Source organism: Uloborus diversus, chromosome 2 (genome assembly GCF_026930045.1).
Source record: "Uloborus diversus isolate 005 chromosome 2, Udiv.v.3.1, whole genome shotgun sequence".
In the NCBI taxonomy this organism is placed as follows: Eukaryota; Metazoa; Arthropoda; class Arachnida; order Araneae; family Uloboridae; genus Uloborus; species Uloborus diversus.
Genome location: NC_072732.1, coordinates 186,507,527 through 186,579,203, shown reverse-complemented (window position 1 = coordinate 186,579,203; position 71,677 = coordinate 186,507,527). Strand labels below are relative to the sequence as shown.

General features: G+C 34.8%; 1 protein-coding gene across 1 annotated transcript; it reads right to left on the bottom strand.

Annotated features, from left to right (window-relative positions):
- Positions 1 to 19,693: 19,693 nt before the first annotated feature.
- On the bottom strand, positions 19,694 to 64,386 carry LOC129216710 (uncharacterized). The gene is made up of 7 exons (XM_054850927.1): positions 64,372 to 64,386; positions 51,158 to 51,221; positions 40,697 to 40,816; positions 40,514 to 40,607; positions 32,746 to 32,864; positions 30,794 to 30,996; positions 19,694 to 19,699 (listed from the first exon to the last, which is right to left on the bottom strand). The coding sequence occupies exons 1-7, from the start codon at positions 64,384 to 64,386 to the stop codon at positions 19,694 to 19,696; spliced, it is 621 nt and encodes a 206-aa protein (XP_054706902.1).
- Positions 64,387 to 71,677: the final 7,291 nt, after the last annotated feature.

Sequence of the window (71,677 nt, the reverse complement as noted above, 5' to 3'; positions counted from 1 at the left end):
AAAGGAATTTTTAGCTTAGTAAGATATTCATGGCTAATTATTTTGCTTTTTACTAAATGCATTTGTACCTAGTAGGAGAATCATTAGGGTAATTTAAAACTTATCACAAAAATAAATTATTTGAACTAAAAAACTTGTTCATATCAAAATTAGAATGTTGTGTTCAAATGCATGCAGTAAATTTGCAAATGGAAACATATATTGACATTCAAACTAAATAACCCAGTTTTCATTAATGATTAGTATCAAGTTAACATTAATTAATTAAATTTTGAACATTGAGAAATATCATTTTCTAGAAATAAGTTTAAATTTCTTAAAATATGTCATTTCAGTACAAAAACGGGAGTATTGGTAATCCTTGCATTGTTGCAATTTATGCAAATATTTAATTTCTTAAGGTTTCCAAAAATTTTAGTTTTCATTTTCTATATTAATATTTTATAAATCTTTTTTTTTTTTTTTTTGTTGATCGATTGATTTCTATTTAATTATAGCTGAATTTTCACCTTGCTGTTACTTAGTAGCAGCTATTTCCTGATTTGTTTGTTGGTGTCTTATTTAATTTTTCTGATGTGTTTTCAAATTGGGCCAGTGCTTTATAGAATTCAATGTTTTCATTGCATACTAATTTTAATTGGCCAAAAAAGTTACGAACTGAAATAAAAATGTCTGTCTTATGGTTGAGTGAATTTGGACCATTCATTCATAACAGATGTCAGTCGTAAAAGAAAATCAACTATTTATGTTGTTTTCATGCTTAAAAAATGCTCATTTAGTGTGCAAAAATTGAACTTCTTGCAACGCACACAATGCTCTTAGGTTCTTACATGTGAAATAGTTATTTATTTTTTTACGAAAATGTTATAATCTGTTTTTCTTTTTATCCAAAACTGTGAAACAGTATTTTTCAAGGCTTATTTGATTTTTTTTTGTGGGAATTATTATTAGCTGCTGATATTTTCTTATATTTTTAAATAATTTTTTTTTTCCAATTTAAATGTTGCATGTTGTATTGCAAAAGTGAGTGAATCTTTTACTTTAATAGTGTATTTTGCTCAAATTAAGAGAAGAAGGGAACAAATTTTAAATGTGCTTGAAATTTCTTTCTTCATTTTTAAAATATGCAATTAAGGTTAATGGGATTTTCTTCATCTGATTTTTTTTTAATGGTTTAATATGATATTTCATTAATTCTGCTCTACAACCCATATTAAGTGCAAATAAGTATTTTATTTTGAGCTTAATTTATGTTGCGGCATTGTAAAAATCTTTGTAAAATAATATGAGTATTTGTGTTTGGTGCAATAATTTATATTACGTTACAACATTTGATAAAATTGATGTGTCATAAAATGCTTTTGGTTTCTCACAGCATATTTTAGCAATAGTTTGACAGTGTCCATAAAATAAATTAATCACTAAAAAGACTGTTGGGGGGGGGGAATCAAAATTAGTAATAGGGGATTTTTTTACGTTTTTATTCAATCATTACTGATTTTTTTGCATATCATTTGGAAAATAAAAAGCATTAGGGAGCATGAACAATATTATTTCATGAATTCTCTCCTGGCAGAGCTGTCAACTGTTGCAATAAAACCATAGTTGTGCAAATTGCAGCTTTGAACTAGGACGCTACAAAAACGTGTCAAAAACTAAAGATCCCCCCTCCCCTTTTTTTTCTATTCCTTAAAAACATCTCAATATTACAGATAATATTCCATTTTATAATCATTTAGATAATATTACTCTTGTGCTTAATATTTTGCCAAATTTTTATTTAAAAATAAGCCAAAAAAATTTGTCATAACATGTGGTAAAGAAAAAAGAAATTTGTCCGATTTTGAATCTGAACTTAAATGGTTCATTGTGTCTGTTACATTTGTGTTTGGTTCTGTTTTACCCCCCCCCCCTCCCCGTGCGCACAAAACTCTGCTACTAATTTAGATTTTCAAAAGTTGGCAGCTCTGCCTCTAGGCGTTAGCAAGCTTTTGCAGAGTCTCTGTAAGTCTTTCTGCAACAGTTTGAGTTTTAATAAAAGAATTGAAAACTGCCATCAAATTCATAAGCAAAATCTAAGACTTGAATGTTTCTTCGTTTGGTTAGTGTTATCTCTCATTTAGTGTGCATAAGGATTTAGTTTTTCCTAGTTATGAACTTGTGTAGGATTAATTACTCACTCAAATTCCAGCAGAAATAACAACAGTGGCTGCAAATATTTGTCAGCGGAAGGATAAAATGAACAAGCTAGATAATCTAGGAATAACTGATAGTGCTTTAGTGGGATTGCGCTAATAGTATTTATTTCCTGTTATAAACAATGCTGTGGGGAAAAAAATCTGAAAATTCGTTAATACAATAAGAAAGTAAACTTCCCCCTATTACCCCTTCATTTTTTTTTTTTTTTTTGGTAGATCCTCAACTTGTTAATTTATAGAGGTGATGATATGAATATGGAAATTTGTTTCTACCAAATGAATTTAATTGTTGATTTATGTTTACTTTAATTTGCTAGTTTAAATGACTTTTTTTGTGTAATTTACTTTTTATTTGAAGTGGGTCCAAATTTTAAGTGTGTATGTGCCTTGTTTTATTTAGCAAGTCTGTTTCTTCTGTTTGAAAACTATTTTTGTTAGGAAAAACTTTAATCACTTTGCAGGTGATTTTTTAGTCTTTTAAACAAAACAGATTTTTAATGATAAACTTTTTTTTTATATTGTTATATATTTTAATCTCTTTTATTGTATTCCTGCAGTGTTTTTCAGAGAAACACAATTTTGAGGAAATACCAATTTAATTTTTTGTGTTACGACATCATCACATGCTCATAAAATACAACCAAAATCATTATGCTGAAAATGAAATAAAATAATGCATTGTCGATGCCAGAAAAGTTACCAAACGAAATGGCGTGCAACCTATTTCAAAGTTTCTAAAATTTTTGATGTTTCAACTTCAACAGCATGGTATAGTTTTAAAACAATTATACTATATCATATAAAATTGATTGTTACTTTTTGCTTTATTTATCATATGCATTGATTATTAATTTTATCATACACAATTGTTACATATCGGAAACTGTCCTGTCAAATTTATTGTGAAACTTGTTATATTCTCAAAAAGAAAATGTTTTATTTATGAAGTTTACTGGATATTTTTTGGAATTAAAAGTGTTTGGGTATACATTCCAATATGTGTGTCTTTGAATTTATTTATCTTTATTAGTTTTTAAAGCATTTCCTTTGAGATAAATTGAAATTATTTTGAAGATAAATTGAAAAAGACATTTAGGGCGTTATTTGCTACAGACACTTGTATGGATTTTTAAGTCCTCAAAATTCAGGTCCTAATAATGCATATTGATGATAGAAAGCATGTGTTCTAAATTATTTTTTAAGTGATCTTTAATCAGGTAGTAACAACTTCCTATTCACCTAACATTCTAAAAAATGTTTATTTTTAAAGATATACAAACATCATAAATCATTACTGATTGTATATCATGTATTGTTGGCTGGTGAGATTTCTAAAAATCCACCCCTCCCCGGTTCTGTATATATATATATGCCTTTCTGAAGATCAATGTAAATTTCAGAATTTTTTATTCAAACAGAACCATAATTTTCAAATTTAAAAAAATTTGGAATTTTTGAAAATCTTTGCAAATAAATCCATATTTTTGTTTATTTTCCCAAAACAAAAAAAAACTTTTTTTTTATTTAAAGATTGCTCTTTATATTAAAACACTATAATTACAGTCAACCCTCTTTTATCACGATTAATCCGTTCGAGACTCAACTGAGATAAGTAAAATTTGGTGAAATGAGATTCTTTATAACTCGAGTATTTTCCTAGTTACAATTTATTTGCGACGTTCTAAATGTGATTAACATAATTTTAGTCAACATAATAACATCTTTCAGTCTCCATTGCGCTCAAACTGTCCAATATATTGCTCAAAATATGAGAAAGCTAACTTTACCTATATCACATTGTTATCTAACTACACCCACACTACCACTAACATGTAAAAATAGTGCAACTTGTTTGATTATTAAATTAGCCTGAATGAATGGTTGGAAGTAGTGTGCCACAAGTAGCAACGCTACTGTAGTAGCTACATTTTTCAGTAGTTTGTAGTGTAGCGCCCTACTTTAAAAAAAAATAGAGAAGCAAGTAGTTCAATACTAAAAAAGGAGTTTGTAGTGATTTCTGGAAACTACTTTTAAATCAAGTTTCAGGAAAAAAAAACGCATTTTCAAATGAATTTGACTATGCAAGTCTTATGCGAGTAAAACTTGCACCAATCTGATTCGGAAGACTGAAAAATACAAACTGACCTCAGACATATTATTTTGATGCCATATATCCTATCTGTTTGACGCCATTAGTTTGTTTGGCATCTAAAATTTCCCCAATATTTGCCTTGAATAGAGTATGGCTTAGAAAGAATAGAATAAGCGATAACTGCCAATTTAGTACCGCATTTGTGTTTACTGGAAGCAGAGAATGTACCATGGATGAACATTTTAGATGTCAATGAGATTATTGTGCCAAAACTTATTACGGAAGCTACTGTAAATGTTATAGAAGAGGATGATATTGAACTGCCCTGGCCGGCTAACAATAAATATTACAGTGTTATAGAAATGTATGACAAAGGAAATTTTTCTGTTTCATGTAAACTTTGCCCGTTAAGCAAAAAGTTATCGCTATCAATATCATCCGCATATACAGTCGAATCTCAACTTATGTGAGGGATGCGTTCCAAGACTCCTCAAGTAGGTTGATATTTTACGTTGTGGAAACCGGTATCTATACGGTTTTTTTATGAATATACCAATTATTTTTAGATAGTTGAAATTACCCCTCAAACTGTGTTAGCCCATTTTTTAACTCCACATTAGTGAATTTAAACATAGAGAACTGAAATTTTACTGCACTAATAAAAAGCTGTATTATTGTATAAAAATACTGTTAGGGTGCACAAAATCAATGGGAGATAATGGCATAAAATGAAACTAGTACGGTATGTATAGTGTGAAGAACTAATAAAATGCAGCACTACAATAGTACTATACAGTAGATACAGTAATTATATTCAATGCACCGTTTAGTTCAAGCATATCAAAAATCTTTACATTTTTTCAGTTGTCAAAAACTTTCTATTTGTCCTTCCATTTTCAAACTTGAGATAAACAGCTGGCTTATGTGAAATTATGTTTCATCTTCATATATTTATCTTTACTAATAATAAAGCTGAATGTCCCTCTGTCTGTCCGGATCTCTGTGACGTGCATAGCACCTAGCCCGTTCGGCGGAATTTCATGAAATTTGGCACAAAGTAAGTTTGTACCATGGGGGTGTGTACCTTGAAGCGATTTTTCGAAAATTCAGTGTGGTTCTTTTTCAAATCCAATTTTAAGAACAAATATATCATAAGATGGACGAGTAAATTACGAAATTATCATATCGTGGTACGTAACATGGGCACAAGCCAGGGGCGGACTGGCCAGGTCGGCTAGTCGGGGATCCCTGACTGGGCCAACCACCGAGTGGGCCAATTCAAGCAATTATTTTTCTTGAACTTAATACATTTTAAATTCACATAACATTCTTTAAAGTGTCATAATAAAAAAAAACATGTAATTTGCATACTCTATATGAAAAAAGCGTTTGGAAACAGGTTTTTTTTTTTCCATCCTAAGCAGAGTAACCAAAGTAAATAGCCGAAGTTCACACTTGCGTATGCTTTCCTCTCTAATCAACTTTCTCTCTAATTTTTAGAGCTCTGTGGGCCATGGCTTCCGCATTGAAGAAACGAGAAGGGGTCAGAAAAATTGGGATCCTACGAGGCCTGAAAGAGGGCCCGGGACGAAGAAAGAGCGTTAAAAATTTATACTTGTGCGTCTATTAACAAAAAATGAAGGGGCCTGCACCATTGGACAAAGCGGGCCCAGTCCAGCTATAAATGCGTGGGCCCAGGGGCGGCAAATAGGGGGAGCAAGAGGGGGCAGTTGCACCACCAAATGTTTTCCCAGAATATTAAGAAATCGGGAAATTCAATTTACGTAACGCGCGAATCAGTGATCATATGCAATAGGAAATTTAAAAAAAGAAAAAAAAAAAAATCTGCAGATGATCTTTAGTAAAAGTTGATGAAACTCGAGACCTGTCTAGACACGAGCAACTGTTTTTCGCTATTAGGATAATAACTTAGAAATTCATGAATCATTTTCAGAACTTCCAGAATAAAAAACAGATGAAGAATAAGTTTGTTTCAACTAAAGAAGAAATTTCCTCATATGGGTTAAATGCCTCATACTTGTAAGTTCAGTGTTAAGATGATGCTTCTGCTTCTAATGTGAAAGGGCAGTGCAAAGGTGTGACTGGCCCGATTTTTATGAGAAGTTTCTTGGTATTTTGAGTTCATTGTTGAGCTTATATTTTAAATGTACGTTCAGTTAGTGAGTGAACATTGATTCCTTCTATTGAGAGGCATATTTGAGCAATTCAATACATTGTATACTTTCATGGAAACTTCTTACAAAAGACACGCTATTTTTGAAAAAATTTCGTGCATCAACAAATACTTTTGCTGAGTGCTCTTTAACTGAGAGGTACAAAATGGTCTTCAAAAGTTAAAGCTAGAACTCTTAATTGAGCTCTTATTAAGAGCTTCTTGTTAATTTGGAATTATTGGAGCCATTCAAAAAATATATTTAAAAAAAGTGACAAAAATTCACATGATGATGCAAAGTCATATGATTGGCTCAATAATTTTGTATCAAATAATAAATTCATTAAACTTTCTAATGAAATTAACTCAAGATTTTGCGATAAATCTAAGTTCAATATTATATGTGCAGGTTATTGAACAAGATAAATAAAATATTTCAGTTACACCTAAAAGTTGTTGAACGAAGCAAAAAGAATTGTTTTGTGAAGAGCCAGTGTACTTCAATGATGAAAAATGAAGACTAGAGCAAAAATTTTAAACTTGCATGAGTTTTTCTTAAGAGAAAAATTTAAAAGATGCTTTTTCTAACATAACTTTGAAGCCTAAATTATTTTTCACCGATTCCAATCAAATCAGCTAACTGTGCAAGATCATTTTCGTGTCTCAGAAGGTTAGTTTTTTTTTTTTTTTTTTTTTTTTTTTTTTTTTGGTACATGATGGGACAAGCAAGACTTTCATCTTCAGCTGTACTGCCAAGAGCATGCCACTGGATATTGATGGAATATAGTACCAAGATTTCCTTTTCTTCTGGATTCCAAAAATTGTACATTAAAAATTTACTTTAGGAACGGTAGTATCAAGATCTTTTCTGTTACAGTTTACTATAAAATAAATTAAAAGTGTAGAAATTAAAGTTTGAATTTCTTTAATGACCTTACGTAAAAAAAATGTACTCATATTTTATTCTATATTGAGAAAGACTCCAGACTTTTCATCTCAGAATCGCGTACGGAAAAGCAAGTCTGGACTACGATAAATTGTATCTGTAGCATGACAAAATTTCGACTTAGAAGAGTTAGCTCTTGAACAAAGGCGGATTTAGGACTGAATTCTAAGGTGGGGGAGGCAATGTTTCAGAGTTCATTTTCAGAATTTTGATTTTGAAAATTCACGGGAGGACAGCAGCCACTTACCCGCTCCTTATGCCGTCGTACCAAACAAAATAGAAAGTAATAGTTCTTAGACTGCGACTGCCAACAGTTTTGCTTGAGAAACCTCTTTGCCTTGTCTAATATTACCAAACAGAACTTTAGAATGTGTTTTAAGAAAGGAAAACTCCTAAATTTCCATCTCCTTCCCGTAAACTCATTTAAAGAAAATTTGTAGTGGCGTTTAGTCTCATTGTAAAAAATTTGAGAACTCCCAAATCATCTCCTATTTTGCGAACCCCCAGCGTCATAAGCATAGGTCTTATAGCTTAAAAAACATTTCCTACACTGTTAAAACTACAGGTTGCATTCGGCACCTTTCAGGGGTGAAACGCTTGTTCACCAGCGGCACCTAATACGGAGCCGAAATTGTACCTCTAACTAGGGTGAAAAACAGTCACCTTTTGAAAAATAGGCAACCGGGGTGAAAAGAATGAACCTTCCGAGAGAGAAATGGCACCCTTACTGTAGATCCTCCTCCCCCCCCCCCCCCGTATTGTGTGCGTTTTTTAATACAGTTGTTTATTTTGATTTTTTTTAAATAGTTTTGTTTTGATTCATGATAGTCTACTATTTGCACACTTTCACATTGCATGAATTCAGTACTGGAAATGATTAAAACTTGTAATTACAGCATTTGATCATATTTCAGAATTTTTAACATAGTTAAGAAGTGCTCATTGCTTTAATTCATCTGATCGTTCTCTAAATCAGTGTTTCTCAACCTCTTTTGACACACGGGTCGGTAAAAGCAAATGATAAACATTGCGGACCTGTGAAATTTTCATCCTTTTCTTAAAAATAAATAAAATAATAATTATGATAACTCTCGGGGCGGTAAAAAACTTCTGAAAAAATTCTGCGTACTGATGAGTTTTTTTTTTACAAAGTAATATTAAAAATGAGTAAAGCAATAAATATCTAGACTTTATTTGGTATCAAAGAGTTGTCACAAATATATTACGAGTAATTATTTGAATAATCATAGTTAAGTTAATGATCATTTGTGAGAAATAACCGCACCAAAAGTAAAGTGTAGAAGTACTTATGTATTATTTACATGAAGAGCCAAAAATATTCTGGGATATTAAAGTTATGGAAAAACAAATTCGTTTCTCAAACGTTCAAAATTTCAATAAAAAACACAATAAAATAAAATGCGCATGAAATTTTTCGACAGTTTAAAAACCTAAAGAAGTTCCTAACGCTATCGAAATATTAACCGCTAACAGGAAATGATTCTAACACTTGAACAAAAAAGCAAAAGAAAAAGCTAGACGGAGAGAGATTTCTTTTTTATTTTTTGCGCTTGCTGTTGTGTAGTAATCTACGAAGCACAAGAATCATTTTTATTTAGGTTCTCACTTGTTGATTATGGATAATCTTATTCCGGTTATTATTTTGGTGATTAAATGTTGCTTATCGAGTACTCAAGAAAATAATGATATATAAATTTAGTAGCGTTTTGAATGATGGAAATTTCATGACAGTAACGGTAAACTGAAAATCCACAACTAACGGTACTATGGTATCGTAACCGACTAACGGTAACTGAAAAGCATTAAACATACTTTTAACTATGTTTGAAAGCCCTAAAAGCTACAAAGTGATCAAAAGCTGTACTTACTTGTTATTTTAAAGCATTATCCTAGAAAAGTTGAGATTTAATCCAATAGTGTACTTCATTCAATGTGAAAGACATAGAAGCCACGCATAGATGCAATCTATAATTCGTCCGCCGAATTGAAATGGTTGAATGGTGAATGTATGCCGAAAGCTCATGCGCCAGCAAGTCATTTTGCGATTGCTTGCTGTTTGGCACCCCTGTCTACGATTGTCTGCTGTTTTTGCACCCCTGCTCTATTTCCTGGCTAGTATGGCACCCTTGGGCACCATGCTTTCACCTTAGGGGGAATATATTCACTCGTCTGGAACCTCTGGTTATAACAGTGTAGTTAGAGCAACCACCTCCTCCTCTAACATATATCCCAAAATTGCGTTTTACAACTTCATTAACAAAATTCTCCGGGGACAGTCCCAAATGCGTTTTTAAGGCTTCAAAAATTTCCAAGGGACTATTTGCAAACCAAATCATTTCCCTAGCGTTACTACCAAATGTAGCCTGAATTGCGTTTCAAAAAAAAAAAAAAAATGTCTTTTGAAATTGCGTCTAAAATGAGATATCGAACCCAGTGTCAGTTTGGCATGAATTTTAAAATATTAAAAATACTCCTAGATCTGCTCCTCCCTTACAATACAAACAATCATTTGGACGCTCCTGATCCTCAGAGCTCATGAAAAGTCTTTGGTGGTATATATTACTATTTCATGTCCAACTTGAGCGCCAATTAAAGGTCCTTATGTTATCGGTATCTTTCGCAATTGCGACATTTACGACACCACACATATTTCCTGAAGTAACAAATTTTGTACATCATTAAATTTTTCTTAAATGATATTATAATAATAAATTTAAATTATCTGAGAAAACATTTGTTCACATTTGGATAAAGTAACTTTAACTCTTGGAATTCAGTAAAATTAATGTTTAAAAGAAAAAAATTCCAAAAAACAACCAATAATACCCGTGCCATCAGTCCCCCACGTCTGCTTCCAAAATTTTTTTCACTTTGCTGTGTTGCCCCCCTCCCCCTCTTACTGCCATATGTCTACCAATGCGCATTGCTTCAAAAATCATAGCAACAGGCGACTTTTTCGTCTTTTGTCGGAAATTTTCACCCCCCCCCCCCCCTGAAACAAAACCATGGCTACGGCCTTGCCCGATGCTTCCCTGTTCCATTAGTTTTACCAAGGGTAACCTAAAATTGCATTTCTAAAACATCTCATTTCTGAGAATGTCTGGGAAGAGCCCTCCACATTCTATTAAAAACAAAGATAGACTTCAAATTTGGAAAAAAAAAAAAAGTTAAGGTAACAAAATTGAAGGGGAACCCCCTTTTCCTCTCCTCAACGTTAACGAAAATTGGTTTTTGACATCAACTTTGAAAATAACGCTTGGAAGGGAACTATATAGAACCCCTTCTCCTGATTCTTTTCTCCTTAGATATAGATCAACCAATTTCGAAAAAATTCCGGGGGAATAACCTGATTCCTCCCTTTTCTATGTTGTCAGTATAGAAGCCTAAAGATGTGCCTTTTCAGACTTATAATCATTAATATCCTTCTTTGAAGGCACATAAAAAATGTGTCAGTGTTAGCTTTATTTTACGTTTCACACTTTTTTTTTTTTTTTTTTGAACTTTAAAACTTGACTTAGAAATTTAACGCAAAATAGGAACTAGCAGTAGTTTAATATCTTTGCTTGTCTCGGAAGAATCGAGATCCGGTACTGGTTAATTTAACTTTTTATTAATTTATACAGGTGGGCCAAAGTACTCTTTTGCCGACTGGGCCAAAGTCAGCCAGTCCCCCCTGGCACAAGCCAATTGGCGAGATACGAAATTAGCATAACGTGGAACCGTAACATGGGTACAAGCCAATTGGCGAGAAAATTCACCATACATTATTTGTAAATATACAGGCGAACCAAAAGACCTTTTAATTTTTTATTACGGGCAAAGCCGTATGGGTACCACTAGTTTGAAATAAAATAGAGGCAGAGTGGCAATTTGTACATTAACAATGCAATGTTTCGACTAGTATGGTGTGCGGAACTTCCGCTTTGAGTGATGCTAAAGGAGAAGTCTATTCAGGGAACTAATATTTAGTACCCAATGATGAAGGTGATACTTAAGCCCTGCGATTCTGTTCCGAAAATTTTCATGTTGCGGGTGCGGAATTTGTATCGGCTCTAAAATTCGTTACTCGAGAAAAACTTGCTATATAGCCATTTCATGAAAATTGACTTGCTTTGTAGCACAGTCCACTGTTTAAACAAATTGCAAAGTAAAGTAAGCATTTTTAGTTATGTTTCATATTTCGAATAATTATTAATATTTGATTATAAATACTAACTAGTACTAGTACCGTTTGGAATAGTTTCCCTATTTCTGCATTTTTTTTCTTTTTTACTGATTAAGCGTTGATATATTAACATAATGAAAGTCAATTATTAAACGTTGTAAGTTCTTGTGGTTATTTGGTAAAATTGAAAAATGCTTATTTAATTTTATCAGTGGCAGAAGAAAAGAGATGGTGTCCCGGACCTCTAGCTTGAAGCTCAGAAACAATGAATTAGTTCTTACAAAATATAAATTACAAAAAATAAGCTCCTATAATGAAAACTAAAGTTTTTCTCTTTTGTTTAAAAGAGTTCTGTTCATCATCTAAATCAATTCCCTGTATACGAATATCCATGTAAAATTGAAATCAAATTATGACTGCATCTATCTACATTTTGCACTTTTTGAATTAAATATTCACTATCAGGATAGGATTTAAAATTTGAAGGTTGAATTCTTTCAATTTTTAAATCCTTTCTTGCAGTTAATATTCGTAAAAAACGGAAAAAAAAAAAAAATTTGGAGCTCTGGTAGCTCTGTAAAGGAAAAAAATAAAAAATAATTCTTGGTAATATTCCAGAGGCAAATTATTCATCTAAACCATTTTTTGAGATTTTTCATTCAATCCTCCAACATATGTGTATGCTTTTCATTTATTTTTAAAAAAGTAGTAACGACATTTCAAAAGTAGTTTGTAGTTAACTACATTTGTACTAAAATAGTTGTAGTTGGCTACAAAAAAAATAAATAATTTTCCCTACCACTGGTTTGAATGAGTGAGGACTAGGGCTGGGCGATATACCGATACATCCTCATATATCGATATATAACTATTACCACGGTAACGATATTTATTAGATTTCTATCCGTCCGATATATCGGTTGAAACGGAAATACGGGACATAATTACGGAGAAATTGAAATACTGACTCAAAAATACATTCTTTTTTATAGTTCTGTATGATGGATGAGTGCTTGAAATTTCAAGAAATTAACTGCATTCTTCAATCAGTTATTTTATTTTTAATTATAGTACAAGGGAAAATTAACAGGGCCGCCGAAGGTCAAGTAGAACCCATTATCAGATTGGTCCCATCCCTCTAAAAAGTTTTCAAGAGTGGGGCCCTTCTGAGGACAGCGCCCCTAGTTTCTGACAAGGCTGATATGGCCTCTCGTGGGCCAAGGAAATGTGAATGCGTGTTGATTAAAAAAGCATCTTAATGCGACAATTAAAAATTAACCAATAGAGGTATCGACACGGTTCATAATTCTAACTAAACGTAAACCATTGATATTACGCTGAATAAAAGGTTTGCGAAATATACTGAACAGAAAGGTTTGTATTAAAAAAGAAATAAAAAACGAAAAAACCTAATGAGCTTAAATAAAATATACCACCAGCTCAATCATTTCCAACCGAGCTGTCGTGTCGTTGCAACTCATAGCTGAATGAAAATATAATAAATTCGATAATAACAGGGGAAAATATTATTCTGTTCATCACACGAGGCTGCTCTTGAAATGGTAATCCAATTTTAAAGCGTTATCTCTGGCAATCCTGAAAGTAAAACTTTTGAACTTCTCGCCATACATTACCGTTGTTAATGCGCTGACAGTGTTTTTTTGTGAAAGTTGTATGCATTAACGTTAATGTGATGACATAGTGTTGTTTGTGAAAGTTGTACCTATTAACGAAGATAGAATTGAGTTCTACCATGCACGGGTTCTTTGTGAAAGTTCTATACATTTTCGGAAGAGTAACAAATACCATAATTGAAAAAGCTGAGCTTGTCGATTGATGACATTTATTGGATGTTTTACCAAGATGCTCTTCGGATGAAGATAAAAAGTAAGTAAAATTTTTAAGCATTTTTTTATTATTTACTAATATAACATAAATGAATAATATACATAATTCATGGATTTTAAAAATTATGAAAAATTTCATTCAAATAAAAAAAATGTCTTATAGTTTATTCAAAAATGCCAAGTTTACTGCATTAATTTTAATAATATTCAGATTAAAGAAAATAAATTTTTTAATTAAAATTCCCCCCCCCCCCCCCGAAAATATTTAAGTTACATATCAAATTGCAGTGCATTTATAGCTGCATTCTTTAAAGATTTATTATTAGTATTTTACTTAATCTTACTCAAGTAAAAAGTCTTAAAGCAAAAGCTATTAAATGACTAAAAACAAACTATTTACGACATCAATACGAAATATAGTTCAAAATACATTCAAATTATTGAGACTGCTCAAATTGAAAGATTTAAACAAAATATTGAATTAAATATGTAAAACTTTTTCGTTGCGAAGCAATTTTGTCATGCATTGAGCTATACCATTGAGCATGCCCTCCCCCCCCCCCCCCCCCTCCAGGAAAGTTTTGAATTAGAGAAATAATATTATATTTGAAAATGTTTTTTGTTGTTTCTCGATCCTTTGCACCCCCCAAGAATATATCAATATTTGGAGAGCGATATATCGCGGTATTAAAATTCTGATATCGCCCAGTCCTAGCATACGCTATATGTCTAAAAAATGTTCGAGAGTATACGGCCTATATGGAGTTACACCCTGTGTAGGGTTGCCATTGGCGACTTTTGCGACTATTTCTTACCTTAGACGACTATGGCGACTTTTTTGGCAAAAAACAGGCCAAAAACGACGACTTTTTGCAATAAAAAGCGACTATTTTTTCATCTTTTATGAAATTTATTGAAAAAGAAATAGGAAGAACGATTTTGAGCCAACCAGTTGCATTCCAACACACTATGGAGATTGCATCATACAGTTTTCAGCCAATAGCGTTTCGCCGCGGCGAACGTGTCGATCTACTGAGGTCGAATTCAAATGCAAAATGTTTGTTTTCTGTAATAAAATTGCATTATTAATAATGATCTCCAGTGCTTTGACTTAAGTTATCCTAATTTGTCGGCAAAAAAAATAAAGCCGTTCTTGTTTGTTAACATTCTAGTGTCGAACACGTGCTACGCCGAAAATTGCATGCCGTGTTCGAAATTGAAATCTTTTAGCATCCGGTTAGTGTTTGAACTATTTTAAAAGGTCTTAGATATTTTAAATTATGCAATCTTAGGGCAATTTATTTTGGTTTTTATTTCAATAATTTCTTAATTTTTTTAAAACTGTTCTTAAGTTATTAAGTTACGTATTTTCGTAAAAATACGAAAATTAAAACTAGCAAACTTTTTTACTTTTAAATTTATGTCCAAAATAAATATTTTCAAAGCTACTTGAACTGAATTTTCCCGTTTTTAAGTTCACATAGAAATGAAAATATAGAGAACAAACACTCAAGCGTCGAACACGTGCTTCGCCGAAAATGTCTTGCCGTGCTCGAAATTTTAATCTTTTAGCATCCAGTCAGTGTTTTAATATTTTTAAATGGCCTTAGATATTTTAAATTATGCAATCTTAGGGCAATTTATTTTGATTTTTATTTCAATAATTTCTTATTTTTTAAAAACTTTGTTCTTAAGTTGTTATTAGTTACGTATTTTCGTACAAAAACGAAATTTCAAACTAGCAAACTTGTTTATCTTCAAATTTATTCCCAAAATAAATATTTTCAAAGCTACTCTAATTTAATTTTCTTGTTTTTTAAAGTTCACATAGAAATGAACGTAACTAAAAATTGAACTCTAGGAGAAATTCATATGAAAATGAAAATTTGACTCCTTTTAGCTGGAAACTGCTTCAAGTGATCACTAATAGCACTAAAATATAAAATGTAAAAAAAATGAAATGAAAATTGATTTAACAATTAACAACAGTCATAAATTTACTTGAATGTCACATGTAGAAGTCTGATAACATTACATCAGCATCTGCTAAAACAAAAAAACTGTCACTACAGAAACATAAACTGGGTCCTTGCCCTAAAAGTTAGGCTAAGAAGTAGAACTGGCCCTGCCATTATTTAAGAATTTTTTAAGATGTTTTGCTTGACGTTGTCATGGTGCCATGTTCACATATGTCCCCCCTCCCCTATACTAGTTTGTTGTTTACTTTGCTTATTTCAGAAGCCATTTTATCTATTACATTAATTACTTTCCCTATATAGCTATTGCTTAATTATTACATTTAAATAGTAGTATTAAAAAAACTCTCATTTTAGTTCACAGTTCTTAATTTTTAAAAAAGACTAGACTTTGAAATACACATCAACGATCAGCATTGAAAAAAAAAATCAACATTTAAATGCATTGACAATTTTAAATTTAAAATGCATGGGAAAATGTCAATACTGTCTCCCAACTTAAATACTTTGAAGACTCATGAATATGTTGAAATATTTTGTGGGGCTTAAAGTTTTGTGATTATGATGGGCTTGCAAAAATTAAAGCCTTGAATATAAAATGTCAAAATTTTAAATGTTAAAAATAAAAATAGTATGCATGGCTTAATTCTTTGAAATCTTCCATTTTATCCTTACAAATATGGAATTGCTAATCTTTATCTTCACTGAACCCTTCAAAATGAATAAAAAAATCTCAAGGAGTGTTTTCAAGCATAGAAAAAAAATCCTAGCAATATCTCTGCTTTTCTTTAGCCATACATTTTTTCAATATTTATTTATCTTTTTTTAAACTGAAGTATAATTCACTTATTTCAAGCGTTCCTGTTTTACAAAATATTTTACTTGTCAATTCATTGGTGGTGGCAGTTGCAACCTCTACCGTCTCTCACTTAAATTTGTACTTGAAATTAACTCTCATTATGTGTCAGTTTCAGAGATCAGTTTTCAAGTGGGTATTTTTTTTTTTTTTTGCACCATACTTTCATTTCTTCTATTCTTGGTTAATTGAATCAACCGCTTTAATGAATCAAATCATCATTAACAAAACAAAATCCAGCTTTATTGAATTAGCCGCTTTATGGAATCAAAACTGGTTTGAACAAACATGATTCATATAAGCGGCGTCCACTGTTCAATCTTTTTTTTTAAATAGCTGTATTAGTTTTTATTTCTTTACATTTTTTCCCTCGCTGAATTTAGTTGATTTAAATCTCAATCTATATGTCATTAAAGCAAAGCAACATTTAAGAAAGATATTTGATGTTATTGTTAGTAATCTAGCCCTTAATTGTTTTTTTTTTTTTTTTTACTTTCTGAAGAATATTCTAATCTACAACTTTGTAAGAAATGATATTTTTTCAAACCTAATTTTGATGAATACATGTTTATGAGGTTAACGGCGCTAGGATTAAAACTCCAATACAGTAGAATACCTTTATAATGCCGACCTATATAACGCAATTCTCTATAAATCGCACAACTTTTCAGAAGTAAACAATAGGTTTTTAGGTTTAAAAATTCCCTTTGTTTCGCCTTGCTAACATAAAAATTGTTAGGAAAATTAAATTTTGAAACAGTTTTTCATCTTTCCAGCTTAATTCAAAGCTTTTAAATGAAAATCAATGTTCACAGTAAGGAGAAAAGATCAGATGGCTCTTGAAAATGCAGCTGTTTTGCAAACTATGAAGCTGGCAGAAGTGCAAGATAATTCATTTTTTTTTACTGTAAAGCATATTTATTTGTGAATGATTAGTTGTACACTTATAATTAGTGTTTTAATACTCATTGCAGATAGAACTAATTCTGAAGTGCTAATATATATATATATTCTGAATATTAATTTCAAAATTTGTGAAATGACCTATATAACGCCAAAACCTGTATGACACAAAAGCTGGTCCCAAGGGGTGCCTTATAATGGTCTTCTACTGTATTAAGTAAGTTTTAGATTATTTGTACACATGTTACACCATTTTCTAAAAATGAATTTATTATCAGTTCAAATTCCTTTAAAAAACTTCCATAACTAAAAAACTACTCAAACATTTTCTGTATATTTAGATTTTTATTTCATATTTCAAACTTACATAACATAATTGAATATTTTAGTTTCAAACAAGTTCAAATTCATTCTTCAATTGCTTCTCCTTTTGGTTTAGGGATGACATTGCTGGCGTGTCTAGGTGGTGGTACTAAACCTCTGCCTATAAAAACAAGATAACTTTTAAATCTACAAATGTTATTGTGAAATATAGAAATACATGAGTAAATTTCTGGATTTAAATTTTAAAGCAAATAAGAACAAGCAACTATAAACACTTTATATAAATATATGTATAATATATATACTGTATATATATATGTATACAGGGCAGGCGGACTGCCTGACTTTGGCCCAGTCGGCAAAAGAGTATTTTGACCCACCTCTGTAAATTAAAAACATTAAATTACAGCTAGTTCCTATTTTACTTTAAATTTTTAAAGCAAGTTTTAAAGTTCTAAAAGAACAAAATTGTGAAATGTAAAATAAAGCTAACACTGACACATTTTTTACATGCCTTCAAAGGATACTAATGATTATAACTCTGAAAAGGCATCTCTTTAGGCTTCTGAACTGACAACATAGGAAGGACACTAGGAAAGGGAGGAATCAGGTATATTCCCTCGGAAATTTTTCGAAATTGGTTGATCTGTATAGGCATAAGGAGAAAAGAATTGGAGGAAAGGGTTCTGGTTCTCTTCCAAGCGATATTTACAAAGTTGATGCCAAAAAGCGTAATTTTACAATTTTTAGTAACGTTGAGGAGAGTAAAAAGAAAAATGGGAAATTTTAGAAATGCAATTTTAGATTATCCTTAGTAAAATGAATGAAACAGGGAAGCATCGGGAGCTCTCTACGAAAACGTTTCGACATTGAACTATTAAAAAACGAAAAACTATTATTAGTTCTTTTACGTTTGAGAGTGGAGGAGGCTCAGTGGAAGCATTTAAAAACTGAAGTATACTCTACCCAATTTTAAACTGCATATGAATCCGGTGACTCTCCTTCGGAACTTTTCGACATTGAACTTTTAAAAACATAATCTTATAATGTGTTTAAAAACATTAAAAGGAGGGCACAGTTTTCTCGAGTGTTTCCCCCAAGATTTTTTTTTTTAGGAGGGCACTGTGCCTATCCGCTTTTAAGCTAACCTTTGAGCCTTAACTTGATCAACCCTCCTTGCCCCTTAAAATTTTAGAAAAAGCTTCAAAAAAGCTAAGTTTTTTTCAAAAGGTAAAGATTCACATAAGCCTGTCCTTGAAACGTAACTCTCTCGTTTCAATAACTTTATCCACAAGAATCTGATTAGAATATATCTGAAAGCTTTTAGCATTACCTTTAAAACTAAACACCAAAAAACGAAAAAAAATATTTTTAAAATAATTACTATCGAAAACACTTGAACTTTGTATGTATCTAGAAAACCAAAAAGTAAAAAAACACCTTTTGTGTTTTACAAAACTTCTCTGAAATAGTACCCTTTTATCTGAAAGTGCACTGCCTCTTTTTTGGTCTGGGGGAAACACGGATTCCCTCTGGGCATTTTTTACTGAAACTGAAATCAATTTTAGACTATAGAGCTTATAAAAGGGTTATGGAGCTCTCCCGAGATAGATGTCAAAAAGTGAAATTTTAAGCTATCTTTAGTGACTTTAAGGGAATAGCGAGGGTTCGAAGAATTTATCTAGCAAATTTTTCGATATTTAAATCTGAAAAACACAATTGAGGGACTTGATGCAAGAACAAAGAACCAGGTAAATTCAGATTCACTCATTTTTGGTAAGACCAACAAATAACATTAGTGTCCGGTCGAAAGGCTAATAATACCTTTCCAACATTATTTACTAGAAAGCAGAGGTCTGATCTTACATTTGTGTCCCCAGGGATGCCCCCCCCCCTAAGGGGAAGGGCGCACCCCCTCAATATTGCGGAGACTCCCACCCAAAAGCAAGTGCTCCATCCCCCAAATGAGAAAAGTACTCCTCAAAACAACCCCCCTAAAAATTTCAGTGGCGCAGTCTATGTCATGACCCCCCCCCCTAGGTGGGCACCCCTGGTGTCCCGTCGTTGCACCAATCGGAATTTCTATACTATTGGCCACACGCAAAAATGAATTTAAAAAAAAAGTTTGAACTGAACTGGTTCTTGCATCAAAGTCCTCAATTGTAGACTTAAGACTGGTATCGTTGGTGACTTTAGGACTACAAAGGGACCTCATACTGAAATACCTTAGGTACCCCGTTAAGTATAAATCTGGCCCTGACAACAACTAATGTAGCTCAAAAAAAAAATATATGGAAAAAAAAGAAGAAAAGAAACCTTGCCCTCCCAAGCCCCACGGAACTCGATCCTAAATCCACCTTTGTTTAGGGGCTCTCACTTCTAAGTCGAAATTTTGTCCTGTTTCAGATTCAGTTTATAGTAGTCCAGAATTGCTTTCCCGTATGCGATTCGGAGATGAAAATACTCGTATAGCAATAATTTACGATATAGACCAATGAAATATCTTGCCAACTGACAGCATTTAGTTGAATCTCACAACCAGTGAATACCAGGTTAGTACAGTAATTTTGGGGCCAAAGACTTTTACAGCCCCCCCCCCTTTATCTTGTTTACCCTTATGTACCTACATATATTTCACCCCTCATTTAAAAAATATCAGACCTCCTTCAGGCTCGAGACCGGGCAAACAGGTGTCCCTTCTCCGCCCCACCCCCCTCTGTGCATGTCCCTGCTCGTGCTCATGTATCAATACCGCAAAGCATGACCCACAAATTTGTAGCAGGGCCGGGGCCACTTTGTCTAATGGTGCAGGCCCCTTCAATTTTCGTTAATAGACGTACACATATAAGTTTTTAACCTTTTTTCGGGCCGGGCCCTTTTTCAGGTCGCGTCGTACCCCAATTTCTCTGGCCCCCTCCCGTTTCCTCAATGTGGGAGCTATGGCCTCCAAAGCTCTAAAAATTAGAGAGAAAGTTGATAAAAGAGGAAAGCATTCGCGCCTGTGAACTGTGGCTATTTACTTTGGTCCCTGCTTTAGGGTGGGGAAAAAACCTGTTTACAAACGCTTTTTCACAAAGAGTAAACGAATTACTTTTTATTATTTTTATTACAGTTTAAAAAATGTTAGGTGTGAATTTAAATGTGTTAAGTTCAACAAAAAATGACTCGAAGTGGCCGACTCGGCGGTTGGTCCAGTCGGGGATCCCCGACTAGCCGAACTGGCTAGTCCGCCCCTATATATATATATATATATATATATATATATATATATATATATATATATATATATATATATATATCAGAGGTATTTCTTGCTTGAAGCTCTTCTTTGAAAGGGTATCAGGAATACTACACTGGTGTGCAAAAATTAAGGACGAAGTCGAAAAATTAGCATATCAGCTGAACGAAGAGGCAGAGCGGACAGAAAGACCAATCAGGAGATTAAGTAAGGTGATGTACGGTAGCACATGCGCAGATATGCAGGCAGACGTAATGGGGGAGTGTCTGAGTAGTATAAAGCATGTTGTCGGTGTAAGATCAGTATTTCTGGCAAAGAGATTGCACGCCGTATAGCAGTTAAAATCACACCGAGTTGCTGCCTCAGCGAGAAATGGCGAATAATCAATCTGTTAGACGACATCTGGATGCTTTTACCCGAGGTCGAATCATTGGGAAGTTGGAGGAAGGCCGCAGTGTGACAAGTGTGGCTGCAGAGTTCGGAATTGCTCACAGCATCGTTTCACGACTTTGGAGACAATTTCAAACTACAGGAACAGCTATCCGGGGGGTTCAGTAGTGGTCGTCTACGAGGAACCACACCCGCAGATGACCGGAATATTGTCTTACAGGCCAGAAGAAACAGGCGGCAGACAGCGGCGACTGGACGACCAATATCGCGTTTTACCGTGGCCAGAAGACTGCACGGTGGTGGTCTGTTTGCACGACGCCCTATACGGTGTGTACCTCTAACGCCTGCCCATCGGAGAAGGCGTTCTCTGTGGTGCCGGGAACACCGGAATTGGAGAGACAATGAATGGGGACGAGTACTCTTTACAGATGAGAGCAGATTCAGTCTGAGTAGCGATTCTCATCGCATACTCATCTGGAGAGAGCGGGGAAGCCGCAATCATCCCTCGAACATCATTGAAAGGGACAGGTATGGAGGTCGCGGTGTTCTCGTTTGGGGAGGCATCATGCTTGGTAGTCGTACAGACCTTCACATCTTCGACGCAGGTTCAGTCAACGGGACTCGTTATTGTAACAAGATTCTTCTTCCATATGTGCGTCTTTTTAGAGGCGCTATGGGTCCGCAGTTCCTTTTCATGGACGACAATGCACTATGTCATCGCACAGTAGCTGCCGAACAGCTCTTAGAGAGTGAGGATATTGAACGTATGGATTGGCCGGCACGATCTCCGGATCTCAATCCCATCGAGCATGTATGAGATTTTCTAGGCAGACGCTTGGCAGCTCGTACCTTACCACCAGTAACGATTCGTGTCCGTTGGAAAACATGAAAATACGATTATAAAGAGAGTGCTATTTCGTATTGATTGAATCGTTTATCATTCTCTTACAACGTTTCTTGGTGAAAAACTTCAAAAACTCTATTTCTTAAATGGAAGAGTTTATAGGCCGCATAAAAACAAGTGTTATTATACGCTGTAGTGCCAGATTTTCGCCTGCTACAACTACACGTCATGTAATGACGTAAATGTAACGTCAATGCACTGCAGTGACGTTTTATACCCGCAGTGACGTCAGGTGAATAGGGTTCATTCACAAATCAGGTAAAAACAATGCTAGTATGAGCAACAGTTAAAAAAGATCAATAACACTCACATATTTAAACCAGAGATAAAAACGATAGCAGTAAATGTTTTTAAAAAAAATATGCATTTAAAAGCTAAAAAATGATCGCTCATTATTTCAAACCGCTTGTTTTACACATACGCGAGCAAATCATGCAAACAGATTAATTGCGACATATCAAGCTAGGTTACATTACAAACGCATAGGGGAAGGGAATTTTTTTGTGACAAGTCCGGACACTCGCTTACGTGCGTAAGTAGTGAAGATTTAGAAATCAGTTGGGTAGAGTAGATGTAGATTTAAAGCAGTAAGTAGTGTGTATTTAAAAATCAGGTTTCAACTAGTCAAGTTTCGGTGACTTGGAAAGTTTGATGTAATAGGAATGTATGAAAAAAGATTTTGCTCTTGTTACGTTTAAATGTGTGCATTCATCTGCACTCAATTATCGCCGGATTTTGTGAAAGGCCGCGGATAATCCGGAGTTTAATATGTGCTTGCAAAACCTCTTCACGAATAAAACTCTTTCTAATTAAACGACGCTACTTTGAAGTTGTCTAATGACGAAACTACAGCTCAAAATTAATGAAAATTTGTGTAGAACATAATAGAGATGGGAATTTGTTTGAGCGAGAAAAAGAAAGTTCAAAACTTTGCCGCCAGGGGGCATTTTCAATGAAATACACATTTTCGACTGGCCCATTGGGGGGAGCAACAATTGATTTCCTGCTCCTCCCCCCCAACTTGACGGGTTTGAAGGGGAGGAATACGGTTTTTACAGTTTTCAACCACCACACCCCCTTGAATAGACTGTAAATCCGTCCCTGCTCTCTAGCAGCAAAATTTTAAACTGTTTTTTTTTTTTTTTTTCATTCTCTCAAGGCAATTCCCATCCCTTCATTATGCCCTATATAAAATTTGGTAAGTTTCTGAGCAATAGTTTCCTTGATAGTCAATTTTTAAGTAGGGTGTGGTTCAATTATAGACACCCTATCTCACAGAGAAGGTATAAAAGTTCACAGTGGCCCAACCAGAAAAAAGTTTTAAGGGGGGGGGGGCACTATAAAAAAAAAATCTCATAGGGGATCTGAGAATTCAGCACAAAAAAGAAATTCAAAATTATAGTTCTAAAACGCAGTTTTAGATAGTTTCTGGTGATGGCAAGCCCATTATTTAGAATGGTCAATTGCACCCCACGGGGGGGGGGGGGGGGGGGGTGGCACCTTTGAAAAAAATTTTGCTTTTACATATCAGTGGGTGTGGCTTTTGTTATCTGATAAAATTTATATTGAGTGTGCATCCTTTACTCCCTCCTCCCCAAAAAAAATTTGGAACGATGGGGCTAGGGGAAAAAAAGTTTCGGGAGGCTGTCAGCGGAAGTTTTTAGAAAATGAAGTCTTAAAAACGCAATTATAGGCCATATTTATTGGTACTGTCCGCGATCAAAACCGATCCTCCCTCTCTTAATTTTTTGTTCTAACAAAGCAACTACATTTCTGCAAACTTAGATGAAAGTACGAGACACTCCCCTGCAAATATATCAAAGTTGAAGTCTTTAAACCGAAATTTTTAAATATTCAGTGATCAAGGGGGGGGGGGGGGGGGGTCAGAGGCTATTCAATTGAAGTTTTTCGAAATTGTTGTTTTAAAGGCCCATTTTTTGACGATCTTGGGTGATATTAGAGAAAGGGAGTTCGGGGCCACGCTAGAAAATTTTCTGCAATTGAAGTCTTTAAAAAAATTTTAAGATTGGAGCTCAAAAAACGCGATCTTAAACTATTTTTGATATTGTTATAGCGCGATGTGCTCGGTGACTCTCCACTAGAAATGTTTCGAAATGGAAGTCCTGGAAACGAGATTTGAGACGCTCTCGGTTTTGGTTGTTGAAAGAAGCTTCAGAGAGGCGTAGCGTTTTGAACACTCTTCTTTTTACACACATTACCGAAAGGAAGAAAGGTGGGACGTAATTAGCTGACCAATAAACTGCATCTCTATTGAGCATTTTTCAAAAGAAACAGTTCCAGCACGGGTCCTGTGCCCCGTTCCCCCCTTTGGTTGCGTCACTGCAAGTTCACAAACTTCCAAATAATTGAGATAAGAAGAAATTTTAAACGCTAGCTAAAAAATTATGTTTTGCAATTGCAACAATCAGATTCCCTCTCAAGGACAAAGAGGAGAAGCCTATCGGTAACAAAGCCATCAAATCTCAGGTCAGTGTTCTGTCTTATGAGGATTAAAATACACGAAAGAATTTTGAACCAGAATTTTTCTTTAAATGCATTTGTGAGCTAAGGGAATCTGAAAAAAGCATTAACTCATCTACCAGGATAATCCCAAACATGCTCTATCAGATTCAAGTCTGGAGAGGGAGCTGACAATGTGATGGTTTCCTCCAGTCAAAAGTACTACTTTTAGTCATTGAAATGGATAGAATGAGCAAAAAAAAAATAAATAAATAAATAAATAAATTTAAATAAATAAATAAATAACATGGACCCAGAAAATAGTTTCATTTTCCCAACAGTTTTTTAAAAAATATTTTTTTTAAATGTCCGATTCTTCAAACAAGGCGTGGTCTTGATGACGTCACAACCACCTCTTTGGCGCATCCTTTCTTCCGCGTTTCCACGTTATGATAATCAAGAAGCGAATTAAAATTGCGTGCTACGCTTGCTATCGACCATATCGTTGCCAATACACGTGAGTAAAGATGTCAATTGAATATTTTGCACTGTGAAAAACAAGACTGAATGGCATTTCATCATTTGTGATGTCATCGCAGAAGCCGTAAACAATGAAAGCGCTCCGATTTAAGTATTTTTTAAAAAATATTAAACTTTAACAAATTATTTAAAAAATGGTCATACTCTATGTTTTTAAGCATGCTCTTTCAGAAAAAAATATTTTTAAATTTTTGGAAACGACGCCATTCGTTTTGCTCCAAACTGGCTTTCAAGCATACTCTTCACAAAATCTTAATATATAAAAATCTTCTGTGCGGACGTTTGTCACCATAAGGCTTTTAAAGGACTGAACCGATTTTGATCAAATTTTTTTTGTGCAATTAAGTTGTGGCAAGCATGGTTTCGAAGCGCGATGGATCGAATTGGAAACGTTTTTGTTAAATTATTAATTAATTTAAACATTGGATGCTTATATCTAACAAATGATACATATTTATTTTAACCTATTGTTGAGCGAGAACTGAAATAAATATTTAACCCGTTACCAAAGGACAATAAGAAAGCCAGCTCTGCTTTTTGAAATGAAATTTCCTACTTCCATTGTGATATGACAATAATTGAGAATAAATAAAACGTAGAGAGAGTTGAGTCTTCATTTCTTGAAAGCAACGATTTTAGGTCCAGTGATATATTTTAAAGTAAAGTACTGGAAGAAATCGGGTTTCTTTCACTAGGTTCAAGCAAAACGAGTATTTTTCATCGTAATTAAACCAAAGACCATGTGAAAGGATCGGTGCTTGAGGTTTTCCTAATCAAATGATCGGTACCGTACATAATAACATTTGTTTCTCGGTTCAAATCCATCTGAGTTTTGGCACCAATGGCAAGAATACTTGAAGGATTATCAAACCATGGCCCCACTCAATACGAAAGCGCCAGTGCATTGAGTGGGGCCATGATCAAACTAATCAGAACATTATTAAAGGAAAAGATGGCGGAATTTGAAGACGAAACAAATTTTATTTTCGTCCAGATAAATTATAACAGGGTAGTTCTGTACACATAAGATCAGTGCAGTGGAAGATTTTTAGCTTTGGTGGAAAGAACAAATTAGGCAAATACATGAAGTTTACGTTTAAAAGATGGGATCGCTAATCGGTCGGAGTTTGCTTCGCTTACTGATCGGCTAGATTACAGGAACGTGGTGGGTTGGCGACATTGGCCATAACAATACAGTTGCGTGATTATTTGTTTACTACTGTTAATGTAATTTATTGTATTTTTTTGTTCATTTGGTGAAATATTTTAAATTGCAAAGAATTATTTTTGGTTTTCAAAGAGTGTTTAGTCATTTTAGTTGACGAACGTTTTTATTTTACATCAGGAGGGGAAAGGGGGGATTTTCGCTTATTCATGGTGCTGTTTTTATCTTTATCATTTTTTTAAACGATATCCATTCGATTGTTTTATTCTTTTTCATATGAGGGACGTTGGAGCGGGATTTCCCGTTTTTTCTACATGGGTAGTTAGTTTTTTATACTTAATATCGGAGGATGATTTTTAACCTTTGGGTATGGCTGATGGAACAAACCTTACAATCTATGAAGATCTTTCAAGTATGCAAGAAAAAATAGTTGATGAAGCAACTGCTCAGTGGGCATTAGATAAATCAAAATGTAATAAATATACGCATTCTGACACCAAGCAGCGTAAAACATTTTCTATTTACTTATTTTTTTTTCAACAAAGCGGTTCAAACACTTGATAGTTTATTGAATTTTTTTAACTTTTAAATTTACAAAGTTTGAACAGAACAACGTCTGTCGGGTCCTCTAGTAAATATATTAAATTGTTAGTTTTCGCATTGTCCGTTAAAATTGTGCTCTTACTTAAAGCTGTTGGCAACCGTAGCAGCACTTCCTGTTTAACTGGTTTAGTCAAGTGTAAGGTTAGTTTCTTGTAATTGTTTATCAATAGGAATCCATTAATGGTGGTAGGCATAAAAATAGGGACTGGTGCGTTTGCATGGAGAATATTTTTAAAAAATAATAATAAATTTATAAAAAGTATTAATTTGATTTCTTAAATTTTGAATTCAAATTATGTTTTTCGCAATCACGAGTTGCGACAGGACCCTACTCATTGGAGTTATTGTTTCTAGAAACGACTCCTGTACCCCCCCCCCCCAAACCTGCTCCTCCTCCTGGGCGGTTACGTGTGTATATTGGTGTGTGAAGGCATGTGTGCGTGCATGTGTATGCTTGAGCGTGTGCGTAGACCTGTGTGTATGCACGTAGGCGTGTGTGTGAGTTTGTATGTGTGAGCGTGTGCATGTGTATGAGCGTGCGTGTTTGTAAGACATGGACATCACCGACCACGAGCAGCGGATTCCGGGGGACAGTGCTCAGGACCGGAGGCAGGTCGGCGGTGGTGCTGCAGAGGCCTCTGGAATAAGCTAGAAAAGGAACCAAACGCCAAGGACGGTGAAATGAGAACAATAAGCAATCGTGATTGCTCAAAAAAATTCTTTAAAAAATGCTGCTCTCAGTTTAGCTTTAGGTCCCACTTTAGCCTTCGGGAACTCTCCCCTTCAGGGCCGTATTTAAGGGGTGGGTTTTCAAGGTTCAAACCCCCTCCGAAATTTTTTAAAACTATTACAAAAAATGCTGTTTATAATACACTAGCAGTACCCGCACAGCGATGCCCGTGCTAAAAATTTAATGGAAGTCCATTGAATAAAAAAACTGACGCCTCTCCCTTTCTGATGTGAAATGCTCATTTTTCTTTGTATAAAATGCGTACACACCTTTTCAAAAAAAAAACTATTTAAGTTTCTTTGGAATTTAAAACTTTTCGTCAAATCATTAAGTTAGATTTACAGTTGCTTTAAAACTCTATTTACGAGTGAAGCGGTTTTTACTGCAATTTAAAATATTTCGCCAAATAAAAAAAAAAGGACATCAAATAATATCTTTCAAATGTAAAAAAAATTCTGCAGCTCTATTGTTTATCGCCAAACTTGCCCAGCAACTACGCTATCATAATCCATCCTGTCTAAAAAAAAAGTTAATTTGAATTTTGACATCTTGAATTCAAATTATGTTTTTCGCAATCACGAGTGTGTGTATGTAGGCGTGTGTGTTTGTGTGTGGGGGGTATGTGTGTTTGTGTGCAGGGTGTATGTGTGTGTAGGCATAATTGTTTGTGTCTGTGTGCAGGCATGAATGTGTGGATAGTTGTGTGTATGTGTAGGTGTCTGTAGTTGTGTATGTAGGCGCGTGTGTTTGTGTGTGGGGGTATGTGTGTTTGTGTGTTGGGGGTACGTGTATGTGTGTAGGCATATGTGTGTTTGTGTTTGTGTGCTGGCATAAGTGTGTGGGTAGTTGTGTGTATGAATGTGTGTGGGGGGGGGGGGGGGTTGGTATGTGTAAGTGTGTGTAGGCATATGTGTTTGTGTCTGTGTGCAGGCATGAATGTGTGGGTAGTTGTGTGTATGTTTTTGTGTGTGTGTGTAGTTTATGTATGCGTTTGTGTAGGATATTGACGAAACCTGGAAACGGCTTTCGCTATAGGATCAGCATCGTGAGGAGCCGGTCGACGGTGATGGTGCGGAGGGTGGCGGTGGGAAAATAAAATGATAGGACGCCAAAAACTGTCAAATGAAAGCAATAAGCAATCGTGATTGCTCAAAAAAAAAAAAAAAAAACCATCCCGTGGAACATTCAAAAATCGTCAGAAAAAAAGAAGAAAATGTCGTACATTTCACTCGGATAAAAACAAATCAAAAGTTTCTTTTCTTTCAAAACTAATCGCTAAAACAATGAATTACATTAACGGTTGCCTTAAAACAATAATCCTAAACTGAACTGCTTAGCGCCTAACGTGCCAAGCTACCACACTACCGGAACCCAGCACTTTTGCGAGTGAAGCGGATGTTTTTTCTTTGGCAATAATAAATGTTTCGCCAAACAAACAAAAAGATATAAAATCACATTAACAGTAGCTTTCAAATCTTTACAGATTAACAGCTGCGTTGCGTGGCTTTGCCCGGTCTACCTTGAGAACAAAAATTGTGTCTAGTGATATATATTCAACAATTAACTAAAAGAATAACTTAATAACTTAAAGAATAACTTAAATAAAAGAAAAAAAACACCATGCAAAATTACCCTTCCAAACAATGACGACAGATATTAAAATACTTTTAAGAAATTAAAATGCGAAAGATGGATTTTAAAAGCGTAACCACGGAAACATGAAATAAAATAAGTTTAAGAAATCAGATGCAAAATAAGGAAATAACCAATGGATTCAAAAAACGTAACCATGGAAACGCAAAAATAAAATGGTTGACAACCTGAATCAAAATGACGTATTTCGAAATTGATTTAAAAACGCTTGTAACTTTTTTTCCTTTGAAGATAGAAGCTAATTTTTTCGACCATAGGTCGAGAGAGATCTGGAGTAAAAAATCTCGCTTTTTCCAATGCTTTCAAAAAGAAAACTGTGGGACAATTCCTTCACTTTTTATTGATAGATTTAATGAAGAAAGTAATGCCAAAATTTCAGCTAAGCCTAAAAAAGTTCGAGATAAAAAACCAAATTGCTCCCGTCGTAATGAAGTTAGAGCATTGAAACAAATTGCTTAGAACGTGGAAAACTCAACCCTTTTCAACGATATAAAATATCAATATGTGCAAGCAATTTTTCACCCCTTTAATAGCCAATAATAGGCAATTTACGTAAAATTTGGGCCTAAATTGGAATAAAAAAAAGAACTATTTATTGGATTTTTTTCGAATTATAGCTTATGTTACTCAGTAAGGAAGCACCTTTCATACAGTGAAAGAATTTTTCAAATAGTTGCATTAGTTCCGGATATTACCTCGAACATATAAACACACAAAAATCCGCCCTCTCTCTTTATAATATTAGTATAGATTTTTGTTGAAATATTTAAGTTAAAAGATTAAAATGTTATAACTAACGAGTTTTTCAGACTCAGCGCTTTATTTACAGTATTTATTTTTATTTTAATTATTGCAAACATACCTTCTTACAAAACAATGCAGCATTTTCCATCAAATTTTCATCACTATGACACTAACAAAAACATCAAAATTCATTAAATTTGAAAGTGCCGAACTCCATATTTTACATAGCTTTATAACTGTAAAAGGATATGAATTTAAAAAGTAATACTTCGAATGTGTGTATATAAGTACACGCATCGCTTATTTTAACTAGTTCATATAAAAACATTGAATATTTTACAGGTGTGAAGTTATGTATAGTGTACAGCTATCACATTTCTTTCCTTTAAAGAAACGCCACTTTTTACATTTGTTTATGTTAATACCCTTAAAGCAGCACTCCCTCATTTAAAAAAAACCTATTGTGACAAAATCAATACACAATTCAAATGAAATCAAATTTTATTAATCATATAGATTTCACGAGAAATGTGCTTGGTAAAACCCTGCCGCAAAACAAAAGTCTGGTTACGGCACTGCTCCCCTTATTGGTAGGATGTTTGTGAATTTCGATAGCTTCTCTGTGAAACAGGCAAAGTTAAAGATCTGTTGCATGAACTTGACTGTCTTTAAAGTGGGCTGGCGTCCTGCGAGTGAACAATGACTGATTTCTGAGAAGTTTTCATAAAACAGCGTCTTAAATTCTATGATTCAGCCTTTGGGCTTTTTTGGTTTTCTTCCCTTTCGAATTAGATCCAAAGCTCAAGAAACTAAACCCTGTCGAAGTAAGAAGAAAACCCCTTAAAACAAATACGATTGACAGAACAGTACCTGATCCAGATCTTGCACAAAATGGAAGACTTGGAGTCCACTGTCCTCGTATGTCACATTGGTACGTCTTCCTTTCGACAGCTGCCTTGTCCTCGTATGCACTGCATGAAATGTCACAGAAAGGTGCTCTGTCTAAAAAGTTGGTGTGACACTTATATTTTCCTCCAGGCAACAGACGAAGGCTGCAGTCAACAAATGCTAAAAAGAACAATAAATGTTCTTCACTACGGTGGAATGCAAGGATTTTTTCTTTTAACACAGTAAAATTAAGTCATCTAGCCAGGATTCACCAACTGACAATCCACCGAATTCTGAATTAAACACTAATTTAACTATACGGAAAATTAGTCTTTAAAACTAAACCTACTCAGTTATGTTAGGTAGTAGTTTATAGGAGGCCCTGACTTAAAAAGGTTATTAAAAATTAAGAGATCGTATATAATTAGTTAGTTATTTAAAATAATTCATCGTATAGTAATTTAAATCAGTGTCTATTTTATAATTCGGTGTTTAGTTTAGTTGATTTTTGTACTGGAATTGTAAAATAAATTTCATTTCTACGTTTGGGTAGGAAATAGAATGTAAGTGTAATCAGTTATTTTTTGCTTTTTAGTTAATGGGTATTTTTTGAAGGCGGTTTTTTTTTATTTAAAAGTAATTTATTTTTTGCTTTTTAGTGGTGTAAATAACACGGCGAGCGTCTCGGAGACTTCCACGACTGCGAAGAAAGTCTTTTTCAAATCCGTAACTATGTACAAAAAAAAATTGTCTTCATCATTAGTTCAACTTTATCAAAGTTTGCTTTCCGAAAGCAAATGCACGAGTCACTAAAAACAAAAAACGAAATCGCTTTAAGTTTAAATTTGTAAAATTGTAAATTGTAATTTATGTTCAATTGAACACTAAATATATTTTAAAACTGAATATTAAATAAAGAACTTTATATTTTAGTGCCTAAATAAAGATATTTATTAGTAAATAAAATATTAAGGTAATTGAGTCAACTATTAAAGTAGCAAAATATATTTAATTCACTGCTTTGCTACACAGTAATAAATACATTAGTAACACTGAAAATAAAAAATTAACAGGCGGCGCAGCGTTGCGAAAATCAATCATCCATGTGCCGCGAGAAGTAAAGATCGTTCAAGAGAAAGCCAAAACCTTAGGTGTAAAAATACACCGATCACAGCAAAACCACGTGACGGTGATGTATGAAATTTAAAGTTTCTTGGATTTCTCCGAGACCCCTTATCAAATCTAGACCAAATTACAATGGGACCATTTGAGAAGTATACCCTTCCAAACAAAAAACAATTTTTCAGATCGGTCCAGTAGTGTTGGAATAATTCGAAAACACACATAAAAAGCCGCAATACGAAATCATAACCTCCTTTTTTGAAGTCGGTTAAAAAATAGAGACGACAGCCGAACTAAAATCGTCACTTCAGTATGTATTATCATAGATCAGTGGCGGTAGCTTTTACTTCCTTTTTACTCGTATTTACCAGCTGATTTGAAGCCCCGTTTGGCATTTGAATCGTCGGTTGAAGCCTTCGTCAACTTACAACTGCCAGATGTACCAGCCAAGTTGAGTCTCATAGCCTTATTTGCCTGCTGATTTGAACATCCGTCAGACACCCGAATCGCTGATTGAAGCATTAAAGAAGGTGGTTAGGGTGGCCGACAAGGGTTCGAATCGACTGGTGAATAAGGCCGTAAGAAGGCTTCATTCGGCGGCTTGGGTGCTTGACGAAAGATCAAATTGGCTGGTGAATAAAGTCGTCAAAAGGTTTCATTCGGCGTTTCGTGTGTCTAACGGCGGTTCGAAAAGGATGACAAATTCGACCATAAGGGTAAGAAGCATGAGCAGAAAACTGCAAAGTCATAACTAAAATTTCAAAAATTATACACGCAAATTTTTAGTTTTTTCTAAAAAATACTTACGTTTGCATCTGTCGAATCCTCCATAAGGTGTCCATCGATTTTCCATAAATCTGCAGGTCATTTCTCTCTTTGGTCCCTCTGGGAAAGTGTGGCCAAAAGTGCAAGTCTGCGTACAAGTGCTGAAACATTAATCACAAATTACTTATTCAAGCTGATAATAAACGACACTCTGCTGCGACTTAGGAGCTTTACCGATAACTGGAGAGCAACGGGTTCGATGCCAGTTTGTCAAAGATCCTCCGTGCCCGCTGGTGGCGACTGAGTTCTCCAAGTTCCCATTCCAAATCAATACACCTGAGCGTGCTGTATCAGAGGTTGCTCGGCTCCTGGTCTGGGTCAAAAACCAGAGATCTATTCAGAGCCCCATCCAAACGGTTAAATCATGTGTAGTGGTTGGCACGAGCGGAGCCTGATTACCAGGGTTGGCCAAATTGGACCCAATTGGGTTGGACCTAATAGTTTTTTTTAAAAAAACCCATTATTTAGCCCATTTTTGGGTTTTTAAAAATTTTCTGAGAAGTTTTTAAAAAAATTAATTTTAATTTAAATACCTTCACACTTTAAACTTCTTTTTTATTTGTTCTTCACCACAGACTAATAATAGATAAAAAATGAATTTTGAACTTTAATAGTATTTCTTAACTCTCAACAGCATTAAAAAAATACGTCAAAGATTTTAAATAAATGTATTTAAATTTTCTCTTTAACTGGTCAATAAATAACTCAAATTATCTTGACCAAGTTCTGTCACATCTGATTTTCTCAATATTTGTAGATTGTACAGAGGAAACTAATCTAGTTAAAAGGCTTTCATGTGAATTATTTTCTGCTAACCAACACGTCACAAATCTCGAATAAACACAAGGTATATTTTTTTATAAATAAACAGATTTTTCAAACGGTCGACAGAAAACAGAACAGGTACAGTCTTTTCATTATCTTACGAGAAAGTTTAATATTTCTTACTCTGTACACAAGAATAGAAAAACAGGCAACATAAAATTCAAAGAAATGTCTTGATTAAGCTGGAATTCAGTAAAAAGGGATTTAAACTAATTGAGGTTCCACAGTAGTTTTGCATAACGAAATGAAATACAATAAAGTAAAATGCAAAAAAGAAAAAAAAATGTAGTAATTAAAAACGAACAATAGATTTTATCACTCGAGAAGTAACTTTGCCTTAACTGTTAGTAATAATGAAAGTTAAAAAATCTGAAATTTCACCGTTCTTGGGTTTTTTTCGTCTTTTATACTTTTCTTCAGAAAACGCTGAATTTTAACTAGTTTACCCGAAGGCAATTTTTGCACTTTGTCCATATACTTACGCTACAATATGCTACAAGTACCCCACATTTTCCCTTAAAAAAGACAAAAAAAACCCCACATTTCTTTTAAAAAACCCAACTTTAGTTGGGTTTTTGGGTTTTATTCAAAAAACCCTGGGTCCATGGGCTTTTTTTAAAAAACCCGGGTTTTTTGCCAACCCTGCTGATTACTGAATAGGCTAACAAGGACATGGCCTGAGGACCCCGCTTTTAAGGGGTCCCCAAATAATTAAAATTATAGGGTTTGACTGCAAAGAAACCCAGAAAAAGTGTTTGACCTAGCGCCTCTCCATATCTTAATCGGCTTTTAGGTACAAGCAGCATTGGAGGACCTCGGATAAATTAAATACTTTGTAATGCGAAATATATTTACAATTATACAAAAACTACTTATATTGATAAATATCTAAGCTAAATTACATGATTTACAACATGCAACTTTTGTACTAACAATAACACTGGACGAAACTGCTCAGAACGATATCAGAGACTAACAAAAAAATTCCAGTCAAAGGCAAACTAATTGCAAATCAGTTCGTAACATTTTTCAAAGCTCATTTGAGGCAGTGCGAAGCAAAGGGATGTAAATGGGCATGTTCAAGTTTTGAGTGAAACGCGTTTAAAGATAGCATCCTAGATAGGCTTTCATTGAAAAGTTTTTCTAACCCCTCCGGTAGCACCAACCAGGGCTACTTGTTTTATCTCTCGCCCCAAAACAGAGAAGAGGTTCAACTACCATTTGCACTGGCTATCTCCAAATTTTTAATTTTGCCACTTGCATCCCTTTGTTTCTCACTGCCTCATTTGTCAACTCCCTTTTTTTTTGCATAGAAAAAGCGTTTCCTTGTAAGCCCAAAATTGCCTTGGGCAATATCTGCAGAGATGAGTTTTCGAGATATTAGAAGATAAGCGGTTAGGACTCAATACTAACGACGGGAAAATGTTGGAATTATACGTTTTTTTCGTGCTTCTTTTTTCAGCCGAAACCAAATAAGCAAGATTGTACAATAAAGCTAACGTACAATAGATGACAAAAATGAAAAAAAAAAAAAAGAGAAATGAAAAAGTTGCAGCTACTGCTCTTTACCTGCCCACGGCAGTAAACATGCATCTGCATTTTGTTGCTAATTAGCATTTGAACGCTTTTTTTTCCTTTCTCTACATATGTTTTCTGTACTAGCACAGTATTAATGCAGTGAAAACAACCTAGCTTCAATATAATTCATGTTTCGGATTCACTTGTGTAAAACAAGTCTGCAATGTGTATGGCGTTCAAGCTACTCTTTTTTTTTTTTTTTTTTGACTTATAGTAATGTAAAACTATACTTATTGAATTCTGATTACTATTTATCTTTTCTCTCAGGCGCGCCATGATTGTAAGCTATGTAGTCCTGGATCTGACAGCACTTCTGTAGGAAAGTTTGAGTAGGGAGAATTTTTTTCCAAAAATGCTTAGTAGGTGTCCTAGAAAGTATTTTGGACTCGGGTGGACATCCGCCACCTGGTCACTTCTCCTGCTATGACGTCATCAAAGATGGCGGCTTCTCGATCACATAAATGCTCATATTTATTTTAATACTTGACTTTTTTGCGTAATTCTTGCACATTTTTATTCGAATTTATATTAACTAGTTTACTTTTCAGTTACAGTGTTTAAATTTTCCCGAAAACGTAGTTTAAAAAAAAATTATTTTATTGTTTTTTATTTATTTTCCTTTTTTAAAATTCATTCTTTAAAATTATTTTTTCAACTGTCAATCGTTGAATAACCATATAAAATTATACTCAGAAACTATTTACGTAAAAAAATGTTTTTTTGCCATTTTCACCTGGTGTGACTAATCAATCAGAATGTTCATTAGTCGCTCCACTTAAGCGCGCCACTATAGGCGGCGCAGAGATAACATTCGAGCGCGTTGTTGTTCTTCGAAGTAGTAAGTTAGCAGCTATTGAATTATATGATGTGTTATGAGTGAGACTGAGAGTGGTTTTTGAGATGATGAAACGCTGTTAATCTAAATGATTTTTTTGTTCGAGATATATCGAAATAAAATTAAGATATGGATATTATTAAATTGTCGAGAGTGTCAAAAGACAGCATAGGAGACCTTAAACCAGTTGAAAAGACTTGCATTATATGTAATAAAAGCAACATTAGTGCGATAAGTACAGAAAATGGTCGTGAAAAAATAAGGGCCATTGCGAAATGACGTAGTTACTAAGTGTTTGAACGCGTTAAGTGAGGAAGGGTTGTTGTACTACCATATGAATAATGCATGCTATAAGCAATACTGTCATAAGAAACCTCTTTTACAGCTTCAAAATGAGAAGGAAAAATCAAAAGGTGAAGATGGCAAGTTACTGATAAATTATTTACCAGTAACCTGTGACAAAGGTGTATACGCTATTGCACGCGAAGTGCAACTTAGCAATCCTGATAAATTTTCAAATATTGTACTGGTGTTGGGTGCATTCCATATGGCTAAAAATGTGCTATGTTGTTTAGGTAAATATCTTCGAGGAAGTGGAATATCCGATGTGTTTATTGAATGTTCAGTCTTTGGAGTAATTGTGCTACAATCGGTTTTACATGGAAAGAATTATGTGAGAGGTGTCAAAGGGATATTCATGTTGAGGGAAACCATGTTCAGATTGCAGGTGAAATCTTTTTTGGAAGAACGTTCCATTGAGTCCTGCGCTACAGAGTTTGAAAACTTACAGAACATTCAGCAGAATATTTCTTTGGCTTGGGAAAAAAATTCAGATCATATAGATGTAGATGGTAATGTGGAAAAACTCTTCTCGGACTTTGAGAGATTTGTCAGCCGAGGAAGGAAAATGTCGGAGCAATTTTTGTACTGGAACAATTTTATGAAACTCGTCCAACTTCTCAGAAATTTGATTCGTTCAGATAGACAAGGTCTTTGGGAATTACATTTAAATACAGTGCCGAAACTTCAACCAGTATTTGCTGTATTTGACTGTGTCAAATATCAGCGATGGTTTTCTCTGTGGCATGAGGAGACTAACCAAGACAGCCCCAGAGGTGCGTGAAATGTTCATGAAGGGGAACAAAGGTAATCCGTTTTATATGCATATGCTTCCTAATCCATTGCACAATCTGTTAACAAAAGCACTATATTCCCAAGATACAAAGGAAAAAATATTAAAATTATTTAAGACCGGCGAAGAGATGTATTGTACATTGCAGAAAACACGATACGAGGACAAAACAGTAAGAATATCAATCAAGCACCTTCCATAAAGCCATGTTGCCACCATTTCATTGCACCAAAACGCAAAGTATAGGTGCTACAAGGAAAGTTACTAAAAAGATATCGAACAAGTCATCTCACCGAATGATACAAATAGCTCAGGCTCGTTCGTATGACATGCAAGAGCTCTTTCGTTATGAGCTATCTGAAAACTGTTCATTGCTCACTGACCAAGGGATAATGGTAAAATAACAAAAAAATTGCATTGTTAAAAGAGCTGGAAACATGGTAGCACCAGTGATGATATCTGGTTCAAGTCTGACGATAAAACCTGTTTTATAGTTGACGTCATGAACTCTGTACGAAAGGTTATGACAAATGAAAATAAAACTTTTGGTGGAGCTATTTCAGCTTTTTCGTCATACATCGGGAGCATCACCAAGAACTGTGGAAGAGTACATTACATTTTTGAGTTATCGCAAATTTTCTCCTAAAAAGTCTGAAAGGGTGCAAAGACAAGGTAGCAGCATCGTTATAGATGTGGTCAAAATCTCAGAAGATATATTCCATTGCCTGTCCGACTCAGCAGCTTTTGGGGATCTTCAAGAAACAAACTGATGTTGCAAAAGTTCATTGCCGATACAGTGACAGCTTCTTTGACTCCAAACACCACGTAATACCGACCACACTTTTAGTGCCTTTCATGGTGATGAAGAGGATGATGTAATATTTAACTGTACATCTGTGCAAAGTGGAAAACAGATAAATAACCCAGAATTAAACTGTCTGACAGTAGAGGAAGCTGAATTCAGAATGTCGATTCTTTCAAAACATGCATCCCTGTGTGTGTTCACTAAAATCATTATTGCTAGCGCCGACACTGATATAATGGTGTTAACTTTGTTTCACTATCTTACTCTTCAACGATTTGGTATTCAGGAACTTTGGGTGCGTACTGCAGTTGGTGATTTCACACGATTCTTAACTGTTAATGATATTCACTGAAAAAAGGTGAAAACTTATGTTCGTTGCTTCCTGCCATCTACGCACTATCTGGATCATACTAAACAAGTAAATTTCGTACCAAAAAATCTGCTCTTCATTGTGCATCTGTAGAGTATTTGGAGAGTTTGGGCGTATCATCTGACTGGATTTATATAGAGCAAAGCCTTTAATCGGCAGAAAAATACTTAGTGCAAGTACTGTGGAAAGGGTCATTCTTTAGATGAACTTAGGTTATGGCTGTATCATCATGCGAAAAATATTGACACTGATAACTTGCCGCCTACTAGCAGAAGTGCTAAGAGCCACTTATTAAAATCATATTTTTACACATACCTACAACGACATTGTATTGACGATGTTGCTGTTGACTTAGATCCTTGTGAATTTGGTTTTGCAGTAGCAGTAAAAATACATTGCTATTCGCCTTAAAAACACTAATTGTAACTTACTGGCCAAGTTTTTATTTTTGTTGTTAAGTACTATTAACATAAATTTGGGCTTATATGGGGACGAAAGCGCGGGCCCGCCATCTTTGATGACGTCATAGCTAAAAAATGTACGAAATGGCAGATGTCCACATAAGCTCTAAATACTTTTTAGGACACCTACTAAACATTTTTGAAGCAAAATTCTCCGTACTCAATCTTCCCATCGAAGTACTAAGCATTTATGAGAGCGAGCGGCCGCCATCTTTGATGACGTCATAGCAGGAGAAGTGACCAGGTGGCGGATGTCCACCCGAGTCCAAAATACTTTCTAGGACACCTACTAAACATTTTTGAAAAGAAATTCTCCCTACTCGAACTTTCCTACAGAAGTGCTGTCAGATCCTGGACTAATGGAAGAGATAACGCGATCAACATATACTTTAGACTAAGTCCACAAAATGTTTCTACATTTAATCTATGATAGACTATATGGCGTATATAAGGGGTAAAGACCAAGCGGGCTATAGCCACTCATCCCCCCCTCCCCCCCTCCCAAAAAACACCCAACTATATTGTTCGGCCACAAACTGTATTAAGTACAATTTCGAACTATACATTTTCAAAACTATTTGTCTTTATAATACAGTTTTATATCAAACTAGTGGTACTCGCACGGCTTTGCCCGTAATAGAAAATTAAAAGGTCTTTTGGTTCGCCTGTATATTTACAAATAATGTAAGGTGAATTTTCTCGCCAATTGGCTTGTACCCAAGTTACGGTTCCACGTTATGATAATTTCGTAATTTTCTCGTCCATCTTATGATATTTTTGTTCTTAAAATTGCAATCGAAAAAGAACCACATCGAATTTTCGAAAAATCGCTTCGAGGTGCACACCCCCATGCTACAAACTAACTTTGTGCCAAATTTCACAAAATCGGCCGAACGGTCTAGGCGCTATGGGCGTCACAGAGATCCTGACAGACAGAGAGTCTTTCAGCTTTATTATTAGTAAAAATTACGAAACATTTTCTCACGCCCCTGCTCTTATCCTTTTCGTATCACTCTTCAATTGCATACACTAGAATATTTGAAGGCATACAACTATAACAAATACATACTATTTTATAAAAGCGATTTTCAGCAGAGTAAAAAGATGCATTTAAAAAATTAGAGAAATAACGTACAAGTTGTCACCTTATATAAGGTGATCATACGTCCCGTTTTGAACGGGGCAGTCCTGCTTACAGGTATCCTGTCCCGTTGTCCCTGCACATGCTGAAATGTCCCGTTTTCCGAAATACTGAACGGAACACTATAAATGCTTCAACCGAAAGCCGTTGGGTGTGACTGTTTAAGCATTTTCATATTAATAAATTAAGTTACGCACAATTATTGATCATATTTTATGTTTGCCCAGTGCTTATGTTTGCTCCATTCTTATTTAAAACCAACACTAAATGTCCTCACTTTGTTCACTAAAAACGTACAGTTACATCTATTCCTGTTATAAATATGAACTACTAAAACAAATTGCGTTTTGCCCTTCCACTTTTCCGAGTTCAAAAGCAACAAGAAAATTTTCTATTCCTAAATTAAAAAATTTATCCATCCGTTTTCAATTAGTAAGGTTTTATAAAATTGCTCACAATTAAGTTTTAATAAAACATAAAAATTTCTATCCCGCTACAAACGTTCTATGCACATTTCTATCTTAAAAAAAGTGTTTCTAACTTCAAAAAAAAAAATAATAATAATAATAACTAAATATACAGTAAAATAAATCTATACGTTACATTTTGCTGGGGTAGACCTTGCAATCCAATTGAGAGTCTTCAAGAACACTTGGATACTCGCAATTGTCAGCAGATCGCGCCCTACGGTGATAATCTGTATCAAGAGAAATAATGTTAGCGAATCCGAAAAAAATGACTTCTGAAATTGGTCGCGGTTCATGTAATTGTTATGTAAGCAAATACCTCCTCCTGCATATTTTTGAGAACGTCCCAGCTCGTTCGGTTTGATCACAAAGTCTTCCACTACCTCCTCCATCTCCTCGGCTCGAACCTCAATGTTGAAAATTATCAATAATGCAGCAGCTAAAAATAATAATAAAAATAATTAAAAAAAAATTAAGTTGGCTTTAAAAACGGTTATTTTTTTGAACATCAAGATAGGCCCACCAGTGAATAGTTGGTAGTTAATTTATTTTCAATGAATTTATTAATCATAATTTTGTTATTGATTTTTAGATATTAAATACATAAATAATTTGTTCATTATTTCATTTAGTTACTTAATATTTTTAAAGATTTCAAATATTTTTCTTAATTGAATTGACAACAGGGACTTCTTTCTATAAATTTACAAAAAGGAAAGGAAAAGCATCTTTAAAAGAAAACAATTTTGAAGAGCAGCAAAAAGGAGAGCGTCTATAATGAATCTGTTTTTTAAACAAAATACAAGTTTTATACATAATCATGTTTTGATACATAATTAATATAGAGCAGTGTGCTCAACCTTTTTCTACCCAAGGGCCAGAATCTATATAAAATTTTAAAGGAATTAATTCTTTTCTAAAAACATGGGAAAATATCGAAAAGGGAAGAAAATTACAAATTAATAGTTACTTTTATCAAATTACTTGATGCTTATTTTATTAAATACATGTTTTTCAGAAACCAATTTCTGAACATTTGGCTCCAAATTTGTGATATTGTCACTGGTCGTGCTTTTCGATTGGAAAACAATGAACAAATTAACGGATCACACGAATCAGCTTCACGGGCCAGATGTGGCACTCCGGCCGTAGGCTGGACACCACTGGATTAGACGAATGTTGTTCATGCTGGGTTGCCTTTCAAAATATATTGCCGTAAGTAAGGAGAACTCTTGTGTTTTTGGCCGCCATGTTGGATTTTTGGAACGTTTTTTCCGTTTTTTGTCTCATGTCTCAAAAACTATTTATTTGCCAACAAAATCTTACGTTGATGAATTAAAGAGCATAACAAAACCTTCAAAAAGGCGTTTTTGTTTTTACTGTAGCTGAAAGAGGAGAGGAGATATTCAATTTAAAAGTTCGTGAATATTGAACCAGAGTCCGAGCTACAAAGAAAATTGAATAGTAGACCTTTCACGAAATCCCGATGATAAAACATGGAGGGGGGGGGGGGATTCAGTGTTTCAAAAAAAAAAAAACATTTAAGTCATCCAATTTTTATTTAAATTAATGAGTACAAAGAATAAAAAATCATTATTAAGAGTGAACCGACCCTGAGCTACTTACCGAATATTTGAATTTCAATGTATAGTTAAGGTAAAGTAATTTCATTTACAAATTGAGAATTGCCTTTTAGAGTTTGAGTAAAATTTTAATATATTCATTAGAATTATTATTTTAAAAAAGGAAAAATCAAGTCATCACTCGCTGAAATAAGACTATGAAGTGAATCTACATCTGTAATCGGCCAATTAATATTCAACCTTAAATATATTCATTTGATGGGGCAGTAAATATGAGAGGCCAATATCGTGGATTGCATAACAAATTGAAAAAAAACGTCAACTTTAGCATTAACTTTGTTTTCTGTTTTGTTGATTAAGACAGATTCAACAGAATGCCTAAAGTTGGCAAATTGTCTTAATTTTCTCACCGCTCTTCCAGGCGCCTTTCCCGTTTCATTCCTTATCATTCAGTTTCTTTAAAGTAATTTTGTTTAAGGGGCCATTCATTTATTACGTAAGGATGATTTTGGCAATTTTTGCCCCCCCCCCTCCCATGTAAGTGTACGTAAGATTTTTAACCCCTCCTCTCCCAATTCTTACGTAAAATTCCATTTCGTTTTTCAAAATGATAAAATAAAAAATCTTGGAATCGTTACATCACTGGAATCGTTATTAAATTCACATTATTAAATTAAACCTTTAGGAGCAAGTCTCTCACCCGCCTATGGTCCCTTAATAGCCCAATGCACACAAGGATCCCAAAACTATAACTTATTTTCCGACGTAAGCGCCACGGCACTAACTAGAAAAAAAAAGTTTGTTTATAAATTTCTGATGCGGCGGAAACAGCAGGTGCGACGTATATATTCCTTTTTTTTTAGTTTACAACATTTTACAGAAAATAAACTATTTTGAAAGGAAGGAAAATGAAATGTTTGGAACTTTCTTCGAAATGATCGGAAATGTGTTCAAAATGTGTTTTGAATAAAAAAATAACAACATTTTCTTTTGAATTTCTGGCAACATTATTAAACACGCTTTTTCCCCCAAGTGATCAACTATGCAAAAAATTGATGAATTCATAATCGGCGTATCCTGTCTTTTTCGCACAGTTTAGCTTCTACAATAATTTAAGTCTTTTTTAATTAACGGGAAGATAATATAAAATTATGCGAGAATGTGTTTTATGTCTTTAGTTTGTAGTTGAAAGAATTGAGCTAAAATTGAAAAACTGTCCAAATTTTCGAGTAAAGATCGGGAAAATTTGAGGAATTCATATTTCGCGGTAAACTCCGAATCTCCTGTTTTAAGCATCGTTTCTCGGACTAAGGTGCTGAATTTTAAGAGAGTTTGTCTTGTAACTATTTCAAAGTAAGTTCATAACTTTTTTAAAGATCCATAAAGGCGATCGTTCAAAGTTTTTTTCATGCGCAATGTAAAAATTTTCTACAGCGAGCCGAAATTCGGCAAAGTTCGTGGTTGTCGAATTTAGAGTAATTAACTGTCAGTAAGTAGTTAAGAGTTTTTTTTTTAAATATTTAATCTGTTTAAATTGCGTTCCAGATATCTGCAAAAAAAGAAAAAAAACTAACAGAAAAAACTTTTCTTTCATTTTGTTTGTTAAACAGAAAGCGCGGCGCTTACGCCGGGTGCGGTGCAAAAATACGGCAAGTTCGAACTTGCTGGCAGTTTTGGGCATTAATCAATTATTTTTTCAATTGCCTTGTTAATTGATTAAAAAAGTAATAACAATTAAACTATTAATTGCACTTTGCAGTTAATTTAATTGGATTAATGGACGTTAACGTTTCTCACAATTACAATAATTGCAATTAACTTTTTAAATTGTTTTATGAAACAATTAATACTAACAATTAACTTTATGTATCAATAGGTACAGCTCAGGGTACAGAGTCAAAAGTATTATTCAATTTCGTATTTTCGTTCAGTGCTGATTGCTTGCTCGCCGCGTGAACTAGTCTCGTCTAGGCTAGCTTTTTCCACACGTAAATGTTTGTGTTTTAATTTAGAATTTTAAGTTTGTGTAAATCATTGTTTAAGTTTAACCCATTACAGGGGAGGTGAGAAAGAAGGACATAACACAGGGGACGTGAGGTCTCAGAGACCGCTCTGTTTTAATTTTTTTTTTTTTTTTTTTTTTAAATCATGTACATAATTAAGATACATTTCTGAAATTTCTCTCAGATGTTATTTAGACTTTTATTAGTAAAGAAAAATGAGGAAAAAAATGTTTTTGAATTTTTGAGCCATCACGATTGCTTATTGTTCTCATTTGACGGTCCTTGGCGTTGTGGTTCCTTTTTTTGCTAGCACCAGGGCTGCAGCACCACTGTCCACCGGCTTCTTTGGTCCTGAGCACTGTCGCCCGAATCCCCGCACCTTCACCTGGTCGGTGGCGTCCATGTGTCCTTCACACACGCACGCTCACACACATACAGTCACACACACGTGCCGTTACCCACATACACACACGACTAAGTGCATACACACATGTCTAAGCACACACACAAGCCTACGCATGCACGCACGCGCGCCTGTACATACACACACACAACCATACACACGTAACCGCCCAGGAGGAGGGGCAGGCTTGGGGGGACAGGGGCGGCAAATAGGGGGGTCAAGAGGGGGCGCTCGCACCCCCAAATTTTTTGAGAGGAATGGTAAAAAAGGAGCAAATTCAATTTACGTAAATCGCCAATCAAAGTTGAAGAAAAAATCTTGCTGGTTCTTCGTAATGGCTGATGAAACTTGACACATTTCCAGACAAGAGCAAGTATTTTCCGTTTTTTAAATTCATCAAGCCTTTACCGGCCTTTTCAGAACAGAAAAAACTGATGAAGAATCATGGTTAATTCAACGAAAGACGTAATTTCCTCATATAGGCTAAATATCTCGTTCTTGTGTTCTCTGCGTAACGATGGTTGGTTATGCGAAGCCCGTGCAGTGGTGTGGCTCCATGATTTTCTGAAGAAAATGCCTTGGTATTTTACATTCATTGTTACGCTCGTACTTTAAGTGTGTCTATTTAATGAGTGTTCATCACTTTCTTCTGCTAGAAACACATTTCAGCTGCTCAATGCATAGTATGCTTTCATAGATAGTCTTTAAAAATACATAGGGTCTGGTGGGGTAAAGTGGTCATAAAATCGCAGGTTTTCAGCTTAGGTGGATAATAAATACAACAAATTCTTTAAACACTTCAACTTTTTTTGTTGTTATTTTACATTGCATTATTAAAGAATACGGTACATTGAATTTTAGGATGAAAAATATTGATTTTAGTAGTTTTATAGCACTTTCTTTTCCCTATGTTTTTATGACCACTTTACCCCATGGGGTGGGGGAAAGTGGTCATAGCATGGGGTAAAGTGGCCATAGTTAAAAATAGATGCAAAACCATTATAAATAACCCTAATACTTGTATATTTCGGCTATTTTTACAGTTGCAAGTATACTCACGAGTACATGCGTGTACTCGTGAATATATACGTGTTGTATGTTATACACGAGTAAACACGTTCCTATATGAGTAGATACATGTACACATCAGATACATGCATACAAGTGCCTACTCAAGTATATACGTGTATATACGAGTATATAAGCATATATACGAATATATAAGCATGTATACGTGATTACCTACAGGCGTGTATACGTGATTACCTACAGGCGTGTATACGTGTCTGCATGAGTACATACGTGTTACATGTATATACGCGTCACTTGTATATACGTGTCACGTGTATATACGAGTATATACGAGTGTAAACGAACATCATATGCGCTTATGCACTTGTTCTCGAGAAAATACGTGCATACTTAAGTACATATGTGTATAGTAGACGTACGCATATATAAGTGCACATACATACATATATAGGTATACACGAGCTAATTCGTGGATACATCCAGTGCGTCTTTGGGGGGGTGGGGGGTACGTATCTACTCACGTATATGTAATGGGGAAGCACTAGTATATACGCAATGTATACGTTTATACTCCAGTACATGTACGTATACACGAGAATATACGCTTATATACATGTCGGCCTACAGAGTAAATCCAAACTCTTGGGCAAAAATCAAAAGGCTGTAAGAGGGTAGGATAAGACACAATTAAGATTATGATCACTGACGCGCTACATGCACATAAAGCCCGAAACTGAGGGATACAAAGCATGGCACAAATTTGTTGCACAAAGATGATTTTACCTAACATTTTAGTTTTTAAGAAATATTTAGAGAAGTTGTTAAAAGTTACGGCCTGTAGTAGCTCTAATACACGCATCCGAAACAAAGCCGCAGCGACTGATAAAAGTTTTTCAAAAGTCTCGTTATTGCAACAGAGAGTGATCTGTGAATGCGACACAATTGTATTACAGCTGCAGGCCGCAAATTTCATCAATCGCATTAAAACTTTCTTAAGACCTAAAATGATGTGTAAAATTGACTTTGTGTAATAAATTTGTGACTTCTTTTTGCATCCATCAGTTTCTGGCTTTGCGTGCATGTAGCGCGTCAACATTGTGTTTGTGACCATATGTTCCTTATGTGATTCTTGATTCTTATTCCCGCCTCTAATACCTTTTAATAATTTGCTCAAGAGTTTAAACTCACCCTGTATACTTGTATTTCTTATGCTTGTATATGTAAGTGTTTACTCGAGTACGTACGCATATATACGTGTCTACCTGAGTATATAAGTGTTCTTATATATACGAGTATATGCGAGCATATACGTGTATAGTAGAATGTATAGCTGTAAGGATAAAAAATACTTGCAGATTATCATATACGTATTTATTGGCGCATTTATGTGAACACGAGCATATATGCGTATATATAAGCATATACTCGTATATTTAACCCCGTTTTCTGTAAAAACAATACATATGAAGTAAAATTAATATTTAATTTGTATTTGCCTTAAACGTAAAGATTAAGTGACATTAGAAGAACAATATTCGTTAAGCCTAATATTATGACCACTTTACCCCATCTTACTGAAATTGTTCTAAAAAATTTTCTAAAATAGATTCAGCTTACTGCTAATGAGTAAGAGTTCTTGAGACATGTAGGAAGCTTCCTGTGCAGTCAATCTGTTCCTAGTTCTAACAAACAAAATTTCCCAAGGAAGTTAAAATAGGTGTTTAGATTTAAAAAGGTTTCATATTCACGCAAAATATTTTTTGTTACCAAATAAAAGTTTGCTAGTTGTAAAATTTTGTATTCAAAATGTAGTTTCTAGCTGCCCTACTCTAAAATAAAATTTTCACATTCATTCGAGCATTTATTTGCAAGCTATAGCCATATATTTGAAGTATGACCACTTTACCCCATTGACCACTTTCCCCCACCAGACCCTACTATTTTCGAAAAACGTATCTCGCATCAACAATTATCTTTTCTGGGTGGCTCTTTAACTATGCAGTCTCCCCGCCCCCCATATCGTGATTACTTGCTGTTAGCCGATATGTGTTTTGTTCCATACTGAGGTAATTCGTATTTAAGAAACTTGACCCCCCAAATGAAATGCTGAAATGCCGCCCCTGGGGGGACAGGAGCCGTTTCTAGAAACAATAACTCCAATGAGTAGGGTCCTGTCGTGATTGCGAAAAACATAATTTGTATTCAAAATTTCAGAATTCAAATTAATTTCATTCTTTTTTTAACACGCTTTTATTAGCTTCACCTGTATGTATGTATCTTGTAACGGAATCTTGCAGCTCAAATTTCGTCCACTTCCTGCGATCGGATTCTTTTGAAATTTGGCACGCGACCGCAGACCCGATGACAATGCAATATTCTATAATCAAATTAATTAATTAACTCTTTTAATTGTTAGTTTCTTCCAATTTTAATCAATATTTTGGCATAAATCCAACAATATGAAAAAAGAAAAAATTAAAAAAATACATTAAAAAATGCTCGCCAAATTTATTTAAAAATATCTACAAAAACCTTTAATTTTTCTGCATCAGACAAAATTTGTTCCAATGTTCCAAGACAATTAGAACATGGAATATAATTGTTTTTAACTAATTTCATGCCAAAATTTAGGTGAGCCTTTTAGACCATTGTTGAACAAAATTTTTATTTAAATACATCTCAAATTTTCAAAGTAATGTAGATATGATTTCCGCACACATACATCGATGACTGAGATGGATTAGCTTTTTTTGGGCAAATTTCATAAATATAAAAGATTTTGAACAATGTTGAAATGAATATTTTTTCGTAAAACAAGTTAAACTAAAAAGAAAAAAATAAAATAATAGTTTAAAAACTAAAAAAACACGCTTTCGTAGCAAAATGAACTAAAAAGTGAAAAATAATCTTTGGATGATACTAGTTGACCAATCACTTAATTTTAATGTAATACAAAAAAGCGTGGTGGGCTTCTTATCAGTTGTCTTGAATTTCTTCCATTTGTTGTCCAAGCAAAAATGTAAATAAACAGAACCCCACGGTTTTTGTATTACATTAAAATTAAGTGATTGGTCAACTACTATCATCCAAAGATTATTTTTCACTTTTTAGTTCATTTTGCTACGAAAGCGTGTTTTTTTAGTTTTTAAACTATTTTTAATTGAAATTTACCTTTTCTGAGGAAATTTCGCTGGAGCCATACGATTTTTGAGAAAAGTCATATGTTGCAGTAAATAATTTATTGCCCGTAATAAAGTTACTGTTGAGCATTGATCTTTTATTAGTTACTAACATGTGTATTTATATAGATAATATGGTACCCGTCCAGCGTCCACGTCCCAGGTAGGCCTGTCGCCAGCACAGTATATTATACAAAACCAGTAATTTTTTTAAGAGTTAGTTTTAATTAAAATTCACAAAACAATTGACAATTTTTAATTGTAGCAAACTACAATTAACAATTAATTAATTGTTAACTGTAGTAAACTACAATTAACAGTTAATTAATTGTTAACTGTAGTTAACTACAATTAACAATTAATTAATCGTTAATTGTAATTTCCCACAATTACAATTGATCAATTGTTAGTTATTGTGGTTACGTTTAGAAATTAATCAATTGTTAATCTTTAATTTTTCATGCAATTAAAATTTGCCCAACTCTGCTTCTTGGCCCGATATTATAAGCTTTAAAGCCACAGAGGTGCTTTTGTGATTTGACATGAGCACAACAGAAAAGGAGAATAAAAGGAAATACAAAGTCACATGAAAAGTTGTCACCACTTGATGCATAGGAGAAGAGGGAGGATTAACATTTTAGTAATTTTTTAACAGGAGGGAAAAAAAAAAGGACAGGTGGAAAATTAGAACATTACTCGCGATTATGGCGAGGTGCGCATGTCCGCATTGAATGTATCCGCAAAGCAGTAAATATTTTCTAACAGCAGCGAATGTATCTGCGTCCGTCTGTATTATCTAGCTATGATTACTACGTTTTACATTAGCAATATTAATTTTAAACAGATTAGAAGTAAAGAAGGAGAACCTGAATGATTGTCGCGAGATGCGCGTGCTCGAAACGAATGTATCCGCACAGCAGCGAATATATTCGCCTTAAACGCTTGCGGATACATATTTTCTATTAATATTTTTTACAAATTAATGAAATAATATCAGTTTAAAACAAATTAAAAGGGAAAAGTAAGAACTTGAACGATTATCGCGAGATGCGCGTGCCAGCAGCGAATGTATCCGCCTTACGCGCTTGCGTATATGCTATCTATTTATAACTTTTACAAATCAATTAAATAATATCAGTTTAAAACAAATTAGAAGTAAACTGTAAGGATTTAAACGATTATCGCGACCGAGATGCGCGTGCCCGCAGCGAATACATCCACCGAATACGTGCGTGTATATTCAATCTTGTACTAATTTTTATAATCTAAATAAATAATATCAATATCAATTTAAAAAGATCAATATCATTTCAATTCATAAATCAATATCATTTTAAAATTTGAAACGAATAAGAAGTAAAGATATTATCTTTACTTCTTATTCGTTTCAAATTGATCTCCAATTGATCTAATCTTTATCTTTTTTTTTAAAGAAGTTTTACGATTAATCGGACGACGTGCAACTCCGCGGCGAATGTATCCGCTCGTCAGCGGATGTATTCGCGCACGTGCATCTACATTAAGGTGTCCCAAAAAAATGAAAGTCGTTTTTTTTAAACGCATATCCTCTTATTTTTTTCCTTTTATATCAAAACCGTTGTCAAAAAAGTTTCATGCAATTTGAAGCAGGGTAACCCGTGCCGACTTGCGCCTAAAGGCCTAAACGTGTAAATAGCACGTGTATTCATAAGCAAGCGAACGCTGGCGACGCGATACTTAGCGAAGCTCAAAACAGCTGTAAATAGTGCACAGAAAACAAATGAAAACAGAAAAACATATGTTGGGTGAGGGGGGGGGGGGGGGCTTACCCGTAGCAATTTGCAAACCGTCAAACATGTCAGTACGAATACATTCCGGTCAGCGAGAGCAGTATAGTCCTTCCATAGGGAACGAAACATGGCAGTGGAATAGCAAATTTTGAAAAAAGAGATATTTTTAATAGGAGTCGTAAAACACCTAACTACGGGCTTGCAAAATTCCCTCTAACGGACAAGTTCTGTCTGTGGTGTTTTATAACATTCGAGAAGTAAAATTTAACCATCAGTGAAAGTGCAAATCTCGCTATTCGGGAATGCATCATCTTTTGGGAAAAGGTACGCCTTCTTACCAAATCGCTGCCAAATTGTGTGAATAAACTTAAAAACATAAATCAAATTTGGAGAGACTGAAAAAAAAATGCAAAGAAACTGCAAGAAGTATTCAGGCAGCGCCAACAAGAATTTGAGAGTAATTTAAACAATTTATTCAATATTGCACATGCTGATGCACTTCGGTTAATCAAAATAGAAGAAGATGGGATTTTCTTGCAACTCCAAAGAGAGCCCAGCCGACGTGGTCACTTTAAGTGGAGTAAATAAAAAACTTACCGACAAAGAGGAAAAGGCTCGACTTTGAGCTGTCAAGGAAGAAAACAGGCTCATTAAATACGATTCCACTTCAACATCCTCGGAATTGTATGAGCCTGTACAAGAAGATTCCTCTTCGAGCTCTAATGAAAATATTAATTTAGAAAATTTCCGTGAAACATATAAATCAGTACCTAGAACAAGTTTATCAGAACTGGAACAAGTATATTCGAACCTGGAACAAATATATCAGAACCTGGAACATGTATTCCAGAACCTGAAACAAGTATTATCAGAACCTGGAACAAGTAAATATGTAATGAGGAGGGATTTTATTACTCAAAAGTCAGTTGCTGCATTGGACAGGTGTCCAAGTATACGAGATTATGTGTTTATTCTTGAAGCTACTATTGACGCACTTGGGTGTAACATTGATGAATTTCCCAAAGGTAAATCTTCAATTCAAAGAATTCGAACCGAAAAGCGGAAGGAGCACGAGGAAAGAATAAAAATTGGTTTTCATTACGAGGTACCATCTGTTGTGAATTTACCTTGGGATATGAAACTGTCGCCTGCTTTGAGTGCTCAAAAATCAAAAGAAGATCGCTTATCTATAGTTATTTTATATGGATGTGACGGAACAACGCATTGCTGAGTCTAAACTGGATAATTCCACAGGAAAAGAACAAGCAAAGGCTGTTTGAAAGGCAGTTTTAGATTGGAATCTCGAAGACAACGTTAAAACCCTCTGTTGTGATACTACAGCTTCCAGAACAGATCCTTTAAGTGGTTCTTGCGCTATTCTTGAGCAAAAATTTGATAGAGAAATGCTTTCCTTTGCTTGCTGCCGTCATATATATGAACTGATCTATCCCACTAAAATACAGTGCTATGGGGGAGCTGCGGAGTTGTTCCGAACTGTACCCTAACTTGGAAAATTTACTTGACTTTTACCGTGCTGAACTTACTAATATTACGGTCAGGGATGACTATCAAGAGTTGATAGAACTGCCTATCCTATTTTTAGGTGGAGATACAGAAAATGAATTTAAAATAAGACCACCGGGAGTCATGCACAAAGCTCGATGGATGGCTCGAGCGATTTACTCCCTAAAACTATTACTATTTAGTTCACAACTAAAATTAGATACGAAGGAAAATGAAGCATTATTTGATGTCTGCTTGTTTGTAGTGACAATATACGTGAAACCATGGCTTCAATGCATTTTGCCAGTCAAAGCACGAAAACAAAAATTTGTGCTTTTTGATAAAAGTACGAAAATGTGGGCCCAATTATCTCAAAAGCTACTCTACAAAAACTCATCCAGCTTTTATGGTATGGTCAATAATATTTCATTCCTTGATGTGTAAAAGATTGTCTCAATGATTAGAGCAGTAAACGATGCTGCTGAAAGAGCGGTAAAAATAATGCAGGACTTTCATGGTTTGCTAACATCTGATGAGGAACAAAAACAATCTGTGTTACGTTGCGTTCAAGAGTAGCAGAAGCTCTATCCTAACTGCAAAAAGCAAATATTGAAATAAAAATATGTGCAGTGATGTTTCTTTTAGTCTAATATTGCTGTAAATATCTGCTTTAAATAAATTGATGTCGCGTAAGTAAGTAATTATGCAGTTAGCAATCTTTCCACTGTAGTCGCCGTACAGGGATTTCAGGTCCAACTTTGACCTCAAGTCGGCACGGGTTCCCGTTATTTTATTGCAATGAAACTTTTTTCTCATGTTTCTGAGGTGAAATGGAAAAAATTTGGAGGGTATGCGTATTCGATTTCACAAATTTTTTTTTCGCCATTATATCCTGGGACACCCTAATCTACATTTCCCAGCTCTGGTGTCCAGCAGTGGGAGGAAGGGGGGCGCATTGGTACAAGTTGCACCACTGGAACTTTGAGGGGGGGGGACATTTTTTAGATTGTTTCTGTTCTCATTTTGGGGGAAGGGTCCTTTGTAGCATTTGGATTTGAAGAGGTATGTCATCAACCTTAGAGGTGGGGGGGGGCAAGAAATTTTTGGCAAAGCAAATATTCAATTTTGTCATGTTTATAAATGAAGTTTTACTCATATGAGATAGAACTAAGGGATGGCCAAATATTAGGGATCTTTTAGAAAAAATCATAAAAATAATTTAATCTTCAAAATAGATAAAAATCTCGGAGACCGAAAAATATTAATAAGACAATAAAATTCTAGAAAAAATACATGTTTAATTCCTTCAAAGTTCCTTTACAAAGCAAAAGCAGTTCGTTTCTGGATTCATTCTACAGCTAGATGATATAAAAAGCAACAGGGTATCAAAAACTAAGTAGTGCAGTTTTTTTTAAACAGTAATTGACAATTTTTTAAACTACCAAACTTGCCGCAGATTTCACGGTTCAAATTGAAGAAATCTTTACTAATATTATAAAGAGAGAGGGTGGATTTTTGTGTGTTTATGTGTTCGAGGTAATCTCCGGAACCACTGCACCTATTTGAAAAATTCTTTCACTATATGAAAGGTGCTTTCTTACTGAGTAACATAGGCTATATTTCGAAAAAAATCCAATAAATAGTTCTTTTTTTTATTCCAATTTAGGCCCAAATTTTACGTAAATTGCCTATTATTGGCTATTAAAGGGGTGAAAAATTGCTTGCACATATTGATATTTTATATCGTTGAAAAGGGTTGAGTTTTCCACGTTCTAAGCAATTTGTTTCAATGCTCTAACGTCATTACGACAGGAGCAATTTGCGTTTTTATCTCGAACTTTTTTAGGCTTAGATGAAATTTTGGCAATACTTTATACATTAAATCTAGCAATGAAAAGTGAAGGAATCGTCCCACAGTTTAATTTTTTACACCGTTGGAAAAAGTGACATTTTTTACTCCAGAAATATCTCCACCTATGGTCGAAAAAATAACCTTCTATCTCCAAAGGAAAAAAAGTTACAAGCCGTTAAAAATAAAGTTCGAATAAATCTAATCTCCATTGAAATTACTGATGTTTTGTTTCGCATTGCCATGGTTACGTCTTTTAGCTTCGCTTCATTTTAATTTCTTAAAGGTCCACAAACTTGGCGCCGCGGAATTATAAGCAATGGGGAAATGTTTTCGCCAATTCTGCATATTTTACGATCTACGTTATGATAATTCCCCCAAACAATGTAGAAATTGCGGGAAGAGTTTGAAAACTAGGAGTCTTAGCAATTTTCCCAATTGTCGCCAAATTTGTGGATGCCAAAGAACAAGGGCTAATGTACTTCGACCATGGCCTTGCTGATAGTGACAAAAGCAAACAATTATAGCCCATAACTGACGATAGCGCCAAACCCCCAGTTAATAACCATGGAAGGATTGAGAGCCATTGCCTCGAGATTTTGGACTTTTTTATTTATTCACACATAAGACAACGTGTGAAAGTTTTTCAGCGTAAAGAAAGGAAATACACCACTCAGAGCATCCGAGGTTATCCAACCCACGTTTACCGACATTTGAAGCGAAGTTTCTACCACAAAGCCACGAAGGCCCCCAACGCATTATGAATGAGGCATAACGAGTGATATAGTTTACATTTTTCGTTGCCAAAGAAAAAACATCCGCTTCACTTGCAAAAGGTCTGGGTTCCGGTAGCGTGGTCGCTTGGCGCGTTAGGCGCTGAGCAGTTCAGTCTAAAACCGTAAATGTAAGTCATTGTTTTGGCGATTTGTTTTGGAAGAAAATAAACTTTTGATTTGTTTTTATCCGAGTGAAATGTACGACAATTTCTTCTTTTTTTCTGACGATGATTTTTAAATGTTCCACTGAGTGTTTTTTTTTTTTTTTTTTTTCGTTAGACGGATGGATTATGAGAGCGTGGTTGCTGGGTGAGTTTGGCGATAAACAATAGAGTTGCGGAGCTATTTTTACATTTGAAAAATATTATTTGATGTCTTTTTTGTTTATTTGGCGAAATATTTTAAATTGCAGTAAAAACCGCTTCACTCGCTAAATACAGTTTTAAAGTAACTAAATATAATTTAATGATTTGACGAAAAGTTTTAAATTCCAAAGAAACTTTAATAGGTTTTTTTTTCCTTTGAAATAGCGTGTACGCATTTCATGCAAAGAAAAATTATCATTTTACATCAGAGGGGGAAGGGGCGTCAATTTTTTTTTATTCGACGGACTTCCATTAAATTTTTAGCACGGGCATCGCTGTGCGGGTACTGCTAGTATTTAATAAAAGAAAAATTGTGATTATATAATACAGTAATCGATGCATATAATCGGTGTCTGTTACTGGGGATCGGACCTTTTTTCGAAATTGAGCAAATAAAAGTAGAATTAACTAATGCAGAGGATCCAGAAGTAGTCAAACGTTAGTGAGATATAGTTACATGAGAGAAAAATAGTTTAAAAAGTGCAAAATACATTAAAAGTCTCAGAAAATTGAGTTAACCTGAGAGCGATGTCTTAAGCATGTCTGTTACTGGCGCCGGTATCCTCGTTTCCAAGCGGTAGTAAACATTTAAACAAAAATTAAATATTAATTTTTTCTGTTATTTGACAGAACCCTTCTTTTAAGACGTAGCTATACAAACATTTTATGATAAAAAATATATACTATTATAATCTTTGATTATATACTGTACTTACATAGAAAAAATACGAAAGACGACATTGTTGCTGACATTTTGTCGCTCTACAAATAATAAAAGATGAAACTAAAAAAATTAAACCTATATAGATGTTTGGCGTTTTATTTTATGTCAGTGATAAACCAATCAATTTTCAGCGGATGCATTCGTGGAAAAAAGTTCGAAAGTGATCATAATTATATTGCGTAGTATTTAGATAGATAGCAGGGAATATTTTTTCGCCGAAACCACAAAAACTATTTGTTATTTTAGATAACTTTTTAGAAGATGACAGTTTTTGAGAATTTTCCCTTGAAAATTATGCGAGATCTTGAGAGATTTAGAATAAAAAAGAGCAGAAAGAAGAGGGTCTTGTGGTCGAATTAAAAACATGTGATAAATATTGCATAAAAATAATTTTGCGCAAGCTTAAAAGGAATCGATTAAAATGAGTCACAGAAAAAATGAAAGATGCGCAAACTTTTTTGCTGCTCTGAAATTGGGGGATCGTCGCAATATATCCCTGGGGGCAGGGCTGCCGAGAGCCCAGTCATTCAGTCATGGATCAGAAATCTACCGAAGAAAATAAATCATAAGAAAGACATTTTTTGGTTCATTGGGATTCGAACGCACGGCCCTTCGCATAATTAGCACGATACTCTAGTCAACTCAACCAACGGGCTTCTACGATAGGATGCTATACATAAAAGCAATGCGCAATAAAAATAAATAAATCGGTTTTTTGGCGAAACAGCCAAAAATGCGAGTATTTTGTTTATTTTTTTTTGTTGAAAGATGGAGGTCGAAAATGGAGATAAAAATATTTGAAATGATGCCTTACTTATGAAGTTTGATGAAACATTAAAGACGTTTGACGTTCCCACAAAAAAAAAAAAAAGCAACTTGGGAATAAAACATATAACTATGCTTGCCAGACGTCCCGGTTATCAGACATAATTTCGGTGTCCCGGCCGGTTTACTTAACGTCCCGGAAAAAGATATATTTGACTATAATGATCAAAAAAGTTTTAAAATAAAGTAACTGTGAAATATTTCAGGGTAATTACTTTGTCCATTGTAACATTAACATGTAAAATTAGTATTGGATTAGTTTCTGAAAATTTTTACAACAAAATTAAAATTAAAAAAAATTCTAGCCAATGAAAAATACACATAGATATTGTAAAAAAATTTATTCCTCATTCAAAGTGTTTCTTCTTACTCTTAGGTAACTCAGAAATATTATCATGTTATAAATAAAATGTTAAAATTTAGCTCTTGTGTCACGTATACAATCTACTCCTGGTTTTGATTCATATTTAGTACCAATTCATTCACAGCATCGAGAATGAACTGTCCTCTAAAACACTAAAACCTAGCCAAGAGAGTGTACCCTTTTAATTATCGCGACACAGGGTGTGTGTGGGGGGGGGGGGGGGACTGACATCCCAGTCTCCCGGTTGAACATTTTAGAAATCTGGCAAGCCTACATCTTAATATATATAAATCTTATGTGCGGACGTTTTTCACCATAACGCTTTTAAACGGCTGGACCGATTTTGATCAAATTTTTTGTGTGTAATTAAGTTGTGGCAAGTATGGTTTCGAAGCGCGATGGATCGAATCAGAAACGTTTTTGTTAATTAATTAAATAATTTAAACATTGGATGGTTATATCTCCCAAATGATTAATACATTTTTTTAACTTATTGTTGAGCGAGAACTGAAATAAATATTTAACCCGTTGTCAAAGGACAATAAGAAAGCCAGCTCTGCTTTTTGTAATGAAATTTCCTAATGTGATATGTCAATTGAGAATAGATAAAACCATTGAGAAGGAATACTAATGGAGGGAGCCATAGCAAATGTCTCAGTGAAATAAGCTTGGGACCCAATGTTTCCCAGGTCAGGTGACTTGTTTGGCTGGGCAGTTGTCGCGTTTTGGCACGCAATCGCTCTTTTGGCATTAAATATTTTTCAGACGACTCGACGGCGCTTATTATGAAGTCGGGGCTACAAATCAGAGCAACTCTGGCTCCAACTCCTTTACGGCATAATAATAATAAATAAATAAATAAATAAATAACGGATACAAATACAAACCTATCGTTCAAACTCCCTCTCCCCACTTCCTTCCGGATTTTAAAATATAATGTAATTGCATTTTTCATGTATTTTGATGTTTATTCCCTGAAATGACGGGCATGTACAAATAGGTTAAAGTGTTCTGTTATTGACTGAAAATTTATGGATTCATCAATGTTTTGAAATGATTTCATACGCAGGCATACTAGTATTTAAATTGAAGCATAAAAATGGCAAATCTTTATTCTTGCGCATCTGCTGTTCACAGGAGCTTGGCGAGAAGATACTCGCCAACAAAGCAAATGTACACAAAATGTTTAAGAACCGTTAACATAATTACTAGTTAAGTAAAAAGTGTTTTTATGGAACTAAAATGTTATTTGCACTCAAGATATACAATGTTTTATAACTTTTAAAGATAAAATAAGTACAAGAATTTAAAAATTAAGGGCAAGTGTGGAATATGTACTCGTTGAATGCACATAAATGTTATTTTTTTAACCGACTTCAAAAAGGAGGCGGTTATCAATTCATACCGTATGTATGTTTTTTTTTTTTTTTTGTTTGTCCACTCATAGCGTCTCACCCAGTGAACCGATTTTGATGATTCTTTTTTTAATGGATAGGGGATGGCTCAACTTAGGTCCCATTACTTTGTTTGACCATATTTGTTCTTTAGAAAAAAAGTTATGGGCAAAAAACAGTAAATTTTATGCAATTTCCCTATTAAATGATTTTGTAGCGAAGTTTGCACTTTTCATCCGTGGATAACGGTGGCTCAGTGGTAGAATTCTCGCTTCCCACACGTGCGACCCGGGTTCAAATCCCGACTAGGACAAAGTGAATTTTACTAAAATTTCGTTTCTACCGTTTCCCGTATTTTCTCGAATCTTCTGTTAATTTCTGTATCTTTCCAAGTCTTGAAAGTTCCAGCACTTTCTCAATTTTTATATAAGGAGATGTAACGTTCATTCGTAGTTCTGAATAAAGATCTTGAGTTGAGACTAACGAGTATTCGCTTCATTTGGCTTTCACATTGTCTTCGCTATCTTCATCTACGCGACAGTAGGAAACTCATTGTTATAAAAGTTTGGTGCCATTTAACAGTAACATTAATAGTAATTGTAATTATAATTTTGAATGAAGGCTTCTCTGAAGCAAGCATCAAATTTCTTCAAAGGATATTTCGATAATGGGGAATCTGGCACTGTCGTCTCATTTTTGGCGTAAATAATTTTATTTTAGTAACCCTATGTGAATTATCAAAATCTTCCTTTCTTCAGTGTTATTGCTCCATAGTAGGGGTAAACCTAACCTGGAAGCGAGGTGATGCAGTGATTAGGATCTGCTTAGCCTTCACAATGCTACAATTAGGTTTGACTCAACTACTCTGTAGTATTTTTATCGTTATCATCTATGCCGATAACAGATGATCGGGACTGAGTAAGAAAATACAGGATTGCATCATGAACAACTTAGATGCTGTGGAACGTAAATTAGTTAGGAAAAACGTAATACTTAAATGGTTATAACTAAATTAACTACGCACAATTTCCAGAGAGGAACAAAGATAAGTTTTTAGTGCCAATCGCTTAAAGTTTAACGCGTGTCAATAGTTTTTTTTTTTTTAGTATGGAGCATTTTTAAGAAAAAAATGTAAAGTTTCGTGATGGTAACTTCTTATTATTTCTGAAATACCTACATTTACACTAAAAAGAATGAAATAAAAAAATTTTGAAAAAAAAATAGAACCGACTTCAAAATTGCTCTAAAAAGTGAAAAATAATTTTATTCTTTAAACACCATCGATAATGCTTTTAAACATAATTTTTGAAGTTGGCGCAAAAACGATAGATAAAATCATTCACAGCCATAACTCAAATACAACTATAAATTTAACCAGGACCAGTTTCTTCACTATCACATACATAATGCATTGATGACAGCATATTTGAATAGCGATATAAATGTTTCCTTCGTAACTTTGGATGCTTTTCTGAAAAAAAAAATATGAACGAAGCATGGTTACACTGGATTTTACGTTTTGTTTTTGCGCCAACTTCAAAAATTATGTTTAAAAGCATTATCGATGGTGTTTAAAGAATAAAATTATTTTTCACTTTTTAGAGCAATTTTGAAGTCGGTTCTATTTTTTTTTTCAAATTTTTTTTTTCTTTATTTAGAAGTAAAAAACATTCGTACATGCTAGGGAAAAGTTACTGGACCTCCTGGTGTGGCTTTTTCCTCACATTTCACAATGTTGGAATACTGCACTATTACTATAAATCTAATCTTTCCCTTCTACAGTTAAAGGTTGTTATCATGCATGGCTTCAGCTAATGAAAACTTCTTCAGCGGTTACGGTCAACTAGAAATTGCTCCCCAGGTCACATGGTACTGTTGCCGTATCGGGATAGTAGGGTTGCACTCTCTCCATCTATTCCTTCTCAATGGATAAAACGTATAGAGAGAGAGAGAAGCCTCCATTTCTCTCTCTTGAAAGCAACGATTTTAGGTCCCGTGATATATTTTAAAGTACTGGAAGGTTCACGCAAAATGTGCGTTCTGTCTTCATAGTTGAACCATGTGACCAGATTGGTGCTTAAGGTTTAAGTTTTCCTAACGAAATGATCAGAGAGTACCATACCTATAGCAGCATTTGTTTCTCGGCTGAAATCCATCTGAGTTTTGGCACCAATGTCAAGAATATTTTAAGGATTATCTAACTAATCAGTACATTATTAAAGGAAAAGATGATGGAATTTAAAGACGAAGCAAATTTTATTTTCATCTAGATAAATTACAACAGGGTAGTTGTGTACACAAAAGATCAGTGCAGTGGAAGATCTTTATCTTTGGTGGAAAGAACAAATTAGGCAATATATGAAGTTTAAAAAGTTTTCGTTCAAAAGATCGGACCGTTAATCGGTCGGTGTTGGCTTCGTTTACTGATCGGCTGGATTACAGTAACGTGGTGGCTTGGCGACTTTGGCTATAAACAGAGAGTTGCGTGATCATTTGTTTACATTTTAAAGCTACTGTTAATGTCTTTGTTTATTTGGCGAAATATTTCAAATTGCAAAGAATTCATCGCTTTTACATCGGGAGGGAAGGGAGGGTGAGTGATTTTCGCTTTGTCAGAAAATTGTTTTTACCTTTATTATTTTTCTAAACGACATCCTTTCGATTGTTTTATTCTTTTTCATATGGGGGATGTTGCAACGGGATTTTCCGTTTGTTCTAGATGGGTAGTTAGATTTTTTCACTTAATATCTGAGGACGCTTTTTATCCTTTGAGTATGGTTGAAGGAACAAACCATCAAGTACGGGAGAGTAATGAAATTTTTTAACTTTTCAATTTACAAAGTTTGAACAGAACAACGTCTGTCGGGTCTTCTAGTATAACTTATATGTATTTTTCTCCCAACAAGGGGCTGTATTGCAACGCGGGCTGATGGCAATGGCGTACCAAGGAGTTGGCAGGAGCAAGGTCCGATTAACCTCTGAAAAGGGGAAACACGGTCTCATTTTGGGGAAATTTTTCTGAACATTCTATGCTTATTAATACAACACTGACTAATGCTAAGTGGCGTAGCAGAAATCATATTAAGTTTATTCCACATTACCGTCTAACAGAAATTTAGTTTATTATATAGTTGCACTTGAATTACCAGCAATATGGGTAGTAACTAGTGATGTCCCGGATATCCGAGGAAAAGATAAAGATCTGTATCCGCATCCGTATCCGTTACTTTTTTGACGGAACTTAAACGGATCTTTTCTATTCTAAAAATTTTTAAATGTTTGAATAAAAGACTCTTAAATTCCGTTTAAATTAGGTTTTATTCCCTATTTAAATTATAAGGTATCATTTCAAAAGCCAACGGCCCTCAGACATGTTTTTTTTTTATATTAGTTTTTGTTATTGATTTGGGGTTTTTGTTATTCTTCATTTTGGTTTTTCTCGGAATCCTTCAAAAAAAGTGAGACAAAATTTTCTATTTACTATTTGTAAAGGTGTTCCCGGCTCTGTTTTTCTGTCGGTCGGAGCAGTTAGGGTGGAATGGGTCAGCGCTGCATTTATGCTGAAATAAAATGCGAAAAATTATTTCTAGCCTATCCAATAGCTTTACACTCTTGCTCCTGTATCCTACATCTACCGAACAAGCTAGAAATAATTTTTCACATTCCATTTAAGCATTCATGCAGCGCTGACCCGTTCCTTCTAACTCTCCCCCAATTTTAACGGAGATTTCTTTAAAGAGTAAATCATAGTCTTTATTATATTTTCGCCATAGATGACATTTTTTGCAGAAACAGGTGTTATTATTATGACGGGAATACCTTCCGTAATAAATTTTACACATGGATAGTTAAATTGGGCAATAAAAAAAATTGAGATCCGTATCCGTATCCGCGGATCTTGACACTAATGATCCGGATCCGCGGATCTACTTTTTTAACGATCCGGCACATCACTAGTAGTAACAGGTTTATCCATATTTGACACTTCACAAAGAAAATTAAATGTCATAAAAGTACATTGTAATATAGTTGAATCAAATCCAACATTTGAAAATCTAGCTTGTGGCTACATTTTATCAAATGTGTCCTCACTTTCTATACTTTTTTTAATTCTGACAAATTTTTGTTTAGCAAGTTCTAATGTTTGCAATCTCCTTAAAAAATGCAGTCAAAAGCAGAAACTAAAATTGATCAGCACAGTTTTACTGTTATTATCTAAAAATTCTGAGGGGAAGCTCAAGCTTTCCAAGCGTTTTGGGCGATCAGGCCCCGGGAAGAAATGGCCAGGGGCGCAAAAACAAGACGGGCGGCATTTTGCCAAGATGATTTCGAAAAAAATAGTATGATTTTTAAATAATGTTTTTTCCGTACGAAAAATACTAAAAACAGAGATAGAAATATTTCTTAAAGTGCAAAAAGAAGAATTTTACATGTATAGCACATTTTGTGAGTCAGCTTAAAATTTCTACATAGCAGTTGCGTATCTGGGAGGGTTGAAGGGTAACTTTAAGCCCTAGGTGATCGATCCCTTTTTTTTTCAGGAAGGGGCGCCTTTAACTCTCAGTGAGAAAAGAAATATTTTGAATACGTCAAATAAGATAAATATGTAGGCAAGATTTTATAGATTTTTTTTGAGGTTCTGGTTGAGAGCATAGATATGGGGACCGGGTTTCTCATGTCTATAGTTAAAAGGGGCGATGAACTGGCAATGGAATGGTTCCAGAGGTGTGCTGCGCTGAAGATTAATTTACTGTTCATCAACTACGAGGCGCGTTTTTAAAATAAGGTCAGTTTTGAAATAAAAAATAACGAGTGCAGATAGAGCAAAAAAATTTATTGCACAAAAATCTAGCACCTTTACGCTACATTTCGACATTGCTTTCATGATTTTCCAAGCATTTGTCATAGCGTGGTACAGGTTTTTGTATACCTATTCACAGAAAATTGCCGCCTGTGTAGTCAACCATGGGGTGCCATGTTCTCTGAGCTCATTATTGCTATTGTGCCACAGACAGCCAAGGAAAGAATTCAGATGCCGAAACAAATGAAAGTTGCTGCGAGCGAGGTGGGGGCAGTCCAGAGGATGTTCAAAAACGTCCCTGCCAAAGCCCTGTAAGAGTCCTCATGGTTGACTACACAGGCGGCAATTTTCTACGAATAGATATACAAAAACCTGTGCCACGCTATGACAAATGCTTGGAAAATCACGAGAGCAATGTCTAAAAATAGCGTAAGGATGGTAGATTTTTGTGCAATAAATTTCTTTGCTCTATCCCTGTACTCGTTCTTTTTTTATTTCAAAACGGACCTTACTTAAAAAACATGCCTCGTAATTCAAGTTCATGGTAAAGTTGGAACTGGAATGGTTCCAGAGCAACGTATAATTACGTTGCTCTGGCAACGTTAATAAATTTAAACAACTGAATCATGTCCCCTCTGACTCTCCTTTGCTCCAGGCTATACATATTAAGCCTATTTAGTTTAGTATCATAATTTAAATCTGAAAGTCCTCTTACTAGTTTAGTTACCCTTCTTTGAACCCTTTCCAATACAGAAATATCTTTCCTCAGATAAGGCGACCAAAACTGAACAGCATACTTCAAATGAGGTCTTATGCAATGCTGCACTGTGGACTAAACTTGAAGTCATGATTTATTTAGATACCCAGATCAATAACATTTTCTGCCTGACTAATGACTGAACCCTGTAAACGATCGTACGCTTATTTCCATGACCTAAGTGTAGCACTTGACATTTCCCTACATTAACTGCCAAACCCCACTTATACGCTCACTTAGTAATGTGCTCAAAATCTTCTTGAAGCTGTTTTACTTGTTCATCATTATCTGCAATCCCCATAACTTTAACATCATCAGCAAAACAATTAATGCTTCCAGAAATATTTTCATTGATTTCAGTCATAAAAATAATAAACAAGAGAAGCCCTAAAACAGAACCCTGAGGAACCACGCTTAAAACATCACTTCAATTAGAATGAGTTACCCTCACAACTACTCTTTATTTCCTTCCAGTGAGCCAATTTCTAACCCAAAGCAAAGTTTTCCCTCCTATTTCTATATCAGTTAGTTTGCTGAGAAGAGCAACATGCGGTACCTTATCAAACGCTCTTTGAAAATCAATATAAGCAACATCCACACTTTTTGTTATCCAAAACCGAGGAAGCCTTGTTGTAGAAATGCAATAAATTAATAGCACACGATTTACCTTTCCTGAACCCATATTGTAAACTAGTCAACAGAGTAATAGTCTCTAAGAAATTTATAATCTTAATTTTGATGAAGTTCCGAAAATCTTACAAACAAATGTATTGATATGAAACGTACATATCAATACATGTATTTGTACAATCAAACATATGTATTGATATGAAAGACGCTTTCACTGGATTTTAACTCATTTGATTTGTTTTAGTTTATAAATACTTTTTTGGCGTTTTTGCATTCAATTTCGCGTGAAGCAGGGTAACGGCACCAATAACAGACAAGGTTCCAGTAACAGACAGTAGTACGTTTGGATTAAACAATAAGAATCTTAGGCGGATAAAACTGACATTGCTGTATCCCATGAATACGGTGTAACCACATAGTGTTATCAGAGTGAATTTTATGAGCCAGTTGGTATTTACAAGGCAGTGGTGGAAGGTTATGAACAGTCACCACGAGGTCTGATGGTGTTTCATGTTCATTTGAATTTAATAAGGTTTTAGATCTAAAAATAAAGAAATTTTGCTTATTTTGAAGAGAAAAGGGAAATTCTCTCCATTACTCATCCTTTCCTCATTCTATCTGTTACTGGGTATCATCAGAACTGTCAGTGTATGCTACTGGGGGTCGGCAGAGGCGTGCGCAGAGCTTCAGTAATGGGGGTACCACTATACTACCGTGTGCAGGTAAAGGGCAGTAACTGCAAATTTTTTCTTTCTTTCTTTCTTTTTTTTTTTTTTTTTTTTTTTTTTGCATTTTTGTTATCTATTGTACGTTGGCTTTATTGTACAAGCTTGTTTATTTAGTTTCTGCTGAAAAAAACATCTAATTCCAAAATTTCCTTATGGTTAGTATTTAATTCGACACACATTTCTTCAATTATCTCGAAAACTCATTTTTGCAGATACTGCCGTTTACTTGCACACGGTAGTATACCTGGAAGCCCGGCGGTTTAGATGACACCGCAAAAATGGGGTCAAATAGTCAAAAGTAGATCTAAGTATTAGAAATGAACCTAAGAGTAAGCATGATATTCACTCAGAAATGGGCGACCAGGGGTTCACCCCCCCCCCCCGAGAATTTATTGCAATTGTAGTCTAAAAAATGTATTTTGGACTATCTTTGGTAAATTATGGGGGAAAAGGTTCAGAGTCAATTATGCTTCGAAGTGGTAGGTTAAGGGGCTTTCCTTCATCAATTGCTCGAAATCGAAGCTCGAACAATACAATTTTAGACAATCTTTGCTGATGTGGGGAGGAGGCATTCAGGGACTATCCCTCGGAAAGTATTCGGAATTAAGTGAAGAACTTAAAACAAAGTTTAAGACGATCTTGAACGATGTTGGAGAGAGAGTTTTCTTGAAGAGTTCTTGGAGACGCTCTCCAAGAAAATGTGCGAAGTTAGCTTTTGAAACAGTTTTTAGGGGATCTTTGGTAATATTAACCAAGGTAATATCACCGAGGGAGAGGCAGAAAAGTTCGCGCACCCTCCCTCGGTATTTTCGCCGAAAAAAAAAAAGAATTTTGCATGTACGGCACATTTCCTGGGTCAACCTAATGCTTCTAAACTGCAATGGCCTATCTGGCAGGGTTGAGGGACGGCGTTCCCCCGGATAATCCCTCTTTTTCGAAAAGGTGGCGGCATTTTAACTCTCAATGGAAAACAAATATTTTGAAACGTTACTCAAAAGGGATTATATATTATATAATACGAATTGAAAGGGGATCATCCTTGCAAAAGTATTACAAAAGATCGCCTAACCTTCGTTTTTAAAACGACAACTTCAAACAATTTCCGTGGGAGCGTCTCCTCTTCCCTCGCCAAAAACATTCAAGATCGTCTTAAATTTCGGCTTCAATTTCGAAAAGTGTTCGAAGTGAGAGTCCTCGAAAACTCTTCCTCTAACATTATTGACGGTCGGCTAAAATAACATTTTTGAAGCTTCAATTTTGAAAAGCTTCCAGAGAGGATCTTGAATCTCTCCTCCCTCCTCCCTCTAAAATCACCTAAAATCATATAAACCTGCGTTTTTCAAACTAAAATTTCGAAAATTACTGGAGGAGAATACCCCGTAGCACTCTAACTCTCTTTCTAAAGTAGTTGAAGGTAATCAACAATTGCGCTTTTCGATATTCAATTGCAAAATTTGCCGCGGGAGGGAACTCGAACCTCTGCTCCCTCAACACCTGTAGCTTTTACAACTACAATTTCGTGACTTTTCTTTTTGAGAAATCTTTGGATTCCTGTACTTCTGCGAGAATATTTTACTTACAATTAGGTACCAATGTTTCATAATGAATTGTTAATGGTATTTTTATCAATGAATTTCTGAATCGGTATGGGGGGACGGCGGCATCCTTAAAGTTCACCAGAGACGCTAGACCCCCCCCCCCCATAGGTACGCGACTGAGCACCTTAAACTTTTACACGAGCACCTTTATTTTTTTTCCGTAAAAAGCATGATTTTCCTTTATATGTTTACTAAATGTTAAAATGTTATGAATTTCATTCGTGTAAAATTGAGGTAAAAATTCATTTGAAAGGTGTCAAAAAGAGCTCCCATTCAAATTAAAAACCTCACTTGGTTTCTCGAAACATAAGATCTTCCTTTCTGCTTCACCGTTTCATGAAAAAAAATTTTAAAACTGTCAAAACATAAATGAAATGCTTCTACAAGAAGAAGAAATGATGATAGATGGGTGCGTGATGTAGACGCTGGTTAGAAAAAGCTTCCTTGCCAGTCAATCACAGCCACCTCCGTCTCATTTTAGCAGCCTGCACGTAACAGCAAAACATTATGGTGCTCTGGATTTCGCGTCTTTTTTTTAGAGCTAATGGGGGTACCGCGATACCCCTGGTGACTCCCGTGCGCACGCCTATGGGGGTCGGATCTTTTTTCGATTTTGAGCAAATAAAAACAGAATGAACAGAGGATCCAAAAGCAGCCAAACGTTGGATGAGATGTAGTTGCATGAAAGAAAAATAGCTTTAAAAGTAATACATTAAAAGGCTCCGAAAATCGAGTTAACCTGAGAGCGATGTCTTAAGCATGTCCAGGGGCGGACTGGCTGACTTTGGCCCTGTTGGCAAAAGAATACTTTGGCCCACCTCTGTAAATTAAAAAAGTTAAATTAACCAGTACCGGATCTCAATTCTTCCGAATCGAGCAAAGACATTGAACTACCGCTAGTTTCTATTTTCCTTTAAGTTTCTACATCAAGCTTAAAAGTTCTAAAAGAAGAAAATTGTGAAACGTAAAATAAAGCTAACCCTGACACATTTGTTATGGGCCTTCAAAGAAGGAAACCAATGGTTGTACTCGGAAAAGGCACATCTTTAGGCTTCTATAATAACAACAAAGGAAGAACACGAAAAAAGGAAGGAATCAGGTAAATTCCGGAATCGGTTGATCTATATAGGCATAAGGAGAAAAGAATTGGGAGAAGGAGTTTCATAGTTCCCTCCCAAGCGATATTTTCAAAATTAATGTCAAAAACCGCAATTTTAGTTTTCGGTAATGTTGGGGAGAGCGAAAAAAAGGGGTTCCCCCACGATTTTTTTTTTTTTTTTTTTTCAAAATTGAAGTCTAAGTTTGTTTACGTCAAATGAATGTTGAAGAATGTCAAATACTCTTCCCAGAAATTCTTCGAAATGAGAAGATTTAGAAATGCAATTTTAGGTTATCCTTGGTAAAATTATTGGAACAGGGAAGCATTGCTAGCTCTTTACGAAAACGTTTCGACTTTGAACTTTTACGAAAACGCAAAACTATCATTGGTCACATTTGAGAGAACTCCCCGGCGACTCTCTTTCGGAATTTTTCGACATTGAAATTTTAAAAACATAATCTTATAACATATTTGAAAACATTGAAAAGAAAGGGGACAGGTTTACCAAATGTTTCCCCCCAAGATTTTTTTGGAGTGTCCCGTGCCCTTCCACTTTTACCTAACCTTTGACCCTTGACTTGATCAACCCTCCTTGCTCCTTAAAAAGTTTAACAAAAGCGAATTTTTTTTTCGAAAGGTAAAGATTCACATAAGCCTGTCCTTGAAACGTCCCTCTCTCGGTTCAATAACTTATCCACAAGAATCAGATTAGAATATACCTGAATGTTTTTTGCATACCTTTAAAATTAAACGTCAAAAAGCTTTTCAATATTTTAAAAATAATTACTTTCGAAAACACTTGAAGTTTGTATGTACATAGTAAACCAAAAAGTAAAAGAAGCACCTTTTGTTTTTTACAAAACTTCTCTTAAAAAATACCCTTTTATCTAAAAGCGCACTGCACTGCCCCTTTTTTGGTCTGGGGGAAACACTAGTACCGTCTGGGCATTTTTTTCTGAAACTGAAATCAATTTTAAACTATAGTGCTGATAAAAGGGTTACGGAGCTCTTCCTCGAAAATTTAAAAAGTTAAATTTAAAGCTTTCTTTAGTGACTTTAAAGGAACGGCGAAGGTTAGAAGACTTTGTCGGGCAATTTTTCGATATTTAAATCTGAAAAACACAATTGAGGGCCTTGATGCAAGAACCAGGTAAGTCCAGACCTACTCATTTTTGGTAAGACTGACAAATAACATAAAGTGTCCGGTAGAAAGGTTAATATCTTTCCCACATTATTTACTAGCAAGCAGAGATCTGATCTTATATTTGTGTCCCGTTGTTACAGCAATCGGAACTTCTATACTATCGGCCACACGCAAAAACGAATTTAAAAAAAAAAAGTTTGGACTAAACTAGTTCTTGCATCTAAGTCCTCAATTGTAGACTTAAGACTATCATTGGTGACTTTAGGACTACAAAGGGACCTCATGCTTGAAATACCTTAGGTATCCCGTATAAATCTGAGACTGATTACAACCAATTTTGCTCAAAAAAAAAAAAGAAAAAAGAAAAACCTTGTCCTTCCCCCTCCAACCTTTGAAACTCAGCCTAATTCCGCCTATGTTCAGGAGCTCTCTCTTCTAAGTCGAAATTTTGTCCTGCTTCCGATTCAGTTTATCCTAGTCCAGACTTGCTTTCCCATTTTCCCGTATGCGATTCTGAGATGAAAATACTAGTATAGCGGTAATTTACAATAGACGGGCCTGCCTCTATCTTGTTTACCCCCTATGTCTCTACACATACTTCATCCCTCATTTAAAAAATCTCGGACCTCCTTCAGGCTTGGAACTGGGCCAACAGGTGTCCCTATCAACACCCCAAAGCATGGCTCACGCATGCTTTGGGGCCGGCGCCACTTTGTCTAATGGTGCAGGCCCCCTTCAATTTTTGTAAATAGACGTATAAATATGAGTTTTTAACACACTTTTTTCGTCCCGGTCCCTTTTTCAGGCCGCGTCGGACACCAATTTCTCTGGCTCCCTCCTCAATGTGGGAGCCATGGCCCCCAGAGCTCTAAAAACTAGAGAAAGTTGGTAAGAGAGGAAAGCATTCGCACGTGTGAACTTCGGCTATTTACTTTGGTCCCTGTTTAAGGTGGCAAAAAATAAATAAATAAATCAAAATAAACCTGTTTTCAAATGCTATTTTCACATAAAGTAAACGAATTACATGTTTTTTTATTTTATTTTTTTATGACACTTTTAAAAATGTTAGGTACGAAATTAAATGTGTTAAGTTCAATAAAAAAGTTGTTTGAAGTGGCCCACTCAGCGGTAGGCCCAGTCGGGGATCCCCGACAAGCCGACCTGGCCAGGCCGCCCCTGAGCATGTCTGTTACTTGTGCCGTTATCCTAATCTTTGCTCCGAGCTTTCTTATTAGGCCCTCGTTCCTAATCGGCCCTGCATCCTGCGTGTATGACAAACAGTGCTTGCATAAAATATTTCCACAGCGTTTTGCAAGTTCAGACACTTTCCAAACAATTACCAGATCATTGATTTTCCTTTCTGGAATATAGCAGATGTTCCATCACATGCAGAAAAAGAATGAAGGAATAAGATGTTGTCTTGTTGAGAGGAATTCCAGCTGTCGGGATCTCTAAGATTCAATATCCTCAGCCATAATAACTGTAACATTAGGAGATTAGTTCTACATGTAAGATAGTAACCGCTGTTTGACGACAATGATAACATTACCATCAAAAGTTGCAACAAAACTAACCTGTCAGCATCATAATGCTGTGAGTAGGAACTGTGTAGATTTCACAATGCTGCGTAGATTGTTAGTAGGTTTGTCCCAACTAGCTTGTTTTACAAGTACATTGATAGTATTAAAAGGTTCTGTGAGAAAACAAAGTAATCAATTTTTATTTCTTGCGTTAAAAAGAAATTTATCTTGTTGAAGTTGCTTTGTCGCATCGTCGAAGTTACTCCATGATTTACCAAACTCGATGAGCATAAGTTTTGGGGACATATTGCATGTACTCGTTACATATTAACTCAAACAAATTGCCATGCCATGCCATAAAGAAGGAACTTGCCATCAACAAAAGTGTATGTTTTCAAATCTATGATGTTTGTGTATCTATGAATTTGAAACTGGTAAGCAAAGATGACTCCTTCGTTTTTATCATTTCATCAAAACGAGTCAAGGGATATAGAACTAGCCCAAAATTCAAAAATTTATAAAACTCATCGTTTTTTTCAAAACGTTAATCTGTTGAAGCAACAACAAAATGTATTGATACACATCCCAGTATAGATTATTATGTGACTACCCACAGCTTGGAAAGAAAGAGCTCTTAACATGTGAATACAGTAACCCGGGGGTTCTCAAAAGTTGGGTTGCGGGATGAGGAAGAAAAGTTTAAAGAAAATTAATTTATTGCTGTGTTTTTATTTTAAACTAGTGGTACCTGCATGACTTCTTTGTCCATGGTAGATTATTAAAAGGTCCTTTGTTTCGCCTGTATATTTATAAATAATGGATGACGAATTTCTCGCTAATTTGTATGCTAGCCCCTGTTATGGTTCCACATTATGATAATTTGATAATTTACTTGCCCATGTTGCGATAATTTGCTCGGTGAAAAGTTCTTAAAATTGGAGGAGAAAAAGAACAAAATCGAATTTTCGAAAAATCGCTTTGAGGTGCACACCCCCATGCTATAAACTAATTCTGTGCAAAGTTTCATGAAAATCAGCCGAACGGTCTAGGTGCTACGCGCATCACAGAGATCCAGACAGACTTTGAGCTTTACAATTAGTAAAGAAAAAAGAGTACACATAAAGCTCAACACACATGCAAGTTGGTTTTTGTGTTCTATTAGTCTTTGTTTGTTTCTTTTTCGTACTGTAATAAAACTACTGTAAGATTATAAAATCAGAAAGGTCTACTATTGTCTCTTATTATAAAACTAGA

What these genes read in the sequence shown, in the direction of transcription:
- LOC129216710 (XM_054850927.1), bottom strand. An exon ending in TTCTGATATATTTGTTCCAG is followed by an intron (nt 40,817 to 51,157) that starts GTTCGAATATAC and finishes TATTATTTTTAG; the next exon opens with CTGCTGCATTATTGATAATT. An exon ending in TCAAAAATATGCAGGAGGAG is followed by an intron (nt 40,608 to 40,696) that starts GTATTTGCTTAC and finishes CTCTTGATACAG; the next exon opens with ATTATCACCGTAGGGCGCGA.